This window comes from Notamacropus eugenii, chromosome 5 (genome assembly GCF_028372415.1).
Source record: "Notamacropus eugenii isolate mMacEug1 chromosome 5, mMacEug1.pri_v2, whole genome shotgun sequence".
Lineage (NCBI taxonomy): Eukaryota > Metazoa > Chordata > Mammalia > Diprotodontia > Macropodidae > Notamacropus > Notamacropus eugenii.
In genome coordinates this window covers 176,658,656-176,730,744 of record NC_092876.1, presented here as the reverse complement: position 1 = coordinate 176,730,744, position 72,089 = coordinate 176,658,656, and the positions used below count along the sequence as shown (strand labels likewise).

At 38.8% G+C, this 72,089-nt stretch overlaps 1 pseudogene; it reads right to left on the bottom strand.

Moving 5' to 3' along the window:
- Positions 1-23,659: 23,659 nt before the first annotated feature.
- Positions 23,660-49,645, bottom strand: LOC140507765 (RNA-binding protein with multiple splicing 2-like; annotated as a pseudogene).
- Between the last annotated feature and the right edge of the window lie 22,444 nt (positions 49,646-72,089).

The window sequence follows — 72,089 nt, the reverse complement described above, 5'->3', positions numbered from 1 at the left end:
AAGAGATAATGCCTCCAAGATGGTTCTCAACAATTAGAGAAAACTTCATGGAAGTAGTGGGGCTTGAGATGAAGTTGGAAGGATGAGTTAATAGGCAGTGTAGACAGAGCTCTTTCTCTATATATTTGTTACTTTCAAACAATCATTGTCAGGATCATTATTTATCTTTTTAATTTAAAAACACTATGATGAAAATCTGCCATTTTCTTCAATGCAATTTCCAAACTTCCAAAGTACCTTGTACATAGCAAGTGCATAATGAATACTCATTAACATCAATCTTCATGTAATTTCTTTTATTTTTGTTTTTTAGAATCTTTTGGAAACTTTTTCTTTGTTTGTCTCAGATCCCAATATATTTTCCAGGAACAGCTAGGGAGGCCTATGGTTCTAACTACCTGCCCTCTCTCCTCCTACTCTGATGCCAAATTCTGGGACCGCAACCTTCCTTAGGTGACAGAGACCTATTCAGCCTGTTCAGGAAACATCTGCCAAGGGTCTGGCTGTGTCAGTGATGTATCCTCCTCCAAACCCCAACCAAACTCTGGAGCTGTAAGGGTCCTGCTGCATGGTTCCTCTCCAACTTGTCGATCTGGATTTGCAGCTGAGAAAAAAGTACATTGGGTTTCACCAGTCACTTGGGGCCACCCTGTATTCACCCAGATGGCTGATCGATGACGCCATCCCATTGTCTGCTGGACAGTGGTTCAGCTGTTCTGTGCTTTTTAAGTAAAATAAATAAAGCCCTCATGTTTCTATAGTAATGACCGGACTGCTCCCTTTGCTCTCTGCCTGGTAGTCCCACCTGGGCCCATCAGCTCCCAGCTTAAGAAGGTTATGAATTCAGGCAAAACTAATTATTTGTACAGACCTGATCTAATGAATAGCTTTGAATAGAGGACTTCCTGGGGCTGGCTAAGGGAATTCTCCACCCTTGTAGTTTGATTACCAGCAAGATTCTGAAGGCAGGTTTTTTTGGGGTTTTTTTTTTTTTTAATTCTCATCTGCAGGAAAACTAGAGCAACTTTGGCTTTCCTTGGGGAGGGCTCTGAATATGTCTCACTTCCTGCAACCTTGACACTTAGAATCTGAGGCTTGGTAGATAAGAGCTCCATGTACTTAGCAAAGACCAGCTATTCTATTTCCCAGAGATCTCTAACATAGAGAAAATTTAGGGTTCCCCTTCTTGATTTCAGTACCTGCTCATTGATTCCATGCTACGCCCAGAGCTTGCTCTTCCTTTTTTCTTTCAGATTGAAGCATTTTCCTGTATTCGGGTCATGTTTTATTAGCCCAGGTCTCATTTGAACATTGAGCAGTTGAACAATGATAAACCTTTAAGGGCAGCTTGAGCCAGTCTCTGAATTAAAAAAAAAAAAAATTAAAAAGGCCGGTTCAAACCTTTCCCCTCACCTATACTAATGGTGTGACTTACTGAATAAGCTCTTAGATGCATCTAGGTGGCACAGACAAGAGACCTGAATTTAAATCTGGCCTCAGATACTTAGTAGCTGTGTGTCCCTGGGCAAATTGCTTAATGCCTATAATAATAGTGCCTGCCTCCCAGGGTGCTTGTAAGGAGAAAATGAGATAATGTTTGTAAAATGCTTAGCACTGTATCTAGCACACAGTAGGTGCTTAATAAATACTTGTTTCCTTCCTTTCCCACAACACCCTCATCCCCCACCCTCTGCTCTAAATGTCTAGAGCAGGTCCTGATCTACAATGGTAGAAGGAGTCAGTCAATGAGGAACAAGCATTTATTAAGTCAGTCAGATAGTCAACAAGCATTTATTAAGTGCCTACTATATTCCAGGCAATGTGCTAAGCTCTGGAGATTCAAGGGAAGGTGAAATAACGGGGAAGACAACATGAAAAGAACTATGTACAAACAAGGTACACAGACATACACACACACATATACACATATATAATATACAAACACATACACATATATATTCGGTATCTATTTTATCTATCATCTATCTTCTGAAATTGGAGATAATCAATAGAGGGAAGGCCTTACCAGAGATTGGGAAAGGCTATTTGAAGAAGGTAGGATTTTAGCTGAGACTCGAAGCCAGGAGACGAAAATAAGGAGGCAGTGGCACTGGGAACAACCAATGAAAATGCCTGAAGTTTAGAGATGAGGTGTCTAGTTTGATGAACTGGAAGGAAGCCTGGTGATCTCTAGATTACAGAGTACATATATGTGTGTATATGTATATACACATGTACATAACACACATGTACATACATACATATATACATAGCATATATGTGTGTACATGCACACATATGTTTAATGAGTAAGAAGATAGAAAGATAAGGTACCAGGTTACTAGTTATATAATAAGAGTTTAATAGATGTTTATTCATTCAGTAAAATGCAGTACACACAAATCTTTAGAAGAGATTTTCTGAATGTTCATCTACTAAGAAGGGAGAGGGACAGTATTTTTTTTCCGCTTTTGCTTTCCTTGGAGTAGGAGGAACAAAGGAGAGACATTTTACTCTTATTTGTGGTCTGGAAGGCATATTATTCTAAACAAGCCAGAGAGGGAATTGAGTGACTTTTTTGTTGTTAAGAGGAGATAGGGGTCACTACCTCTGATTTCATTGATGTAGAGAGCTTCCAGGTAGGGATACTTTTTATTTTTCAGTCACTGCAGATTGTCACTTATTGCTGAAATCTGCAGTCCTGGAGAATTATTTGGGACACACAGAATTAACATGATTTGTCCTGGGCCACACAGTATATGTCAGAAGCAGAATGTGAACTGGAGCCTTCTTGATCCTAGAGCCATTCTCTATCCATTGAGGTCAGGTTTACAGGGTAAAGGAATGATCTGTGTCTGGGGAGCCTGTTATGTTTGCATTTTTAAATACTTTGCAGTGAAACAAGGGAACTCTGGCTATTTCACATTGTTCCAAAGTGGAGGACAATTTGGTTTTCTTTGAAATTGAAATGAGCCAGTTGATCCCTGGCTGGAAAACCTCCAGTCTCTGGGTTCCACAGGGTGGGGAGACGAGTTATGTTAAATTTGGGGGAGCTGAATGCATTTGGCCTCTCTTTTACTTCCTTCCTCCATTCTGCATTTCTGAAGTTTTGTTTCTTTTTTGGTGTTCTCTTTCCAGTTTCGCATTCCACAGTGGGCTTGCGGAAATCTCTTTCGATTTTTGAAAGCAAAAACAAACTAAGGCACCAAAGATGCTGCCCCCCTGGTGGAAAATCAGTTGGAGATGAAAAAAGATCACAAAACTTATATGCTGTTTGGAAGACGTGTTTGTACACAGTCAACTGCCTAATCATAGAATTCCCTGAGTGAAAGCTGATAGAGAACAAGTTCCACATTTTCCTAAGGCTAACAGGAAAATACCTGTAGAACGTCTTTTCTCTGGGAAAGGTAGTACAAAGACTGAGACAACAGTAGTTCCTGAGGAAAAAGTGAAGCTGGTGACTACACAGCCCTCACTCACTTAAATCCAATTCACTTGCATGTCATAGCATCACCTTCATGGTATCATGGTCCTCTTTGACAATAAAGGACAAAAACCAACAGGAACATTTTTTAAATAGTGTTCTCACAAATTCTCCCAGATGTCTAAAGTATGCATTTAGCCCTCTTCTAAGGTAGGATATACAGTAATGATAATGGCTTTAATTCTTCAGAAAATTCACTGTGGGAGGTTGTATACTGATTCTAATTATATTGCCTATATTCTGGCTTACTACATGTATAACTACCTTGGGCAAATTACTCAGTCTTCCCAGACCTTAGCTTCCTCACCTGTAAATTGAAAGGGTTAGACTCTGACTCATGAGGTTTCTTTCAGCTTTAGGATCCTACTGCATCCTCCCTTGGAACTGCCTTCAGAAAGTCACTAAGTTGTTGATGCTCTATGATGCCCTATGACCCAGTGGTCCCGTCACTGAGTGTAAATCCCCAGAAAGTCAAAGACAGAAAGAAAAGTCTTATGTATAATAAAATATTTGGAGCAATACTTTTAATCCTGGGGGGGTAAAAAAAAATAAAAATTCAGCAACAAAGGGGATAACTATTGACTAGGGAGTACCTGAACAGAAATGTGATGAAATATTGTTGTACCATTAAGAAATAGATATGAGGAATTCAGAGAATTATTGAAATTATTGAAAGACATATAAACTGATGCAGAGCTAAGTAAAGAGGATGATATTCACAAAGACCACAATAACGTGAATGGAAATTACTCTAAAAGGCAGCTAAATTCTGACTAATTCTTGACTCAGAAGAATAGGGGGTGGAACACTATTCTTTCCGATCAGTTGGGAAGTGGGGAAGGCTATAATATCTCACGTTGTCAGACCTAGTTCTTTTGCTAATTTGGGTTAATGGTTTTCTGTTGTTAGTGGAGGGTGTCATGAGGTTGGGGATATATTGGGAAATCACTTTGACATAAAAAAAATCAGTAAAGATTTAAAAAATTGAAATGAAATAAAGGACTACCTTCAGAATCAGCTGAGGAACTGTACAAGAAAACCAATCTCATCACTTTATTGCATGATTTTGATAATAAAAAAAACATTAAATGAATAGATATCTATTAATCACTTGTGAAATATACAAGGTTTTACTATGCAAAAGAGATAGTACAAAGATAGAAAAGATTTAGTTCCTGCTCTCAAATGGCTTATTTTTTAGCCATAGAAGTTACCCAGGTCTATTGCCTACTAGATTTACTAGATGTGACTCCAAACATCTTTTGACTTTCCAGCATTCAAGACCAGTTTAAAAAGTGAAAGTCTTGATACAAAGGTATTTAAAAGAATGCTCCAAAAGAGAAGATCTAGAAGTGGTTTGAGTAGTGACAGCACATTGGAAATAGTGAATGGTCTCCCCAATGAATTACTTTGAAGGAACTAATGTACATTTTATAAATTTGGGTATGTTTGTTAAAATGTTTAAAGAATGAATAAAGATGAAAAGAAGATTCTGCATGTAAATACAGCTTTTCTAAATTAACTTGTATAAATAATTATCCAAATAATATTTCAAGATTGGAAATGAACAGAAAATAAAGCCAGGGACACTAACACTATTTCTTAGATAAGGTTAATCAGTACAAAAGAGCAGATAGAAAGAGGAGGTCAAAAAAGCCTGGAAGATACCACAACCAGCCAACTTTACTGTTTTGCCAAGCAGAGAGAAGAGAGCAACACTGGTTTCTAGAGCAAACTTTTTGGGAAAAAACTTTACAGATATGAATAATGCCTCCTCACAAAACATCTGTAAGTTGAGGGGGAAAAAGACTAAGAAAGCTTGGTATGAGACATAAAAAAAGCATTTTCAGATGAAAGTAGGTGAATAAAAAGAAGTTTAACAGAATGGATCCATTGGGATTTCTGTTAAAAGCTATACTGAATTTATTGTTTCGTCTTTTAATTAAGCCAGATTTTCTGTGACCCCATTTGGGGTTTTCATGGCAAAGTTACTGGAGTGGTTTGCCATTTCTTTCTCCAGCTCATTTTACAGATGAGGAAACTGAGGCAAACAGGATTAAGTGACTTGCCCAGGGTCACACGGCTAGCATGTATCTGAGACTAAATTTGATTTCAGGTCCTCCTGGTTCCAGGACTGGTGCTCTATCCACTGTACCACCTAGCTGACTCTAGCAAGTATCAAATAAAATGAGTTAAACAGAAAAAAGAGGATTGTATATGAAAATGTAATTTCTTATTAGAGTGGGCTTTTCCTTTTAAGCATATAATAAATTCTACATACACATTCAAAGCTGTCCTGTTTGTCTCTTTCCTTCTGGCCTTCTATTTCCTTTTGTATATTAAAAAATGCTTTAACACTTCTCTTTTCTTTCTTTCCTCTTTCTTTTGCTAACTGTATTAATAACCCTTCTCTCCCTCCTACTTCTCCCTCCTCACTCCCATTTAAAAGAGAAAAAAAAACCTTGTTAAAACAAATTCCTCCCCACTGATCATGTCTGAAAAAGTTCATCTCATCTTTATTTCTATGTGTTAGGTAGGCATCATCCTGAATCATTACTGGTGAATACAATTAGAGTTCATAAGTCTTTCAAAGTAGACTTTCTTTCTAATTATATTATTATTATATACATTTCTTCTGTTTCTGTTCAATTTACTTAATATAAATTAATCCAAGTCTGAAACCATCCTTTTCATCATTTTTGACAGCAGAGTTCATATACCATAACCCTTTTCTCAATTAATAGACACTCTCTTAGTTTCTAGCTTTTTTATTTTTTAACAGCAAATAGAGCTGTTAGAAATATTTTTGTCCATATGACTCATCTCTCCTCTTTCTTTGATCTTCTTGAGGGCATAGACCTAGTAGTAGTGCTACTGCTGGGTCAAAGGGTATCCACATTTTAGTGACATTTTGGGCATGGTACCAAATCACTTTCCTAAATGGAAAATGCCAATACATAGCTCCACCAACAATTTCTCAGTATGCTTGTTTTCCCAAAGTCCCAATAACAACTGTCATTGTCATTGTCATCTTTGCTGAACTGATAGGAGTGAGATGGTGTTGTTTTCATTTGCAGTTCTCTTATTATTAGTTATCAAGATAATTTCTTCACATGGTTGTTGATAACTGGGATTTCTTATATTAAGAACTTATTGTCCATATCCTTTGATCTCCGCTGAAATTTTTGCAGTGATATGTTCTCATTAGTGATGGTAGTAAAGCATTTTAACATTTCACATTTTAACTCTAACAACTCAGTACCATGTGTACTAGTTGAGGAAGTGAGGTCAGAAAAAAATGCCTCAACTGGATCAAATTTGTACAGAGGAAATCCATGCCGAATGTAACTCAATTTCAATGGCCCTTAGGGATCAGTTTCCAAGATAACTCAGAAAAGTGGTAACTCCCCTTCCTTCTCCCCTCACCCCCAACTTGCAAAAGGGCCAATCAGGAAGTCATTAGCAATACTCCTTTCCATGAAATCCTTTTGAGAATGATTTACACATGTATCAAGAATATCACGGATAAAAATATGAGAAGGTAACAGGAAGAGTTGTATTTTATTTTATTCTTAACAGTAGACTATATCTTGATAATCACGTAACTGGTTGGTTGTCATTTGTTCTCAAAGAGGTTCAAAATGACATCATCATGTTAGGGTTAAGTTACAGTGTGCTCTATTGGGGCTGATCAGACCAATATGAGCTTGGAATTTTCTACCATAAGTCAGGCTCAAAAAATCCATAGGAATACAAGTGAAGAAAAGGTGAAAAGACTAAGAATTCCTTCGAGTTGATTTTAAAAGTAATCTGAATTTGAAAAAAATGTGGCCTTGAAGGGTCTTCTGAAGGTATATTTCATGAATATTTTACAATTGTACCTGATTTTATGAGGGTTTAAACTGTGAAGATAATTTTGTGGATAACTATGTCCAACTATCTTAGGTATCGATCTAAAGGGAGGGTCATAGGATCATAGATTTTGAATTCAAATGGTTCTTGAGTGATCACCATTGTCAATCCATTTATTTATTTTTTTATATTATCTTTTAATTTTTTTAATTTTTAATTTTTAAATATTTTTATTATTTTATATTATTTTTTTAATGAAGAAACTGGTGGTCAGAGAAATTTGATGACCTGCTCAATGTCACATAGCTAGTGTCTTAAGAGAGATTCAAACATAGCTCTTTCTGACTCCAAGTCTAGCACCCTATTCATTGCCCCCATGAGGAAGCAAACAGGGAGATATGTACATGTTAATCTGCTTTTGTGAATGTTATGGAGAATGTCTTATGTGGAGTAAAGATGTAAGAGTGATTTTCTGTTTGTGGCATGGTAACTTTTTACTGACTGCATTAGACCTTCACAAGGTTTCTTCAAGGTCCTCTATGGCATTCAAAGCAAAAGTGCCTAAGTTCCCAAAACAGAAAAACAAAATAGATGAATAATCTATTTTGCCAAAATTGTGACTCACAACTGATGTAGTGGTTCATTGAATGAGTTCAAAATATATCTATTTTGGGACATAAACATTAATCAGGTCCATAAATGAGTGGTAGAGGAAGATTTGGTTATGTTGCAATTTGGAAACAGCACAGCAAATGATTACAAACTTCTCTTCAAAAGCCCTACTTTTTAACCCTTATCTTTTTTTTTTTAGTGAGGCTGTGTGACCACAAATAGTGCCTTCATCTGCATGTGATATAAAATATAAAGGAAAAACTATAAGGTAAGTATAAGTAGGATGTACCTTATTACCTATTAGTGAACAGTGATGTAAAAGCCATCTTCAAAGTTGTAAAATGAATGAGAAATAATAGATTGACTACCCAAGTCCTGCCTTAGTATCCACAAAAACATAGAAAACCAAACAAACAGCTTACATTTTTTTTGGATTACTCATGCAATCCTTCTGAATTTAGTGATGAAGGATATTCTACAGAATTCCGTTTGGAGAAATGGATAGACCCTCGAAAAGTATGACTTCCCAAAGTTCATACAGCAGCCTGCTCATTTAACTGAATGGAGAATTCAGAGTTCTTGATTCCCATTAAGGAACATTGTTCCTTACATTTTCTTTCTTTATCCTTAATCTGCACACAGAGTTCACTAACTTTTATTGTCTTCCAGATTTACCCTGATGGTCTTTGTAAAGAATCATAAAGTAGCAAAGAATCTTTGATATCATCTTGACCAGTCTCCTACTCCCATGTATGATACCCTATGTGAACAGAGAGGCTTAAAAAGGCCAAGTCTCCCACTGTATCTAGGGCCATCTCCAGTGGTCCTAATCTATATCTCACCACTGGACCAGATGACTATGGAGGAGAAAGTGAGGCTGGTGACTTTGCAGGGCCCTCCCTCACTTAGATCCAATTCATTTGCCTCTCATGGCATCACCTCCCTGAGAATGAAGGACAAACACCAACAACAACCTCCATGTGGGAATACCCTCTAAAGAATACCCTCTAAATTCAAATAGAAATAGGGGTCACTAAAACATACATAAGGATCCCTGTGGGCCACATATTGACTTAGTTGTGCAATGTAGTATTGTCTACGTTTTATTGTTTTTTAATTTATTTTGTCAACTGTTTCCCAGTTAAATTTTAATCTGATTGGGACACACTCAGGAATGGTGCAGGCCACATGAGCCACATGTTTGATATGTCTTCCCTAAAAGTTCCCTAAGAAAAACTCACCCAGTGTTGGCTCGAATATTCCCAGTCACAGAGAGCTCACTACTTTATTAGAAAGTCCATTATAGTTTGGGATAGTTTTAATTATAGATGATAGATAGATAGATAGATAGACAGATGATAGATGGAAAGAAAGAAGAGAGAGAGAAAGATAGAGAGATATCAAATTGTTCTTTATTTTGTGCTACAATGTTCCTTACTATAAACTTTTACAGAGAATTCTCTGTGTGATTCCTTCTTAAACAAACCAGCTCTCTGAATCTTGACTCCTGTCAGTACTGTGCCCCTGCACCCCCAGCTAATTTGGGGTTTTATGGAATGATTGAATTTGTCCAGGTTAGAATCAAAGGATAACAAATTTAGAGCCAGAAGGGACCTTAGAGACCAGCTAGTCTAGTCTCTGTATTTTATAGATGAAGAAGCTGAAGTTCATAAAGACATAGTGACTTGCCCAGGAAAGCACAGCTCTGCCACAGAGATGGTATTTGAACTAGGACTCTCTGTGTCCAAATACATTGTTCTTTCCATGGTACATTGATGCCCATCTAGACTTTTAAGCAGTCAGGAGGGCTGTTGATTGCCATATTGGATTCCACTCATCTTACTACCAAATCACACAACCTACATAAATATTTAATGAATATTACATACATACATATATGTATCTGTGTGTATACATGTTGTATATGTGTATGCGTGCATGTATACACAAATTTATAGTCTTATCCTTCTCTACCACAAATTAGGGAGAGCACTGAAAAATTTTGACATGCAAGTTTTTCAGATTATCTCAAAAAATTAGAATAATTTGACCTACCACCAAGGTTCGCCTAAAGTTTAGATTGCAAGTTATGCATGCCTTCTCAATCTGGGCAATTTTTGTCCATATTGTTTGATGATGGCGATGATGATAATGAGCTCAAGTCGTAAGGCAACGGCAGTAATGAGATTCAGACACTCCAGAGGAACTCCCACCCCTCCCTGGCAGAGAATCAAAGTCCAAATTTCATAAGTGTGTTTTATCTTGCCCATCAGCTCCCGTAAACTGATTCCAAGGGGCAATCCCAGTCATTGTACCTTCTTTTCTAAGGAAAGGCACAGTCTCAGGAGTACTAGCCCTTTGACCTGCTGGTCAGACTAGGCATTACTCACCCTATCACCAGCCTCACTGACCCTGGCCCACTGCCGATCTGGGAGCTCTGGAGCCTGGGACAGCAGTGCTGCCATATGAGTAAGACAGGATGCTCGTTGGAATGAGGGGCAGGGGTGGAGAGGGATGGAGAGAGGGGATGATGCAAAAGGGCTTGATGCAACCCAGAACAAACAATTATCCTATCCTTGGCTTGTGCTCTAAAGGAAATGTGGATGCACTCAGTGATGAAGGATGGAGAGAACGACCAGATGTAAGGGAAGACAGCGGTTTGATTGCTGGTGTCTGAAGTCATGATCTTGCTAAACCAAACGACAGAGTATGCCTCAGGGGTGATAGAAGGAGTCTCACCTAAACTGCTGATGGACTCAGCCTCTCCCATTGACACAATGATAACCTCAGGCTTACTCTTTCAGAAACAGTTCCAGGCTCACAGGAAACTAGCTCATACCTATTGTGAGCAAGTTGTAGAAAGGGGATACCAGACAATCAAAGAGAAAGAAATTCTTGCTTTGTCTCAAACACCAAACTGACTGGGAGCTATACCTAACTATAAGAATCTCTTTGACCCCTCTAAAAATAGTTCAAAGTCTATAAAGAGAGATACCAGAGTTGGGGTTTTTTCCTCAGTTCAATTATAGTGAACCCCAATGGCGCAAGTACTGGATTTGGAGAGACATGGGTTATTTCTGATTTCTCATTTCTGATATTCATTAACTATATGACTTGGACAAAGGCATCTAACCTCCCTGCACCTCAGCTCTAAATCAGAGATAGTAATGTCTGTAGGACCTGATCCCCAAGGTTACTGTGAGGATCAAATGAGGTCATGGCAAGTCAAATTAGGTCATTAAATGCTTGACAGACTTTAAAATGCTCTATAAATGCCAAGCCTTATCATAGCTTTTTATGAAACGGTTGTTAGTATCCTTCTTCTCCCTACGAAATTACTTTGTACTTAGTTTATATCCATTCTGAATTAGCTTATTTGTATATGAGAGGCAAGATGGCTGTTGGGGATAGAGGGCTGACCTTGAAGTCAGGAAGTCCAGGGTTCAAGTCCTATCTCTGACCCATATTGAGAGTGTGACCTTGTACAAGTCACTTAACTTCTGTGCTCTCTAGACAATCTTCCAAGACATAGATTCCTATGGATAGATTTCAGGAAGACTGTGAAATTGGGTGGGGAAAACTTGGGTCTTTATTTTTACTAACCTTGAACTGAAATTTACCATTTCCTTCAGTTATGAACACAGGAACAGAGTTTTATTCTAAGAAGATACATATATTTCACCAGACCGCTTCCAAAGAGATCTAATGCATGCAAGCTGCCCAAAGAATGCCAACTTGATTTGGTAGAGAAAACTCCTGGCACTAGTTAAATCACAGGTCCAGTTTCTATTCTCTTATCTGTGTCCATTTGTAGGATATAAATTCCTTGAGGATGGTAATTACTTTGTTTTTGTATCCCATTAGCTAGCCCAGGGCCTGATACATAGTAGAAGCTTAATAACTGCCTATTTCATGAATGAATAAATAGGTGTTTCTTATGCAAACTTGACTTAAAAGAAGAAATTCCTAAATGGGCTTATTTGATTTTCTCTTCTGTTTCATAGCTCCGGGAGATGCTTGTCTCAGATGGAAGGAGACACAGGGGGAGTTTGTAATCACAGTCTCCCTCGACCTTCCATGTGATTCAAGGCACAGCCCTCTGTCTGAAATAATAAACATCTTGGAGCAGCCACAATCTCAATTCCTGACAGGATCTGCAGTGGGAGAGATCAAACGTCAGAAAAAGCCAGCCAGGGCGGGTGCCTGTTTTAACAAGCAGTTTATTCCAGCTGTTTGGGCCTTGAAAGTCCATCTCTAACAGCTGGGACTTGGTGGCTTTAACAATATCCCCTTCTTAGAAAAGTTCAAAGTATTTAGTAGACATTGCCTCACGAGCAAAATCAGATTCTCAGCCTCTCAGTTGTGAAGGACCTTAGAGGGCACCTGGTCAAGCTTATGAGTGAGGAGGAATTCCCACTGCAAAATTGCTGGCAAATGGTCATCCAGTTTCCCTCAAACACCTGTAATGATAGGAAACTCACTACTTTCAGAGAAGCCCCCTTCACTTTCCCCTGGTTCTAATTGTTACGAATCCTTCCCCCTACCCCGCCCCCCATTTAACCAGAATCCTCCTCCACATATCTCCATATGCTCCTCATTCTGCTACATGAGGATGGGTTTGTTGCCGTTTAGCTGTTTTAGAGTTGTGTTCAACTCTTTGTGACACCATTTTGGGGTTTTCTTGGCAGAGATACTGGAGTGGTTTGCTATTTCCTTCTCCAATTCATTTTATAGATGAGGAAAGTAAGGCAAACAGGGTTAAGTGATTTGCTCAGGGTCACACAGTTAGTAAGTGTCTGAGGCTGGATTTGAACTCAGGAAATGAGTCTTCATTTGGTGCTTTATCTGCCATGCCACCTAGCTGCCCCTGAGGATGAACAGAATAAGTCTAATCCCTCTACCACATAACAGAACTGCAGATACTTGAAGACAGCTATTACGCCCCATCTCTCCCCCAAGTCTTCTCTTTGCCAGGCCAAATGTAGTAGTGGTAGTGGTGGTGGTGGTGGTGGTAGTAGTAGTAGTAAACAATTATAAGCATTTATATGCCACTTTAAAGTCTGTAAATAACTTTACAAATATCATGTCGTTTTATCTTCACAAGTACCTTGGATGGGAGGTTCGATTATTATCCCCATTTTACAGAAAACTGAGATATCCAGAGGTTAAGTGACTTGTTCTCTAATAAGTGTCAGAGGTCAAATTTGAACTCAGGTCTTCCTGACTCCAGACCTAGTTCTCCATCCACCAGAACACAACTTGTAAAAATGGCAAATTCTTTCAAATGATCCTAATACAGTATGGTGTCCAGTGCTGTCACTAGTCATTTCTGTCATCAAGAATAATTTTTCTTAAGTGTAGACCTAGTTATGCTACTTCTATACTCAAAAAAACAAATTTAGGATCTCTCTTGTTGCCTGAAAGCAAAGTTCAAGACTGTTCTATTTGGTATTTGATATTCTCCACACTCTAGCCTTACTTGGTAGCTCCAGTCTTCTCTCACATTTTCATCTTCTTCAGGTACTTCATGCTTCAGCCGAACTGAACTCTGTCCTGTCCCTTGAAAAGTCTTCCCCTCTGCCCTGGCTCATACTTTTCTCCACTATTAAATGCATTCCTGTCTCTTCTTCCTACCAGTGTTAAATTCCTACCAACTTTCTAAAGTTAACTTTATTCTTTTTCTTCCAGAAAGGCTTCCCTGATTCCCCAGGCCATTAGCTACATTACTTTTGTGACCTAACATAGCCGTTTGCTTTGTGCCTCTCTATCTCTATGGGTGAATAAACCCCATGAGGACAAAGACTATCTAATTTAAGTTATTTCTTCGAGGACAAAGACTATCTAATTTAAGTTATTTCTTCGAGGACAAAGACTATCTAATTTAAGTTATTTCTTCGAGGACAAAGACTATCTAATTTAAGTTATTTCTTCCAGGACAGAGCACAGTGATTGTACCCATAGTTAATACTTAAAATATTAGAAGGACAGAATTAAAGAATACCTTGAAGTACCAAGTCAATTTTTGCCCAAGTGCCTTGGTCCTTCTTCAAATGATACAACAGATATTTACTAAGTAAGTGCGAGACTAAGGTTCTAGGTACAATGCATAGTTTAGATTAGGTCACGTTCCTTGCCTCTAGGAACTTACAGACTAATAAATACAAGAAAAATAGCTGTCATATATAATATTGCATGATATATTTATTGGAATAATAAGGATGAGGTTAGGGGCTGGATCTGTGATTTCATTGGTGTAGAGAACTCTATGAAAAAACTCCCTCTACCTAGGAAGGTCCTCATGTTTTCTGCAGTTTACAGCCTTGAAGATCTTCCTAGAGAATGGAGAGGTTAAATTAATAAAATGGAGAACCCAGTGTCACATAGCTAGAATGTGTCAGAGGTGAGATTTAAGCTCAAGTCTTCCCAGCTTCAAGACTGACTTGAAGATTAATAGATGACAAATGTACGTTGTTGCATGTTGTTTTTGTTGAGGCTGAGAAAACACATAGAATGAATGTAGCTCTTTGAGGGCAAGAATTTTTTCATCTTTATCCTTGTATGACCCAAGTTTAGTATAAGGTATGATAACTAGTAAGAGCTTAATAAACATTTACTGATAGAAAAGGAAGTGTCAGATTGCTCGATGACTTCAGATCTCATAGTCACCTTTTGACAAGTCAAATTGAAGGGGGTCTGAGTATGCGAATTTGGTAGGACAAAATACGCTGATTTCATGAATGCATGTTTCCCTAAAAGACCAGATTCTTTAATAGAGAGAGAAAAATAAGAGAAAGAGAGGTCAGGGGTTATAGACGCAGAACACCTCTAAAGGACTTTTCTGTATCCACAGAAAGTTGGCTTGCAAGGATAAGGGTCCTGTCTACAGCTGCTGCTTTTCCTAGAAGAATACTGCCCAGGGCTTCTAGCCCTAAGAAACAAAGAACTGTCATGGACAAAGAATCTTCAGGAATTCCATCCGTTAAGCAATGCAAGGGAAGAAATTGCATATTTTTGTCATCCTCCACTCTTCTGGCCAGCAGCTTTGGTCTTATTCCAGCACTCGGGGAGTTGGCTGTGCCAATCCTTTAACATTTTCAGCTCCTATTATTAAGACTGTAAGTGTTGGATTCTTCCCGCATCTGATTTCCTTGTTCTTCCTTCTACAACCAAGCTCTTTTCCTCTCCTGCCCAAACACAGTCATCTCACTTATTTCTCTTAAACTAGCCCTATTGTTAGACAATTCGTGGCTGAAATTTCATTTCTCCTGTTACTGTCTATGGAGGGATAAATCAGAGCTGGTGGATTGTGTTTGAGGAGTGGCCAGAGGAGCTTCCAGGGCCTGGTAAACAGGACATGGAGGAAGTCGGGAGCTGGACACACACTGCTCTAGCTCTCCCCCTCCCTCTTGCTGTCAGGAAGCGCTGTGGAGCTGGGGTCCCCGGGAGCACACAATAATGCAGCGGAAAGCAGCATTTATAAATACTGAGGGGTCAGGGCCAGACCTGGCAAACAATAGGGAAAATGAAGGTGGAGTCAGTAGGGGGAAGGCCAGGATAATTCTATCAGACTGACAATAACCAAATGAGGGCAGCTAGGGATTGTAGAGAAGTGCTGGGGGGAGGGAAGCGGGAGGAAAACAATGTGGGTTGCTATGTGATTCAAAAACAACAACAGAAGTTAGTGGGGGCTGTAAACAGATAACTTGTAAGCACAATTTTTTCTCCAGAACTCTTCCCAGATCACTTCTGGTCTATCTGGGCCAAGGGTCTCCTTCCTATTCTAGTTGTTAGAAGGACACCGATTTCCCACCAGTGAGTGTGTTTGAGTCCAAGTGGTAGATGGGAGCAGTTGCTATTTCTCCACCTTTCCTTCCAACCCCTTCTCTCATTTGTAAATGAATGTGCTTTGGAAAAAACTTCTTCAGGAAATCTGGTGTAGAAGGAATAGGGACACTGGAAGCAGATTAAATACTTAAGATATACCATGCATTGTACTAAGCATAGGAGATACACAGAAAGGTAAAAGACACTCTTAACTCTCAGTAAACTCAACCTTTAATATCAATCAGTCAATAAGCATTTATTAAGTACTTATTATGTGCAAGGCACTGTGCTAAGTATTGGAGATAACACAAAGACATTCTTTACTTTCAATGAACTCACAGAGAAGACAGCATGCAAAAAACTATGCACAAGCAATCTATGAATGTCAGGGAAGGTTTCCTGTTGAATATAGACTTTATTTGGGACTCAAAGCAAACCAGTGAAGCCAGGAGGCAGAGAGTAAGTGAAGGAATTTTCATGAACTTCTATGCCCATTTTTTACCGGGATGTGGCCATCTCCACAAATGGGTTAAACCAGGTTAAAGGTAACCAATAAGCCTCAAACCTGTTAGTGAGTTAAGGGAATGTCTACCCTAGAGATGTGAAGGCTTCACTTGCAGAATGGGCAGATGAGAATTTTTGTCCCAGTGGCCATGAAGATAGATGAAACAGGGATTGTAGAGCGCTTAGAGCTTGACCAGGAGTTAAAGATGACTAGGTCATATATTGCATGCTGGACCATCACCAGCTGCCCTGACTTTTGCCTTATCACCTGACCTCAATGACTCTAAAAGAGAAAAGTAGGCAACTGTTCAATTTTGTCTCACTTAAATCCAATTTATGCACAAGTCAAGTCATTGCCCCATGATGTCATTTGTCTTCTTTGGAAACAAGGATAAACAACAACCCACACTCACACCCTAAGATCTCCCAGAATCCATTTCATTTGATGGACATGAGAAGGAGCTAGAAAACAGTCCCTCATCTGATAGACAGGTAGAAGGATCTGATGCCTTGCCCTTCTAGAGCACAATGCAGTCCACTCTGTCTGGAGATATCTGGAGAAGAGGGACAGGCAGTCAAGTTGAAAATGAAAATGAAAAGAGAGCAGGCCTCTGAGTCATGGCCTGTCTTTAAGTTCCACCTTAAACATCTATTGGCTGTGGGACCCAAGACAAGTCACTTAACTTAGTGCTACAGGCAATTCTCTAAGACTATAAGTTGCAGAACATTTGCAGTTCTACATTTGAAGAAGTTTCCTCATAGGAAGCTCCTTATATCCATGAAATCACATTTTGCAAGAACTGACCTACTCTAAACTCATCCCCCACGTGGAATGTACAATGTCTTGCCAGTCTTCTGCTGTCCCACTGCTCCAATACATTGTAGAGAAGAGGCTAATTATAGTACTGTTTGTACAAAGGGTGGGGCAAATCCTAATATGGACCTCTTAGTTTTTCTAGTAATTTTCTGGGTGACCTGGAATAAACAACTTAAAGTTTTAAAATTAAAAGTCTACACTTTTAATTTCTCCCATCTGTAAGAGATAAGGGTCAATGTGAGAAACTGTAGGATTATGTACAATTAATATGAAAGGCATTAGATAAATCCATTGTGATTTTGCTGCATCTGTACGGCTCTGGAAACTCATTCTATACTGGGACAAGTAGATCATTGGGGATTATGTTATCACCCAGCTCATCCCTGGACAAAGTACCATAGCATTAAATTCAAAGATGACAAAAGTAGAGAATTAATCATGGAGACTTTATTTATTTATTTATTTTACATTTTCTGGGCTATTTCATAGGAATGAGGATAATTTCTGTGGACAAGTATCCGTGGCATTTGAATATCGCCCAAGAGGAAACTGTAAACTCTCCTCTGGCTCATTCTCCACCACCCAGTGACTGCTTCCTTGCTGGGGAGGTTCTCCCAGGTAGAATACAGTCACAAGGAGTCCATGGTAAGCTACAACTAATGGAATAAGGTTCACATCTGGGTCTCAGGCTAAATCAAGGAACATTTATCATTCCTAGAAATGGAATCTATGTTTATCCTCTCTTGGTGGTCTCCCAGACACTGCAGTGGCTTCTGTGGTGGCAACTCTGCTTTCATGGTTACAATTCTTACTGCAAGAATGTTTGCATATGCATGAATGAGTGAATGAAAAAGCATTTATTGAGTGTTAACTGTGTGCAAAGCTCTATGCTAAGATCTGTGAGCTAGAAATAAAAAAAAAAAAGCAGAGACAATTCTTGCTACCAAGAAGTTTACATTCTAACAGGGGAGACAGCACATATAGGAGGCTCATCTTCAAGTCAGACAGAGAGGTCCCATGATCCTTAGGGTTCTATGGAAAAGCAGATGTTAATGCCACTCATTTTGTGACATTTCCACTCATAAAATCTGGTCAGTTTCTAATGCTGAACCACTTGACATTGCCAAGGACACTGAGGTCTAGAATCTTTCCCTAGGTCTACATTAGCTCAAGTTGCTGAGGAGGCAGGGGCTATAACAGCTACCAGCTGGTAATATCTGGGCAGTAGTTGAAAGTGGTGGTCAAGATGGTGGCAAGGGTTTGCACACCTAGCAGATGTAAATACATATTCAAGTAATCATTAATAACCAAAGCTATGTATGTATCAAGGAAGAAGCTAGAAAAATCACAAATGAGAGTTTTGTTTGTAATTCCTCTTATATAGGGTATTCATTATTATATATTATTATTTATGTAAATTATATATATTCGTATTATTTATGTACTTATGTATATAAATATATAACATATAAATGTATTATTGTAACATAATATATTAATATATATTTATATGTCATAATAAATTATTTATATATAGTTATATTATTATTATTATTTAACCCCTCTGAGACTCAGTTTCTTCAGCTATTAAATGAATAGTACCCACCTCACAGAGTTGTTTTAACCAAAGGTTTTTTTATAAACCTGAAAATGCTATTATTATTGTGTTGTCAAAAGCCTTAATTACAGGTGTTGATGCCCCAAAACATTGCCTACTCTAGGAACCCTCATATGAAACACAAGATGTTTAAAGTCCAAATGGTGGTAGAGCCATGAGTAAACAGAGCTAACTGCATTTTGACAGAGAAGGCTCCTGCAAAAGGACAAATCTTGGTACACTGATGTTGAAACCCTGTGACTTCTGTGGAATGATGAAGAAATTTATGAACCCATTCCACTCTGATCCACTCCTAAATGCCTTGCATACTGAGTACTTTATTCGAAATTTTATTCTTCCTTTGATGAAGATAGTTGAGGTAGAGTTTTATTTGAGATGCTGAAATCTAGAACTCTATTCCTGGACTTAGCTTGAGCCAAGGACATGTAAACTTTCCAGTTCAAAGTCTTGGTCTACCCTCTGTGGAACGGTAATACAATTATTTGGCAGCTTCCCACTTCACAGGGGTGTTTTGAGGATAAATGAGATAATGTCTATCAAAGCCCTGGGGAGGAAGAAAATTTCTAGATAATTCCAAGGTGCTATTATTTTTAGCTTGAACCTTCTGGAGTTCAGGATGTGCCAGTTAGCCAATTCTTAGACCTAGAGAATTAGCAATGAACAACAAAAAAGCCATTTCGAGAAATCTCCTGCCCCATGTAAGAATCAACGTCAACGGAAACAGGAAAGTAACAGATTTGCTAATTTACAACCTAAGGTGGATGATTTCAGAGGGTCAGCAATGGTTTCAGGTTCACTCTAAGGGGCAAAAGTCCAATTGCCAGCTACCCAATTGATAATATAACTGAGGTTAAGTGACTCTTTATCCTGTACAGAATGGCAGGAAACATCTTTGTCACCCATGACACCAGGAGTGAGCCTAGCAGGGCAGAGGGGAGGGGGAGGTAAATATTTCCTGCTAGGATTCCAGAAAGGAGACCGCTCCTCGCCCAAGACAAGATCTCTAGCCTAGCACGCCTGGTAAGGCACGAAGCAAATCTGAGGAATGACAAAGGGACTGCTCTGCCCCACACTGGCCGGATCTGCATTGTAAGCACAGAGTATTTTAGAAGTTAATAACAGGAACCTTGGTAAGATAGCTTTCTTGGAGAAAGGTCTTAGAAATGCCTATACATGGCTTCACTGATATGTTGGCTGTCTTTTCTTACCCCATTTGCTGTATCAAGAATCCACATTTCTATATCCAAAGATAGATACTTACATTCTTTGCAACTTGGTATCAGGAGCTAAGGACAAAGAAGGCATAAATGCAGAAAATTAGAATAATATAAAATTTAAAGTCATATATTCTAAAGATTAAATTGATTTCTACATAAAGCCAGGGGAAAAATCTTTAAATTTCAACTATGATCATCTTGTCAATGATTACATGAACCAAAGGGAAGACATATACAGAAAAATTATATATGGAAGGAGATATATTCCTAGAGATAAATGGCCTTTAAACTCAGTGTTTTAGCTGACATGTGGTGAATGGAGCTTTGCCTCAGGGTGCCAAAATGGGTAGGGTATACTCCATATCCACGGAAGCCAATATCCCCACATGTCACCTTGGCAGTCTCCTTCTAGCAAGACTATACTCTGCAGTGGGGCAATTTTCTGTACCAACATCTCTGCACTCTCACTGTCCCCCTCTAACACATTCCCTCCAACATCTAGCTTTACTCAAGGCAGTTATGGCTAGATATAGTTATCTAAACTGCATTATTCTTTTGCTTGGTTAGTCAGTTAATCAACCAATACACAAACATTTTTAATAAATATCAGCTATGCACCCAGTACTGTACTAGGTTCTAAAGATATATACATAAACAATGAGAGTAATATTCTCAGAAAGTGGGGCAGGGAGAATGCTGATATATATTCACAGACACATAAATACAATACGAATCCAAAAAAATCCGCAGTAATTTGGAGGGGGCCCAATTTGGGGGAATCAGAGAAGACCACTCCCTCAAGGACAACTGAGGGAGGAAAGTTCACAGAAGAGCTATCACTTACTCATTTTATACATTTCTACAGCACTTTCCAGATTTCATAGGTCATTTATTCTCAGCCTGGTATTGTGAGAAAGAACAAGGCCTGAGTCTAGACTACAACCCTGGCTACAACCTTTACTAGTTGTGTGACCTTGGGCAAGTCACTCCTCCTTCTCTGGGCCTTATGAAAAGCGGGTAATAATACTTACACTAATGATGTCAGAGTATTGTTGTGAGGAAAGTCCTTGTGAATAATGACTAACATTTGTATAAGGTGTTCAAGTTGGCAAAGTGCAAAGTTCAACGTCTCACTTAATCCTCAGAACAATCTGGTAAAATAGGTGATATCATTAACCTCCCTTTTACAGGTAAAGACACTAAGGCTCAATGCCTAGGTTTGGATGTTTTGCAAGTATCTGAGGTAGGATTGGAAGCAAGGTTGTCCAGCGTGCAAGGCCAGCCTGCTTAGCATGCCCCTATGCTGCCTCAGTTTGTAAATGTCAAGGTGGCATGTAAGTAAGATAACTGTTATTTGCTTTTCATAATAACCTAAACACGTCTCTGTGAGAGGGAAAGCTGGCATTGGACCCCAATCTTTTCATCTGGTTCAGTGTTCTTTCCTTATTAGGCCAATATCGCATATATTTCTCAATTCCCATTTTTCCTCCACAGTTTTTTTTTTTTTTTTTTGCTGTTTTCCTACCTATGAGTGTCATTGCTTTTCTCATGCTTTGGAATAGTGACCTCTAAACTTTGATTTTTCACTCTGTAGAAAAAAAAAACAAAATTTATATAGATTTACTTATAAATTATATAAATGTACTACTACTTTAACATATCATGCATATGACAAAACACACAAAAATAGAACTTGAAAAAAGGCTGAAATAGATAAATAATATTTCAAACATTTTAAATTTTATTAGCTATACATTAGGAAGCCACTGAAGAGTAAATTTTTAGCAAACAGGGTTATTGCTGATGAATTGTCATTAGTACAGCTTTATAGCGTCAAAGACCAGGATGCACAAAGTACCATTCAGGATCTCCTCAGTTAATGGGAACAGCTCTGGTAGGAAGCAATTGATCCTCAGAAATTACTTGAGGAACTCATTACTTTCCAGTGGGGTAGAGATCGCCCTTACTACCCTAGTGAATAACTCCACGGTATTGCAGAACTTGTATCAACAAATTGCAAACTGGTCATGGCACTGAATTCTCATTTCCTTAATTGAAATTAAGAATCAAAAAGAAATCTTCACTGAAATTTGAATTTCATATCACTTCTAGCAGAAAGAGTGGTTGAAACAATTCTGCAAATTTTAGATGCAGCTACTTATATAGAAAGTGGATCTGAAATATTTTGAGTCTTCACCAGCCACCTTGCTTTCTACAAAATAAAGTATTAGATGATTCCATCCACAAACCAGATATAAAAATATAATTTTCATCTGTTGCAATCACTGCCAGGGGAAAATCAATTGTCCTTAAAAGGAACTCAGATTAGTGTCTTTAAAATATCCTGGAGTCTCTTATTATACTGGAGTTATCTATTTAGGGGCTAATGTCTCATATTATTACCATGGCATGGCTTGGTAGTATTCCTCAAAATATTTTTAGTGAGAACAATGTGATTGAATAGAGTTCATTATTTTTGAAAAATCCTTGTATATGTCCTAGGGGATAGGAAAGATGTATAAATAATAACTGTTTACAAGTAATTGATTATTCATTTAGTTTGTTCAATGGAACTAAGCAGGTGAATTTCTTTTTTTGTGCATGTTTTATCAAAAGATAACATAGCAAGCAATTAAAAGGTCATAAAGAGTCAAAGGCAATAACTTTTCAATGGGAGTCATAGTTTTCCATGCATAGTTATTGACTGTATACAATGCAATATACAGTGCAATTAAAGAAAGCAAAAATAAAATGCCTAATTTCAATTCAGGGGAAAGTTTTCAGTAAAAATTCATATGCTCTTTTTTTTGCATAGTTGCACTTAATGGATACTATTATGCCTTAATTTCTTATTTATGTTGGGACATTTTAGTTGTGTTTTTGTATGAATGTGAGGAAGAGGCTGAATGCTAATTTGGCCTTCTTGAATTTGGCAAGTAGAGTAATGCAGGACTGGAAAGAACATTTGGGGCAACATTCGGGTTGTAAAGGGCTTTCAAGGCCAAACAGAGGAATTTATGTTTGATCGTAGTCAATAGAACATCACTAGCATGTTCTTTGTGGAACAGTAGGGAGGTCATTGTCACTGGATAGAAGAGTATGTTCTGGGAGTGAGGTGTAAGAAGACTGGAAAGGTAGGAGGAGGTTAGAAAATGAAGGATTTTGAATACCAAACAAGATTTTAACCTGTTAGTAATGTTTAATAATCTGTGATCATTTTTAAAGATATGAATACTTTTCTGACTGGATAAGAGGGAAACAGCTTCATTGGCTAAGGGAACAAATTAATCATCCTGGAGGGTGGGAGATAAGGATAGTTAACAATACCTCAGATGATTTACAATAGTTTGAGAATGGGGGATATTACAAGCCAGGGACTGCCAGTGGAGAAGTCCTCTGAAACCAGGAGAGGAGGGGATTGCTCTTTACATACCCTTTCCCTATTGACCATGAAGTTTTGAAGGGGACATCCTCAACCAATAGGACACGATGAATCTACCAGGGAACAGATACATACATTCCAGATACTGCCCCACTCACAGTGTCCAAATGGGATAAGATTCATTGAGTTGGTTTTATAATTCATAGTCTTTGGGGGATAGGACAGATGGCAGCACCCCATGAGGGCACCAGAGATGATAGAAGTGCCAATCACTAATGCTACTGCCCACCAAAACAATTTGCAAATTGGCTCTATGGTTTTCTCCCCAGCTGGATGCTCCAGTGGAGATTTAGCCTGAGGGTTTTAAGTTGTTGTGGAAAAACTGAAGGGAAGACTGAGATTTCCATCCTTGTGGCATGGCTTCAGAGTACCAGCCCATCTGAGCATGCAGGGTTCCAGAGGCACCATGAATGAAGCATGTGGGATGGCAGGGATCACTAAATGGGCAAGGGGCCCAGGTCTTTGGGGAAGCAGGGACCAGAGTAGCTCCTGTCAGGTCATAGGGATCCTGTGCTATGAAGTGTGAGTCCAGGGTGGGGTGGATGCTGCTGAGATTTGGGGTTTCCATCAGTTTGTTCTTTACCATTTTGGGTGCTGGCCTTGGAAAACTCTAATCTTAAGGTTTGTGGATTCTTGGGGTCAAAATGAGTACCATTCAATGCATTTTTGACAGCATAACTGTCAAAAGTCACAAAACCTAAAGTCTGTTTAGACATGTTTGATCAGTGACCCTTCATACCCCTTAAATGGCCATAAGAGAAGATAGAGTTCTTGTAGTCTGATGTCTACAGGGAGGCCACTGACAAAGTGTCTGGATTTCCTCTTCCAAGCTGCTACAGATGCCAGTGCTGGTGCTGGTGCTGTGCTCCCTGTCCCACTTCAGGTTGCTTATGGTATAGGAGGAGGCGGAAGAGGAGGAAGGGAGGGAGGCAAGAGGAGGGAGCAGCCCCCGAGCCCAAGTCTAGTCGGGGATCGGGGGTTGTGAAGTGGCTCATGTGCTCTGGGGAGTGCAGGGTGGAGTGCGGTGGGGAAGGTGTGCAGGGCAGGTGTGAGTGGGGCTCGCTGCTGCTGTCTTGGACTGAGGTCACATCAATTTTGCTGGGTTCAGGAAGCCAGAGAAAAAGAAGTGTGAACTCAGGGAGGGTACAGACAGCTAGTTGCCTAAAGGACAAAGGAGCTTCAAGAAACAGGACTCTTGGTAGCGGAGAAGAGAGTGGAGTATGTATGAGAGCAGACCGTGTCTGTGTAGTTGGGCAACCCAGCCAGGAAAGATGCTGTGAGAGGAATTGTGTGAGGACCTTACAAAGAGATAAAGGTCTTCCAGTTCCTGAAGTACCAGAAGTTGTAAGTAGTCTTTGCTACATGTGCATTCTATATTCCAGTCTCATTAATGAATTATCTTAAGACTGAGTCCATTCTTCCCCAGGAACACTGTGTATATCTTTCTAGATAATGCACCTAGGTATATGGGTTGGGGAGGGGAAGAGAATGTTTTATCACTATGCTATGCCATCTGAGTAAATGCCTTTGCTAAGACATAATTGAGTCTGGTGACTGATTGTTAATGGCAAACACACCACTGGGGGCTACTGAGCTTCACTGTTAGGAATGCAGATTTGTAGAATTACCCCTAGAATCCAAGGTAGTAGGTTCTCTCTGGTTATCCAAGATGTGAATACAAATTCATGTTGTGGTAGTATCTCAGAGAGGGTATTCAAGCCAGATCATAAGATCATAGATTTATAGCTAGAAGGGATCTTAGTAATCATTTGGTCCAACTCCCTTATTTTAGAAATGAAAAAAATAAGACCCAGTGAAATAAAGTGACTTGCCCCCAGTCATACAGGTAGTAGAAAGCAGAGCTGGGAATAGAACTCTGATCCTCTCTTTCAAAATTCAGTTCTTTTCCAGTATATTAGAGTCTTTTTCATTGAACAATATAACTTTCAGACCAGGATAAATGCTTTTCTTTGGTGCAGTGGAATGGGAAATGATTTTTTCTGTCTTACGAGCTAGTTTCCTTGCTGCTCCATCTCAATTGACCCCCTCATTTGGACCCTGCTCATTTGGTAAATTATTGAATATTACATTGGCCATCAAATTCTGGTAATAATGCCCTGGATGACAAGAGCTCAGCTGTGACTGTTTTTTACCATTGGAGAATTAGACAAAAGTGACAGGGTTAATTCTCAACAGGACAAAAAGGTGTTGGAAGTGTGAAGAGATTGCTGCTCTGGGAGACACATCAATTACTCTCTTGACAGTCTAAATGGCAGTAGAGAAATGGCTCTGTCTTTGCTTAGAATATTCCTTTCTTTCATCATCCTCCAGGCCTTTGATGTTCCTGATGATTTGAACCTGTAAGAAATCAAGATGTTTTCTTCAAACAGGAGCTTGGAAATTCCACTTGAGAGAAGTTTGAAAATGACAAGGTAGTGCAATGAGTTCCTGACATTAAAAGAGAGAGATCTACATTCTCTCGATCTCTCCTGGGCTGATTTGAGTCACCTTATTTCTAGGCAAATCCCTCAAGAGCTTATCAGTAGAAGGGTGAATTATCAGTCTATCCAGCCCACGGAAAGAAGAAAGGTTAAATGGGCTTTAACATCATCTCAGGAAAATGACAATCCCTTTGTCAGATCTCATTTTGGTGATAAATGTCAAGGTAGAGAGAATTTGTAGCCTTCTTACAGCATCTGAGGGCAGCAGTGTGGCAATGGATCTGGGATCATGCATAGAAGTTCATCCAAGCCTAAACACAAGTCCAGTTTGTAATAAACGTCCCTCCCCTCCAACCCCATTTTCCTTTGGATGTAGACTGACTTTTCCTTCCACCCTCCCCAAATTATTATACTGACCAAAAAAGGCTAGATTCAGTTCTGCTCCCCTCACAAAGAGTAGTCCTGGGAGGCAGAGGAGGATGAAGAGAAGTGAAAGGTAGGAGATGTGTTTATCATAGTAGAAAACTAATAAAAGGTATCAGTACACACAGGTCAGCCCACATACTTTAAGGGTGGAGAGGCCTGCTACAGGCCAACAGAGAGTTCAGTCACTAGGCAGTAAACATCAGAGAAGGGCTAAGTTTAAATTAGGAATGAAATAATAAGTCATCTACAGATGTGAGATTCAGCGTGGGTGATGAAATGGTGTAGCCTGGACAGACACTTAGTTTCCCTCATTTCAGGGGCCCTGTGAGCTGGTAGATTCTGGTGCTATTCACATCTCCTCATCCTGCACCCTTGGCCATTGCTGGTGTTTCAAGCAGCATTGGACATGTATGAACTATGGCAGGTATTTAGTGCTTATTGATCCCATGACACTGAATTGCAAGTTCAGGAAAGTGTATTGGAAGTAAGAAGGACTATCTTAACAGGAGATGTAATTAACATAAGAGGTAGCTTGGAGTAATGGATGGAGAGCTAGTCTTGAAGCCAAGAAGATATGGGTTTAAGCCTTACCTCTAATGTATCCTAGCTGTGTGACCCTGGGTGGGTCACTTACCTCTTAGTGCTCTGGGCAGCTCACTGACACCATTTGTGGAGAGAGTTTTCCTAACTGAGGAATTCCCTATACAGTAATTATAATACTTTTCATTTTTGTTGTTACTGTTTTAAATTATTACTTCTTCCACAGAAGTCCTTATAGGATATCTTGTTGTGGCAAGGACATGCTGCTGGCTCATTGAAACATATTAGCAGAAGGCAAACTCTATCAAGTTCTAAAAGCTAGAAAGGCTTTGAGTACAATTCTGATCACAGGCTATATCTAGTGTTTGGGGATGGCGTTGTCAATCAACCAATCAATATACATTTCTTAAGCACCTACTATGTGCCAGGTACTAATGTAAAGCACTGGAGATAAGAAAAAAGGCAAAAGACAGTTCCTGTCCTCAAGACACTCACAATCTAACGAGGGAGACAATATTTAAACAACTGTATAGAAAATTATAGACTGGGTAAATAGAAGGTACTTAAGAGATAGAAGGTACTGGTATTAAGAGAGGATGAAGAAAGCCTCTTGTAGAGAGAGAGATATTAGTAGGGATTTAAAGGAAGCTGGCAAAGTAAGTAGGTGATGAGGAGGAGGGAGAGCATTCCTGGTGTCAGGAGCATCCAGAGAAAATGCCAAACCTGAGAGATGGAGTATCTTGTTCTCAGAAAATCTAGGAGACTAGTGTCACTAGATCAAAAAGTACATGGCTAAACATAAGGTCTAGAAAGACGGCAAAGATTGCAGGGCGTTAGGTTTTGATGGGCTTTCAGTATCAAACAGCATTTTGGATGAGATCCTGGAGGCAATGGGAAGCCACTGCAGTTTATTGGAGTAGGGGTTTGACATGATCAGACCTTTGCTTTAGGAAAAATCACTTTAGTGGCTGAATAGAGAATGTATTGAAGTGAGGAGAGACTTGAAGCAGGCAGACCCACTAGCAGGCTATTACAGTAATTCAGGTGTGAAGGGATGAGGGCCTGCACTTAGCATGGTGGCTGTGTCAGAGAAAAGAAGAGGATGTATTTAAGAGATGTTGACTAGGTGAAATTAATAGATCTAGGCAACAGATTGGATATGGATGGTAAGGGAGAGTGAGGTGTTTAAGAGGATTCATTTCTAAGTTGTGAGCCTGAGGGACTGGGAGCATGATGTTGCTCTGTATGGTAATAGGGAAGGTAGGATGGGGGAAACTTTGGGAGTAGGGTAAGATAACAAGTCCTTTTTTAGACATATTGAGTTTTATATGTCTACTGAGCATCCAGTTTGGGATGTTTGAAAGGCAGTTGTATATGGGAGACTGGAGGGTCAGCAAAGAGTTTGGCACAGGATAGGTAGATTTGAGAATTATCAGCATAGAGATAGTAATTAAATCCATGGAAGCTGAGGAATTTGCCAGTGAAGAATTAAATAGGGAGAAGAAAAGAGGACCCAGGACAGAACTCTGAGGGATACCTCTGGTCAGTTGCTTGACAAGTAGGTGATGCATTTATTACAAAATATGTTTAACATCCAAAATATGTTGAACAAACTCCCTTCTGTGTCTACACCAGTGGGGCAGAAATGGGTAGACAGGATCCTGAGCATTCCATGGTTTTTGACCTTTCACAATCATTAGACTAACTTTTGGAACTCTAAGTTGAGATCATTGCCTAATGTTCAGTGACTTGACTGGAGGATCTGAACCACCTAAATGTTGGCATTCTAGGTATTATTTGTTAGACTCGAGATAGTGGCAAGGAATGGAGTAGGGAAGCTTTGTAGTGTCTGGACATGCTAAGGAGCTCCTAATTTTAGAAGTTCATTTAGGAACTTTAAGGATGCAGGGATGGTGAAGACATGAGCCCCCTAGATGTGTGAGTGAGGAAGAGTGAATCTGGGTATGCAATAGAAAGAGGGAGGGAGAATCTAGGAGGCAGAGTCTAGAGTTCCTGTGACTGACCATCCTATGCTTTTCAGCATCAGTTGTCAGTCTACTCAGGTGAGAAGAGGAACCACGTGTTCCTGTGACTGCACATTCCATGCTTTCCATCTTCTGCTGGGCACAGAAGGAAGCCAAGGACCAGGCTAGCTGTCCTATCTGCCCCAAAGCAACAACTACCATCTATGTCACCACAAGGCAACTTCTACCTCCTGCTGTCATCCCAGTCTCCTAACTGGCATATGGAGAACCTGTGGTGCAAAGAGGAGCACACTACTCTCTGACTGCAGGCCTTCCTTCTCTTGCAATGCCTGTAGTTTGGGGAAACAGGAAAATGGTGAAGAATGATTTTCTTTCCTCTGCTGTGAATGTTTGACCTTCATCTCCTGCTATGCCCTTTTCCTTATCTTATTTCTACCATTCAGAGGGAAGAGTAATGAAGCAAGGTCTCCCATCTGCCCATCTGCTCATGTCTCTTCCATTTCATACTTACCTCTAACCTGATCTCTAACCTCCATTGGGAAGCATGGCACTTTCCACTGAATAATGAACATTCTTACCTCTGGTTATATCTTTCACATCCCAGTGATTCTGAATCCCTTAGGCTATTTTCCAAAGGCCATTCCCCCCACTCCTTATCACCTAATTCCTTATTCCTAGTCTCCTCATCTCTTCCACCCCTAAGTTTCAAGCAAAGTGTCACCTAGACCTTCCAGTATGCCCTCTGAAACACCTGTTCTGCTGGCAACAGACTTCCCTTCATCCTTAATCTTTTCTTGTCCCACACCTTCCATCTACTAGCTATTACTGAAATGTGGCTTCCCCAGATGATACAGTCATCCTTATTCCCCTTTTCAGTACTGACTGGACCTTCATTCATTCTCCTCAGCTCACTGGTCAAGGCAGGAGAGTTAGAATATTCCTTGCTCTCTTCCCACTTAGGGCACAATCCTTTCCTCCTCACTTGAATATGCCAGGCAAGAAAAATTAACCAATAGCCTGGTCCTGACTAACTAGTGACTTTTGAATGTACCCAGTTCTAGCTATTCAGATAATCAATAGTACATCCCTTCATCATGTGGTTAGCAGACAGAAACCAGACACAGAGCATCTACATATGTTTCAAATCATGGAGCAGGAGACTTTCATCATAGAATATCATGTCTCTTTGGAAGCATGCTCCTCTGCCTTTTCCATGTGGGGGATTGCATCAGCTCCCTGACATACATTGTAAAATAGCTGCCATATCCAGTAGGTCAAAGAAGCTAAGAATAAGTCATCAAAGAGTTAATTTCTTTGCCAGTCAGTGACACATGGCAACCCAGAGTGATCAAGTATCAACTCATGTTCAAAGTATTATAGAATAATAGTGACAAAAAATTACAAGCAAGATCATACTGCAAAACGGTGAAAAGCAGTAGAGTTAGAAAAAAAAAAAAGCATGGTGCGAGATCCAAGTGGGTCAAATCATTTCAAGAGAATTTGCACATGAAACTCAAAGTGGAACAAGAAAAGAGATGCCAACTAGATATGTAAATTTTTGCCAACTTCTCTACTGAGTTATTTTTATTCAATTATTGTGGAACCATGTTTTGACTCAATGTCACATGAGGAAGTAGACTTAGCACATGCAACAAAGGTCAGACTCATCCAGATCAAGGAGAGATCAAGAAAAATCCATGCTAGAGGGGACTCTATTTTGAAGAAATTTAGGATTGAATTTCAAGATATCTTTAAAAAACCTTTGTGGAGAATACTTGACTTCATATGACTTAAATGTTCTACACATATATCCTTGATGAAAATGTAAGAAAAGCATAGCATGCAATTTTCTACAAAAGAACAATTAGTCACAAATAGATATGATATGAAAGATATGAAGATATGAAGAACCTAAGATTTGAGTATGTTTATTAGATAATTACTTATATATGTGTATACACATACACATATAATATTTACCTATGCATATATAACATCTAGTTACTCTTAGGCTCCTATTTGTGTGTAGACTTCTAAAATATATCCCATATTCATAGCAATTATGCCTTCAGAAGTATAGTTATGCAAAGGCCTTATATGGTGCTTATATTGTCCTTCTGTCCCTAGTAAAAGAGGAAAATACCTCTCAGCTGTGGGTTGAAGTTCACTCTCAGACTTGTGGTGCGAAAGGCTCTTTCTCTCAAGTCTCTCCCAGAGCTCTCCTGTGCCCTTATGCTGCAAAGAGACGCCAGTCAAGATAAGGACAGAATCGGCCACACGTGCTTCTGAGAAATATATAAAATCTGACCAATATAATCCCTAGCGGAACTAAAAAAATACAAAACCATGTGAAAATAATTAGGGATGGAGTAGGGACCTTCACTTCTCCTACCAAGGCTTCTCTTGTCACTCCTGCTTCTCAAGCCAGCACCCATGATTTAGAAAACAAAACAGTTAAGTACTTTTTTTTTCATTTGGAAGTCATCTTTTATTACATTTAAGAAGAGAATGGCAGATGTTAAAAGACACCAGCTGCCATGGTGATGGTCACTACATTTCTCTTCTCCCCTTCTCCTTCTAGAGTATTCCTTAAAATTCAGAACTTAAAAATCCCTCCCACAATGTCCCATTCTAGAAGTTCCTAATCCTTCCACCAAAATGGCTGCTCCAGAATTAGCAAACTTGCATTTATTTTGAGCTTCTTCCTTTTTCACTCCTGCAGTCTTCTGACTCTCATAGAGACCTTACTCCCTCCTAATGATACTGTATCCCTGGCCACCATTTCCACTATTGTTTAGACTTTTCATTCATGCCCCTAACTCACTGAACATGGTGGGAAAGTCACTCTTCTTACTCCCTTTTGCCAATTCTAGACTCTCTCTCTACCACAAATTCTCAGAAACCTCTCCTCCTTTAAGGTCCACACTTTGCAAATTTATCATCCAGTCCAGATCCCATTGGTTGTTATAAATGACCCTCAGAGTACTCTCCTTCATTCCCCAAGTGAATTCAGTATCTGGTTCACAGTCTTTCTTTCCACTCCAAATCTGTCCTCATACTAGGAGACTTTAATATACATAAGGATGTTCCCTCCAGCACCCTAACTTCCTATTTCCTATTTCAACTCAACTCCTATTACCTAATTTTACACTGTAACTTAGCTGTGCAAAGAAATGGGCATCCCCTTGATCCTGCCGTCACCCACATGTATTCTACTCCCATGTTCGTGAACTCTGAAATATCTTATCTAGTCAGGACTTTTTATCATTTGATCTTTTCTTATGCTGTATGACCTATATCCTGTACTTTTTCCTCACTGTGACTTCCAGTACCACTATCCTCTGCCTTAGTTCCTCTTTAAATGTTTCTGAATGGAGCTAGAGAAAATCATGAAACTATATTAAGTCCACTACAAATTTGTATTACATAATTTTGACTAGGCTTCAGATTTGTATGACATAATCTCAACTGGGATTTCTCAACACAATCCTGTTACATTTTTCTAATAGATTCTCTATTCCATTTGCCACAGAAGCTATTCCAAACCTTTTTATCCCTTCTCAAATCTCCCAACCAACACACTTCTCCCCTCTCCTTGGCTGAGGACTTTGCTTCATAGTTCAATGAAAAAAATGGAAGCTGTGGGTTGGTAGTTATTCTTTCTCCCCTCATCCATCACCTCACATCAAACATCTTCCCTTACTATCTCCTTCTTTACCCCTATCTCACATAAAGATATTGTCTTTCTTTGCCAAGGGAAATTCCTTGACACACGTCATGTTTTCCCCCTTTTCTTTTCTTTTTTTCTACTTTTTGATATTTTATTTTTCCAATTACATGTAAAAACAATTTTAACATTCATTAAAAAACATAGCTCCAAATTCTTTTCCTCCTTCCTTCTCCTCTTCCCCTCATTCAATTTTCCCTTTTTAAAATTTGAGTCTGGGTCTCTCTATCTTCCCTGGGCTTGACTATATAATTTTTAGGGACAGCACATTTGCATCTTGGAAAAGCTACATATCAGGGCTTGTTTTATTTTTTGTTGATAGTCTAGACTTAACAAAGCAGTGGTGAGATATTAATAAAGTGATTAAATTTAAACATTTACCAGCATACCCTGCCCAGGCCTTAACGGGCCCAGTTCTAGTACTGATCAGCTTTAACTTCCTCAGTTTTTTGTACCTGAGCTCCTTTGACAACCTGGAAGACTCCAACTCCCAAGGGCTCACCACATTGATGCAGTGCTTAACATGGACACCCTTTTGGCTTTAGTACTATAGCAACTTGATCTCTTAAACTCAAGTGATCTCCCAGGCTGAGCTTCCCCAGCATCAGTGACTACAGTTAGAAGCTACCAGACCCAGCAATCTTACAGAGCTTGGCACAGGCTCTCGCACATAGAAAATGCTTGATAAATGCTTGGTGACTGATAAATGGGAAGAGAAATTCTCTATAGATGATGACAGCCTGTTTGCATCTGACATTATGTTAATTGCATCAAGGCCCAGAATAGGGTGTTAGGCTATAGCAGAAATGTGCTAACTGCCAATTAAAGGCAGCTAAATAAATTAAGGCCTCAGTGATTGAGGCCCCAGTGTAGCAAACAAGAGCAGCACACAGGCATTTTGTCTCAGCAGTTAAGAAGAGGAGTTATCAGAAAGGAGAAAAGAGATTGTGGATCTCACTTCAAGAAAGCATGGCAGATAAGGGGACTTGTGAGTTTGTGACATGTGAGAGTGTGCTGTTTGTGTTTCTAATAGCACCTAATAAGAGACACATGTGTGTATACAATTCTACATACATACACACAAACATATACATACATACATACACACACATATATACATACACATAAACACACATAGGAAGAGTGAAAATTAATCCCTGTTCTAAAGGAGAAAGTGAAAGGACTGAAGGGGACTCATCTCTATGTTCTAGGTTATCAGGGAATGGAAGAAGCACTTCATGAAAGAAAATAAAGAAGAAAACGGATGGGAAATAGGAGAGGATTTTCTAGCAGGAAGGACAGGACGATTGAACATTTGAACTATGTAACAGGCTTGAAGTTTTGCCAATAGAGGGGAAAGTTCTATCAATTTAGGAGGTCAGAGTTTTTGTGCCTAAATAAATAATGATATGGACACACAAATCATATCAGGTAGAAAGCCATCTGGGAAGGATCAAGGGAAAAAAAGGACAAATAGTGGTAGTTGGTGACTTTCTGTAGAGGGACAACAAGGCAGCTGTCAATTGTTGTAATACACAGGTGGATTTTCTATCTTGACATGTCATGAACCATGAATGTGATAGAAGACTTCTTGAGACTTGTCAAACCAAATGACTACTTTCCATTTATAGTATTCCATTCAGGGACAAATAAGATCCATCATGAGGAACCCAGAAGGCATCGCAAAAAATTCTGAAGTCTTGTGCAAAAAACGGATGACTTTAAGGGTACAAGTGAGTTTTTTGTTTTGTTTTGTTTAGCCTTGTTTTTCCCACTCTTGTTAAGTGAAGATAGGTGATTAAGAAGACAAATGTGTGTTTGCCCTTCGTTGCCAAAGAAGACCATGCCATCAGAGAAATAATGACATGACTTGCACTTGACTTTGTTTTGAGTGAGGGAGGGCTAAGAAGACAAATACACATTTGGGAATAACAGAAACTAACCTTTATATAGTGTTTTAACATTTGCATTATCTCATTTGATCTTCACAACAAACCTGAGAGGTAGGTGGTATTATAATTCCCATTTTATAGATTTAGTTGAATTCAGGTCCTCCTGATTCTAGGTCTCCCTAACCACTTTTGCGAGAAACTGATTAAGAAGAGAAAATTAGATAATGGAATGTTTGAGCTTAACCTGAGAGTGTAACAGGGACATGGGAAGTGTTGTGGCAGGATGGATGGCAGTGACTGCCATCTTTGATCTGCTCTGTTGATGTTCCTATGACTTCCTTGCAGGTCAAGACTCAGAGTAATTTTAATGTCTTAGTGGTATTCATGGGGGAAGGGGGTATTAGAGTGGGGTGAGATGATGATGGGGATCAGAAAGGAGAAGGGAGGCAAGTGTGTTTTTCCCTTAGCTTAAAAAGACTAAGTGAAAGATTTAAAATTCGTAGGATCATCGACTTTGTGCTTGAAGAGACCTTATGGGATGTCTAATTCTACCCTCTCATTTTATAGATGAGACGTGGAGATTCAGAGGTAAAACAACTTGTCCAAGTCATACAGCAAGTAAATGAAAAATCTGGGATTCAAAAAGAGATCTTAGGACTACAAAATTTAGCATTCTTCAATCCAACAAGTTACTTTTAAAATCTGAATTCTAAAACTGAGTTAAAAAAATAAACCTCACAAGTCAAACCCTATTTACTTCCTTTTATAAATAATGCTGTCCAAGAATTTGTTTTCAGCTCCTTGATGTCACCTTCAGTGCTAAATTTACCCTTCTATCTAATCCAAATGAAAGCATTAACTACTCCATTTATATCCCCTTCTTAATTCCAATACCATAACTCCTTCTTCCACAGTTTTCCATTCTCTTAAGCAAGGGCCATACTTGATTGGACATTGACTAACAAAACTTCTAAAATGGAGAAATACGTATGTCTAAAGCATGTTTTCTTCTAACTCAGATCTGCACAACTTGGCAGTAGGTAGAGGCCAAAATTAAAATAGGTTTAACTTCTTCATGCTGCAGATAGGTTTTTAGTAGCTCACTTTCCAAGCAAAGGTTTAATTAATGATTAAACTGTTTGGCAAATAAACCACATTTAAAAAGGGAAATTTCAATTTATATCAATTAAATGCACTTATTACTTAAGATTTTTTTTATCATGAAAAATATTAAAGTCAAAAAGTTACTTTGCTATGCGGTACAAATTTTAATACATCTTCAGGTTTTCTTACTGTTTACATTTAGTAAGGACTGAAAACACAGTGGAAAGATACAACTCTTGTTGGTTGCTGCGGATCACTTCATGAACAGGAGAGAGAGTGCACGGTAGCCACCCACCTGGCAAGTTACATGAGCTGCACAATAGTGACTAGTGGAAGGCCAGTAAAGCAGGTCATGGACAAAGCACTCATTACAACTTTACTTTCTTTTACATCCTCTACATTTTATGTGGGCTTACTGAAATCCTTTATAGTGGGCCACAAGTGGGGCCATATGTTGTGTAGGGTTGTTCTAACTAATTTTCTTTACTTTCCCATTAATGTTTCCTTTCTGTTTTATAAATCTTTGTCAAACATCTCCACTCAAGTTCTACCTCCATGCCAGGTCAAGATTTAGAGACATGCCAGGTTCCTAAAGGCCATTTCCCTTGGTTGTAAGCTCAGAATGCTTCTGCCATGCTGGCAGAGCTTAGAGTACTTCTAGACCATGGGTTTTAAGTGACTTGGCGTCTGGAGACTATCCAACCTAAATCTGAAAATATTTGTCACTGGTTTGGCTACAGGATAATGAATTAATAGCCACAGTAAAACTCAAAGGTCATTTACCAGATAATAGAAGGCCTATATACAATCTGTGTGGCTGGTGGATGCAATATCCACAAGCATGAAATTGTAGATCCTTTAACTATGGAAGTACTGGTGCAGAGAATAAGCATGCGCTTGGTGTCAAAGGGCCTGATTTCAAATCCCAGCTTTACCATTTGTAACCCATGTGACCTTGGATAAGACCTTTCACCTCTCAGGGCCTCAAATTCCTAATCTGTAAAATAAGGGGACTGGATTAAATGGCCTCTAAAATCTCTTCCAATTCTAAATGTACTCTATAATTCTGATTTAAGATCCTGCAGATTCTTCTGAGAAATTACTATAAGTGGTCAAACTTGCCTTGCCTTCTCTTGTCTTCTCTTCCCTTTCTGTCATATCCCTTCCCCTCTCCTTTCTCTTCTTTTTCTCTTTTCTTTCCTTTTCTACTTCCCAGACATCTAGATGTTATAGTGGCTAGACTATCAGACTTGGAGTCAGGAAGACCAGAGTTCAAATCCTGCCTCTAAATCTTACTAGTTTTGCAAACCTAGGCAAGTCCCTTAAATTCTCTCAAGCTCCAGTTTCCTCGTTTGTATAATGGGGATAATAATGACATCTACCGCACAAGGCTGTTATGAAGATCAAGTGAAATAACTTGTGTAAAACACTTTGTAACTGTTAAAGTGATATATAAATGCTTGTTATTATAATTTTTCTTTCCTTTTTTTTTCTTAAGAAAATCCAGCAAGACTGGAAGCAGGTTTGAAACAACATCAGATGACTATTTCTTCATAGATGTCATTAGGCAGACAAACTTGCCTTGCCTCTTAGAATGAATGAAGGGAGTGAGCTGGGCTTGTGCTGTGAGGAGAAACCCAAGAATATGGGTTTGAGATGGAAAGAGTCTTCACCTTTTTGAAAGGAGAGGCCTTTTTCGGAGTAGAGAGGTTGAGTGGGATCTGGGGCTCCCAGAGGTTCAAAGCTCAGTCTCTGCCACAGACATGTCACCTCTTGCTCATGGGGGTTTTCATCACTTAGGTCGTTTGGGGATTTTGGGCAGTGATGGTTTATTTTAGTGCTTGCTTGTCTTGTGGTGTTCCTTTAGCAGCTTCTACATGGCTGTAGGTGTTTTCTCTGCTTAAAATGCCACTTATATTCAAGCAGTCTCTGTTGGCCTTGGTGCAGTTCTCTGTACAAATGACTCCATTGCCCCGTAACCACAGCAGCAAAGCAAACAAGCTGCTCTGCTCCCTCTACCTCCTTGACATGGCCTGATAAGATCAGCCATGGGGCTATCTGGAGCAGACTCGAATGGTTTGTCATGCTTGTCTGTCTTCTTGCAGAAAAACTTCAGTCTGACTGTACACTCTGATCTCCTCCAACAGGCTGTCATCTCAGGTTACTTGGCTGACTCTAGGCCCATCTAGCCCCCTAGTCTGGGGGGCTGCCATTAAGAGTCAACACAGAGATACATCCCCTCCCCTATTAATGTAGAAAGGTGTATTCCCAATTTTCTTTGCCCTGCCTTTTTTGTATATCTTTGCTATTTCAGCACCACCCCACTAATTCCCTCCCCCTTCTTTTCCACCCCCATGCTAATGTTTCAAATCTACCTCCTCTTCTGTAAAAGTGGCTACCTCTTGAAGTTACCATTTGAGTCAGAGATAAGTCATCATCCAAGATCAATGAAGCGGGAGTTGGACTCAGTGACCCTGGAGACCTGGGGCACGGCGTCTGTGTCTGTGCTTTAAGTGAGAGGGGGTGCCTCTGAGATATGTCTATATATCTATAGATATTGTTATACAGATATATATATATATATATATATATGCATTTCATACAGCATGGATTCTGTATTACTGTAATTCAGAACTTAAGCATGATAGGATTAAGCTATAAAATTTTCCAAGACCTAGTTTATATCTAATCCTTACATGCTTGTGGGTCCAATAGAGAACAAAGATAGGCCCACAGATGTTTAGAGTTTTGAAGAGACTTTTTTTTGTTATTATTGTTAGAAGGGATGAATCTCTTAGGAGTGAAAAGGGTAAGAGAGAGGTTTAGAAATGAAGGTAACATAGAAATGAAATATCAATAAAAACTTTTTAAAAAAATATTTTGTCCAAGCGTTTCATTTATAATAGAGGAACAAAAGGCCAGAAAAAGATTGGAGTTGAAAAAGACCTCATATGCCATCTAGACCAGCAATTTTCAAATTTTTTGGTTTTTACATTCTTAAAAATTATTGAAGACCCCAAAGGGCTTTTATTTATGTGGGTTATATCTATCAACATTTGCCATATTAGAATTAAAATGAATTAGAATTATTATGAAAACAGATTAGGCTTTGTGGAACAGCTCAATGGTCTTGGAGTCTCCTAGGGAACCTTGGACTTTGAGAACTATTGATTTAGATTAACATTTTTATTATACAGAGAGGAAAGTGAGATTCAGAGATGTTAATTATAGTACCAGACCTAGAAGGACCTAATTTATTGCCCTCTTCATTTTATGGATGCTGTTTAATTAAGCTTTTATAAACTCACATAGGGAATAAGTAGCAGTACCTACATTTGAACCTGGGTCCTTTGACTTCAGATCCAGCACTGTTGTCAGTACACTGTTGTCTAAGATCATTCAGACCATTATGGCAGAGCTGACATGACTGACTTTTTAACTAAGGCCTCCTAACTCCCAGATTCAGGGATCCAATACTGACTAGCTACATGAGCTTGGGGAGGTTACTTTAATCTCTCTGTGCCTCAGATTTCTCATCTGTAAAAAGAGGACAATATTTGATGCCTACTTCATAAGATTGTTGCCAGAAAAGTGTCTTTAAATTATACCTTATTGTCTCCATCTGTAATTATCACTTAATGATGTTAGCTTCATGAATCATGAATCAATAAGATTGTATCTGAAGTATGAATTTGAATAATACGGTGTGAGCTAGTAGTACCTAATTTAGCGCTCTATCAGTGCTCTCTGAGCTTTTGCTCAGTTGAGTTGAGGGTAAACATTATTTCAAAGTTGAGGAAAGTGTGGCACCATTGTGATCTGCTTTAGTCAATGTCTGGAAGCTAGCGGTAGAATTCTATTCCCATGACTTGGAACCTAAGACCAGGGAGATCATCCTTGTTCACCTTCTGAAGCTGGAAATAAGCAGAAATTCTCACATCTAAGTTTCATAGTGGAAAGAAATAGTTCAATGTAAAAACATGGTGACCTTCTGAACTAGTTCAGGCTCCTTGGCCATGTTTCCAAACCTCTGACTGTTATTCTTTTGTCTCACTTACTGTTAGCTGGAGCTCTCCTGCCTGTAGTACATACACCCAGCAATGATGAAGGTGTTGTTTACTCTCATTCATTACAGCCATTTGCTCCTTATCTTGGTTGAGCTATTTCATTCAGTCACAGTGGCTTTTGTACTATGATACCCAATGCCAAGCAAATAGACAGTCCCCAAGGCAATCTGTATGCTTCTGTGAAGCTCCCAGATTCAGAGGGATGTGTGCTTGGGATAAAATATTCAACGCTTTTAAGAATCTACTTAAAAGGTCTCTTTCCTGGACATGAATGACATTTAATTCAACATTTAACTAGTATATCTGTACTATACTACATGCTGGGGTCCCAAACATGCTGAAAACAAAATAAAACGAAACAAAACCAAAACAGTCTCTGCCCCTTAGTAGGCTGGAATCTTGAACCTTTTTTTATGTGTCATGGACCCCTTTGGTACCCTGGAAAAGCCTACAGACCCGTTCTCAGAATCATGTTCTTAAATACACAATACAAACTACATAGGAATACAAAGGAAATATGTTGCAATACATTTATCAAAATATTAAAAAATTAACAATTTCTTGGGTCACCAATTAAGAACCCCAGTTTTACAGAGATATAGTAGGTCCACCAATATAGATATAGATATATATAGGTATAATACAAAGAAAATTGAAGAGGGAAAGAACATTTATAATAGGGGACATTATGAAAGGCTTCATGCAGAATTGAACCAGAGACTTAGAGCTGGGAGGGATGTTCTTCACCACTCTCCCAATCACAGTGTTTTGTAAGTCCCTCAAGGTCCCTTTTAATCCTTCAGTCTTACTCAGTGCCATCTAATCAAATCATGGCATATCTCACATCTTTTCTCTTCCGTATACTTGTATAGCCTCATTCAGGCCTCTATCACTTCTCTTCTCCTAAATGGTCTACTTGCTTCAAGTCTCTTCACTTGACAATCCATCCTCCCTAGAGCTGCCAAAAAGTAATCACCTTAATGTCATTAAATCTAATCTTCTTGTTTTACAGATGAGGAAACTGAGGCCCAGGGAGTTTAAGTTGCTTAAGTAGAAAAGGATGTGGAAAAAGTAGAAAGGATGACAAATACCCTGAAATGGTAAGATGAGGGAGAAATAGTCAAAGTGTGGAGGATGGGTTGCATGAATGCACAAAGGCCAAGATAGAGTACTATTTATTTTAGGGGTACATGCTAAAAATCTACTTTAATTAGAAGGTAGAGTGTATATACGGGAATAGTAATGAATGAGGTAATAAATTTTTCTTTTTTGCTCTTTTCCCTGTTTAGAGGTCTGATCAGAAAGTAGTAGGATGACTAGGGTTTGGTCTGGGGCAAGCCTGTGAAAACCCAGTTTCCTCTGATGCAGATGCCTGCTTTGGGGCAGAAGACCATGGGAGTTAGCTGAGCTTGCCCATAGAATTTAGAGCACAGGTTAAAGCATGAAGACCTGAGTTTAGACTTTTTCAGCCCAAGGGAGAACAGCAGCCAAGGAAATGAGAGAGATTCTGCAACAGACAGTATTCACCCAAGCAGTTTGAGAGAGGAGATGATCAACAGGGTCAGATGACAAGAGGGGGATTTCTCAGGCAAACTAGCTAGTAGAGTGGTTTGTTTTAAGAGTGATGTCAAGTTTTAGAGTTTCAGCTGTCAGAACTTCCATAAGAGAGGGGGATATCCAGAGTAGCGTATCTCTCAGAGAGAGAATCAGGGGTGGGGAAGTTGGGAGAAAGGAGGGAAAGAGGTACAGACTTTGTTAACCACCTTCTCCTCACCCCTATCATTTTTTAAAAATATAGTATAGGTCAGAAGGGAAAAGGATTGCCTATCTAGCAGCTCCAAAATGTGTTTGCCTTCTGGGGGCAAGAGGCCAAACCACAAAGGAGCCCTATGAGTCTAGGAAGGACTTTGTAGGAGAGGGAGCTTGGGATCCCCTTACGCCGCCAGCAGTGTTGCCCTGTTGGCAACTCCAAATTCAGAACTGCTGTGAGTGCTGTGTATATTGTCTCGGTCTGTTTATGGACTCTGCTTCTTCCATGTCAACTATGGGGGTGAAATAAAGGCTATCCTACATACAGGGGGAAAATGAGGCAGTGGGAGTCAGAGTGGTGAGCGTGAAGGAAAGCCTATGGTTGCAATTGAGCCTTAAAGGTGATTATTTTTGGCATCTCTAGGGAGGATGGATTGCCTAATGGAGAGACATGAAGTAGGGAGCCTAAATAGGTTCTTATGCCAATAGTCCAGGAGAGAAGTCATGAAGGCATGGTCTAGGCTGTATGAGTATATGGAAGAGGATAGCTCTAAGGGATACTGTGAAGTGATTGAATGGCATTAAGAAAGGGTTGAGGAGGACCCTGAATTTACAAAACTGAATAACTGGGAGAATGGCAAATGGTGTCATTAGAAACCAGGTTGCAAGACTCTGAGGAAAGGGCTGCTTAGAAGTGACTCAAATGCCTTTTCCAAATGAGTCCACTCTAATCTTGTCTCTTGAAGTGGGAAATTGTGAGTTCTGAAGGAAGTATTGGCTCTTAGACCTCTCTAGCTGTTAGGTCCCAGATGTGAAGAAGGATGGATATAGAGTACAGTGGCACATGAACTGATCTCGGTGTCGAAGGTGTGGTTTCAGATCTAGTTTTATTGTTTACCACTTGTGGGCAAATCAGTTTCACATCTCTGAGCCTCATTTTCCCCATCTGTCAAATGGGAATAATGATGCCTACACTACTGACTTCCCAAGGTCTCTGTAAATTACTAGGGGACATGAATGTGACTACTGTTCTTACAGACAAATAGCCCTTTATTCCCTGGATGACTAGAACTGGTACTGTTATCTCTGATCATTTTCCTAGAAGTTTATAATTTCTTATCATTGATATTCTCTTTCAGCCTCCTTGCCAACTAGATTAGGTCATACTCTTCTCTTTTTGGTATTCTTTTCACATAATAGTGTTGTCTAGACAACCACTCTGGGCAACTCAAGTTTGACAAATAGTTACTGTTTATTGCTACTAAATAAACAGCCACTATATATCAAACTAACACCCAGACTCCTGACTAAAATATCCTCAACTTGAGCAAGAATAAAGTGATTTTTAAAACCTCCTCAGAACCTTTTATTGCAGGGAGATTGGCTTTGCTGACATTGGGCAATTGAATTCACACTGAAGTGTAAATGACTGATGTGAGTTTCCAGTACGTCCCAGTTGCTCAAAAGGATATAATCATTTATAGGGATCAAAGCCTTCAGTTAAAAGAATGAAATACCTTTGACTGAACTGATGATATCCTCAAGGGATATGGGGCAAACCTTGGTTTCCTCACCTAAGCAATAAGGGCACTGGATTATATGATTTCTAAGATCCCTTTGAACATTGATATTATGTGTATGAGGTACTCATGCAGGAGTAGCAGCATCTTTGGTGTGAAGACTTGCTGAGCCCTTTTCAGGGCTACTCATTTACCTTTGGTTTCCACCTTTACCCAGTTCTCACCTGTGGCTCTAAGAAATTGTAGCATGCACTGTGGGCCACATCCTGATGAGCTGTCTCAGCAGATGGGTTAAACCACACTAGGGTAATTAATAGGTGTCAAACTTGTTAGTGAGTTAAGGGGATGTCTACCCCTGGTGTATGAAGACTTCCTCTGGTGGACTGGATAAATGAGAATAATTTCTTTCAGTGGCCATGAAAGTAGCTAAAGCAGGTGCTGTGAAGCTCATAAAGTTTGATCAAGCATTGAAGATACCAAAGTCATCTACTGCATCTTGGACCACCACCCCACATCTTGACTTTTGTCCTAGTCCTGGATTTTAATGACTCAGGAAGAGAGAGAGAAAGGAGGACAACTGTGCAGTTCTGCCTCACTTAAATCCAATTTGCACCTGAATCAAGACATCACCCTTTGGTGACATTGGTCCTTGTCTAAAACGAAGGATGAGCAACATGAGTCAGAATCTGGAGCCCTCTTGGGTTAAACCACCTGAAACCCATGAACTAATTTGGAAAACTTGACTGTGCAACTTTGTTTAATGATTTGCCCTCACAGAAGTTTGGTTTGAGTCAGCTTGATATAAGGTCACTATTCAAAACAGTAAGAGTACAATGAGTTCAATGACCTTACACATCTAGTTAAAGCTTCTGTGAGACATCAGTTAGTCAGAGGATGGCCCCTTGAGTATAGCATGTCATACTATAGATAGCTTAAGTTCATAGAATATTAGGGTTAGAGGGGCCTTAAGACATCCTTTCGTCAGTTGTCAAATCACTGTTGCAGAGCAGAAAAGTATATTTCAGAAAGCAAATCATCCCACCCATTCTTAAGAAGGGGTCACCCAGTCTTTATCATAGACTTCTAATGATAGGGTTCTTTTCACTACTTCTCAAGGTCTCCCATTTTATTTTCAAACAACTATAATTTTAAGCATTATAGACTTTAAAGCTAAATGGGATCATGAAGAGCCAGTTACTTTATAGATGAAGAAAAGAAGGCCATGTTAGAAAACTTTTCCCCCAAATTGAGCCAAAGTCAGAGAAATAATCAGAAATAGCCAATGTGTTGACTGGTTTTGTTTGAATGCACTTATTTATTACAAGGAAGGACCCCAATTTGTGGAGGTTTCGGGTGGGGAATGATGAATTAGTGGAGCATAACAGAAATGGAAAAAGAAAAAGAAAAGAATATTTATAAAACAATAACAGAAGAAAATAAAAATGTTCAGGAAGGAAGAAAGAATAGAAGGAAAGAATAAAAGATGGAAGGAAAGAAGAAAGGAAAAAAAGAAAGAAAGAAGCATTTATTAAGTGCCTACTATATACCAGGCACCGTGCTAAGTATTTTACAAATATGAATTCATTTGAGAAAGGGACTCCAAATTGTTATTACCATTTAAAATTGAATACACACTTGAAAAATAAATTAACAGAAGTTGTTTCATATAAAATCCTCTTTTCTTCACTTTGTATATTTGAATATTTATTTTTATTGATGATTAAGTTCATTGAAAATTAAGAGACAATTGACCCAAAACTGCCTTCTGTAGTTTGCTACCCTTTGATTCTAGCTTCGTTTTCTAGGGCCAATTAGGACAAGTCTAATTTTTCTTTCACATGACAACCTTTCAAATATTTTAAGAATGAAATCAACACTCATACCTCCCACCCCCAACACACACACATCTCACCTCACCTCACCAAGTCTTCAGTTCTTCAGACTAAAAATTATCAGATTCTTTAGTTGGAGACGTGTTATACAGATGAAGAAACTGAGGCCCAGGGTAGTCCTTTAGAAAACAGGTTTAGAGTTGGAAAAGACCTTAAAGGTCATCTAATCTAACACCCTTATTTTATAAAGGAAGAAACTAAGACCCAGAGAGGTTTGCCCAAAGTGGAATAGCCCCACTGGGATTGAGCTCAGGTTCTCTGACACCAAATACAATATCCCTTCTGTAGCATGATGCCGCTAATTATATAATTGCCCAAGCATACACAGCTAGTTAGTAGCAGCCACATCTAAGACCCATGTCTCCTGACTCCAAGACCAATTGTAACATTAGGACAGCAATAATCCAGAACGGCTTGGAAATATTTGATGCTCTTGTAGCCTTTTGCCGCCTGTTTTTTTTGGGATTTAGTTACAAATCCAGTTCTGACCCTTGTTGAAAAGGGTCACTTAAGGGGAGTAAGGGAAGATGCAGCAAAAGAAGGCTGGTCATGACCTGATCAGTCCACGGTTACTAAGTTACACTGGGACAGAATCTTTTACAAGGTCCATAAGTAAAAGTTGAGGGAAAGTAGGAGCCAAGGGGAAAAGACCCAAGGAATGGCATCTGGGAAGCCCATTATTAGTTCAAGGATTATTTTAAGTCACAGTGACACATGCTGAGCACATAAACTTTGCCAAGCAACAGGAAGAATCAGCCATCAAAATATATGCACAAATAAGAAAAGGAAAGCCAAAGGCCCCTGGTATAGTCATCTTTCCATCATTGATGACCCTAATTATAGAGGTTGTGTATTAATTTGTGAAAGCTATTAATTTGTAAAAAGGTTATTCAAAATGAGTCTCTGGAAAGAAAAATGCCAGAAAATCTATAGGAAAACAAAATAAGACAAGAGTCCATTTTTTTTAAATGGTGGAGGGAAGGTGTTTGGGGATGTGGTTGAGAAGGACATAGAGGTTCAAAGAGGCAACAGAGCCTGAGCCAAAATCTGTCCATGACTTTGCTAACCACAATTCAGGAAAAGCCCCAAGGGCCTTTTAATGAAGGTAGAGTTGGTCATGACCTCAGCTTTTGCATGTTTACATTTCCTAGTGTGTTAGTTCCTGGGGACCCCCTTGTGGCAGTACTGACTCAGAAGGAAACTGCCATCTTGTACATCACATACCACTTCCTGCAGTGCTCCCTGGGTTTTCCCTAGAAGGCTCTTTTTCATGGGCTGGTCTTGAGGAGTATGGGGGTAGTTGCTAGGATCCCAAACTGAGGAGCTCCAGTTGGGTTACCCAAATGAAAGCTCAATTCAAAGGGGACAGGAGATGGAAGCCCTGATGTAGGGTATTCACTTTTCCCTAATCTTTTTCTTGCTTCATTGGTATGTATTTGTATATATTTCTATACGTGAACAAATTGTCTTTATCATCTTCCAGTAAGTCCAACTTTAATGCCTCCTTGATTGTCCTGTGGAAAGTTCATAGAATAACCAATTTAGAACAGGAAAGAATGTTAGATGTAGTTTGATTCAATCCCTTCATTTTACAAATGAAGAAGTTGGGACTCAGAAATAGTGAACTGACACTCCCACTAGGCTTGAAATACTCTCCCTCCTAACCTCCTTCTCTCTTAGAATCCTTGGCTTCCTTTAAGATTGAGCTCAGGTATTACCTCTTACAGAAGACCTTTCCTGTCCTTTGAGTTGTTAATGCCTTCCCCTCTAAAGCTATCATCAGTCTGTTCTATACTAATCTTTCATATTTTTTTTGTATGTATATGGTCTCTCCACTACTGGATTATAAGTTCCTTGAAGGCTGGGACTATTTTGGCTATTTATTTGAATCCCTAGTGCTTTGCACAGTGTTTGGCACATAGTGAACATATAATAAACACTTGCTGATTGATTAGGGTACAAGCCTATCAATCTGGAAAGACTTTAGGTACTGGCTCAGAAATGACTTGTGGGTCTATTGTGGGACAACCTGCTTTGCTAAATTTGTAGAGGTTTATCATCAGAAGGTTGGCCATTAAGTTATGATTTTATTTTTCCTGACCACAACTCACTTTGACTGTCCACCAAAGCATGAAGGATTTGTGGTCTGTTGGTTCAGAGGGTGTCCATGCTTATGACGTCTTTTGAAGTGTTGAAATATAACCTATGTCATAGCCACCTGAAAGAACTGCTTCAGATAACTGCTGTCGATTTCAGAGTAAAAAGGAAGGAGTCCATCAGTTAAAGACCGTCAATGGATTGTCCCTGTTTCTAAAAATTCATCACAGGCTCATCAAGCTCAAGGACAGAACACAGAACCAAAAATCGGATAGTGTAAGAGAAATGTAACTGGCCAAGAAAAGGGAACAAAAGAAAACAGACATGTAGGATTCCATTTTCACTGTTGCTCTGTTTCTAGGATATTGTATCCAAACGATAGCAGAAAGATTAACTTTGATATTAGGACTTACAGCACTGACATTTGGATTTAAAAAAGACAACTTCCTCTCTAACCCCTTTCTAACTTCCCTATTACTGTGGAGGGCACCACCATCCTCCTGTGATTCAGATTTGTGTCCAGGTGTTATTATCAACTGTTCATTCTCTCTCCCTACAAATCCCATATGTTACCAATTCCTGTCATTTTTCCTTTCATAACATTTTTCTTACATACCCTTCTCTCCCCTGATACTGACACACATAAACACACACATACATATATGTTCACACACACACACACGCCCCTCTTCGCTACTCCTCTTCAGTGCAAACTTTCATCACCTCATGCCCTGATGGTCACAATAGACTGCTGGTTGGTCTCTCTGCCTCAGATCTATCTCCACTCCTATCTATTCTTTACTAAGTTCTCAAACTGATCTTTCTCAAGAATAGGTCTGACCATGTCATCCCTATCCCTCCCCACATCACCTCCCCATTCAATAAACTATAATGGCCTCTGCAATCAAATATAAAACCCTTTTCTGGTCTTTTAAAGCCCTTTAAAGCTTTATTCCTGCCTACCTCTCCAGTCTTTTTATAGTTATATATGCTGTGATCCAGTAACGTTGACCTCCATGCTATTCCTCACATAAGACACTCTATCTCTGATCAAGTTTTTACTGGTTATCTCCCATGCCTGGAACTCTCTCCCTCATTATCTCTGTCTCCTAGCTTCCCTGGTTTCTTTTAAAACTCAGCTCAACTCTTACTTTCTATGTGAAGTCTTTCCCAGTCCTCCTTAATTTCAGTCTTCTCCCTCTGAGACTACCCCTAATTTATTCTCTCTATATATTATTTGTAAATAGTTATTTATACCTTGTCTCCATCACTAGACAGTGAGCTCCTTGAGAATAGGGGCTATTATTTATTTAAGTGCTGTGTCTTACCTTAATACAGTGCCCTACACATAGTAGGTACTTAGTAAATATTGGTTGACTGACTGACTGATGCTTATTGCCTGTGTGACTATGAGCAAGTATTTAGGCTGGATCAGAATGGGGTAACCATGAGGCAAGGGGAACCAATTAGGAGATTATTGCAATAATCTAAATGAGAAGGTATGAGTCTGAATTAAGGTACTACCTAGTAAGTAGAGAGAAGTTGTCTGATGCAAACAATGTTTTGTAAGTAGAAACAACAAGTGTTAGTGATTGGTTGGATATGTGGTATGATGACAAGTAAGGGGTTGAGGATGATGCTGAAGTTACAAACCTGGGATGCTGAAAAAATGATGATACCTTCTATAGAAATAAACCAGTTTGGAAGAAGAAAGTGTTTGGCTTCTGGGGGCAGGGGGACAGGTGATGATTTTAGTTTTGGACATGTTGAGATTGAAATTTCTCTGGGACATCTTGTTTGAAAGATGCAATAGGAAATTGATAATGCAGACCTGAGCTTGGAGCTGAATATGTAGATGTGGCAGCCATTAGCATAGAGAAGATACTTAAACTTGTGGAACCATAGATTCCCATGAGAGAAAATAGAGAGAGATAAGAGAAAGTCTAGGACAGAACCATGTGAGACACTGACTTTTCAGCCAATGATCAATCAATCAAAAAACATTTACTAAGCCCCAACTATGTGTCTGCGTTGTGCTAAACACTAGGGATGCCAAAAGAGGCAAAAGATAGTCGCTGCCCTCAAGGAGCTTACATCCTAGTGGGGAGACAATATGCAAACAAATACACATAAAGCAAGCTATAGATAGGATAAATAGGAAATGATTAGCAGAGGGGAAGACATTAGAATTAAGAGGGTTTAGGAGTAAAAGAGGTGATATCAAAGATGTGCCAGCAAAGAAGATATAGAATGAGTGATCAGGCAGGCAGAAGGAAAACCAGGAGAGAATAGTGTCACCAAAACCTAGAATGAAGAGGGGGAGGTGTAATTTTTTAATATTTTAACTTAACAGAACTAAAACCAATTTAACTAAGGTAAACTCTTACATATAAATAGTAGGAAAACAACAAAAAAAGAATTTTATATGGATATCTATTATGTACAGCTTGCACTCTCTTTTTGATTATACTTGTTTTGGTGTTTCAAGAAGAGATAAGCTCTATAGTAATGAAGCACCTGAAATCTACGTGTGGAAACAAGAGGAACAAAGTCTTCTTCACAGCCCTAGTTGCAGCATGAGGATATTGAGTAAACAGAACTTCTCAAAATCTTCCTGTTCCCCAGAGAAGATGCTTTTGGTGAGCCCAGGTGGAGGTTGCCCAAATGGATGTACAGGGATTCTCTCATGTCTAAGAAGTCTACTAGCAGAGAGGAACATAGCACTTAGGTGATTCCTCCATATCAGACGATAACTTACCTGAAGGTATCTGAATCTGAGGTCATCTCCTTTGACGAATTGCTTGATTGGTTCATGCCAGCAGACTGCTGCCACATCGTAGCCTAAATCATCTCCTAGACTAACAAGGGTGATTACATGTCTTTTATGGGAAGAACACCATGGAAAGACAACATGGTGCTAGAGTCAGGCAAGAGCTAGGTTTAAATCCAAACTGCCACACTTAACATCTGTGTGATCCTGGGCAAGGGACATTTACCTTCTCTGAGTCTTGTGTTTCTCATCCAGAAAAACTTAGTTTGTAGTGTGGTAGGGAGGAGTGTTTAAATTTATATATGAAAAAAATCCAAAAAAGACCTATCTTATAATAGTTCTGCAAACGTAAGCAAGAGGAAGAGAGGGAGGAGGGAAGGAAGGAGGAAGGAAGGCAGGAAGGAGAGAAGAAAGAAAAGAAGGAGGAAGGAAGGAGAGAGGGAGAGGAGAAAGAGGAGGGAAGGAAAAAAGAAAAGAAATACAGAAAGGAAAAGGACCAGTATTGGAGTAGAGGATCTGAGTTCAAGTCATAACTCTCTCATTCACTTACGTGACTCTTGGCAAGACACATAACCTCTCTGGGATTGTTTTCTCTGTAAAATGAGAAGGTTTGACTAGATGACTTATAATGTTCCTTCCAGCTCTAAATCTAGGATACTATGAGATATGAGTATAAATTTTATTATCCCTATTTTACAGATGAAGAAACTCAAGCTTATAAAAGTAAAGATCTATGATCAAAGTAATACAGCTGGTATGGGATAGAACAATGATTAAAGTCTACATCTTCTGACTCCAACTAGATAACTAGGTAGTAATTGAGTATCCTAGTTTGAACTCTCTGGATCTGAGTATGTTTGAAGGAAAGTAGAAAGTGGAGAAGAAAGCGGAAGAACACTGGATGGAGAGTGAAGAGATCTGCATTCTAACTAGCTTCTTCTGTGTTCTCAGGTAGATCAATAAACATCTCTGATCTTAAGATTCCTTATTGGTAAAATGAAAACATTGAACTAGATGATCCCCATTATCCCTTCTAAAATGAAAAGATTGATTCCATGAGTGTCTTGGAATTGGTTCTGGGCAGAGGGGAGGGGTATAGTTGAGGTGAGGAAGAGGGAAAAAATCCAACTTACTCTTTATTCTTTTAACCCCACTGCAGTGTCTTGGCTAGATTTATTTAGAAAACTGCTCCTGGGAAGAACAGAGCCATATGCATCCAATGAGCTAGCCTAGCTATTTAAAGAACTCAACATCCATCTAAGAGGCCTAGTTGGCTTTGGTTGCTCAGAGAAATTGCCAAGTTCTGAGGAACCAAATTTAAACCATAAGAAAGCATAATGCCATTTTCATTGAGTCCCTGAACTATTAAGTGGTATTAAGAGACCTGAGCTGACAAAGTCAAGGAAAGAGTGATTGTTTACATAAAGAGTGTGGGCATTAATTGTGTTGGGACTTCTTTCTAAACCAATATTTAGTCTAACACACTTCATTCTGTCAGTTCCTCTGTCCACTGTTTTGCTGTTCAATTGCTAATAGCCTGGTCTGTACTGAAGCTTTCAGGACAAAAGCTGGGATTTCCATAAAATAAAGAAAATCAGAGAGGAGGAAGAGATTAACTGAAAGAGATGAGTGTGTATATTTTTGAAGGTCAGTGGGTCCCAGAAAGTACTGTCTCATTCTTTTTGTTTTTTTACCTTTTATATTTTAGTTGTATTCTTGGGAATCTTAAACTAATATAACAAAAAGTAGGAAGTCCTTTCTCTCTTCTAATGACAAATGGGCTGAAGAGTTTGAATGGAACTTCTGTTGTTGGGTATGTTGTTATATATGCCCCAACAGCTGGTCTAATTCCCCTTGTTACTCTCTCATGTGGATGCTAGCTTTACTGGCAACTTCAGTGTGAAAAGGGAGTAAGAACAGGGGAGTGTAACTCAGTTTTCTTAACTTCCTAATTGTGTGACCTTGGGAAAGTCATTCAATTTCTCTGAGCCTCAGTTTCCTCACTAGAAAAATGAGTGGTGGACTAGATGATTTTAAACAAAGATCCTTTCTTCTTCTAAGATCCTACAGTATCATGGGCTCACATAGAAAGATCTTCGAGGTCATTGAATCCAAACCTCTTATTTTAGAGATGAGGATACTGGGGCCCAGAGACATTAAGTGACTAGCTTGGGGTCACACAGGGGTTCTTATTCTTGTCTGAGGTGGTATTTGAACACAGTTCACTCTGACTCTAGGTTTTACACTCTATCCTCTATACTACTTGGCTTTTATATCCTGCCTTTCCCTTTATTCTATTCATACTTGATAGCTATATGGCCATTTTTCTCTGGTAATCTCAAAGTGAACTTCCAGCTTGGTGAAAAAAAATGTCGTGAGTACAAGTCTCTTTTAATTCAGTAAAATGTGATAGTTATACAAAAGAGGTAAAAGCAAAGGCCTTGAGACTCCAGAAGGAGAGATTATTTTTACTTTAGGAATTCAGGGAAGTTTTTATGAAGGAAGTAGAATGTGAGTTTTTTTTTTAAGACTGGGAAGTATTTCAGTAGATGGACAGAGGAGAAGGTTATAGAGCTGTTTGGGGAAAGGTAAATAATTTAATTGGTAAGAGAGTAAAATATTGTACAGGAGTAGCATGAGAAAAAATTGCAAAAATAGGTTAGGATCAGGATTTAGAGACCCTTGCAGACTATGCTAAGAAATTTGGTCGTTTTTTGGCGGGCAATTAGAAGGCAACTAGAAGTTTTAGTGGATAGATTGCTGGGCCTAGATTCGGAAAGACTCATCTTCCTCAATTCAAATCTGGCCTCAAGACACTTACTAGTCTAGATCCTGGGCAAGTCAATTAACCCTGTTTGCCTCAGTTTGCTCATCTGTAAAATGAGCTGGAGAAGGAAATGGCAAACCACTCTAGCATCTTTGACAAGAAAACACCAAATTGGGCCAAGAAGAACGGGATATAACTGAAAAACAACTAATAGAAGCCATTAAAAATTTCTGGGTAGTGAAGTGGTATGATCAGAGCTGTTCATTAGGAAGATAGACATGGCACAATGGATGGAAGTAGGGCAATAGGGTGACTGCGAGACTGGTTAAGAGCCTATTGTAATGTTCCAGGTTAGAGGTATTAAAAACCTAAATGAACAATCACATGGGAGTGGAGAGAGGGGAATGGATGTGAGAGGGATTTCAGATATAGAATAGATAGCACTTCATAGATAATTAGATGCAGAAGAGATAGAACATGAGAAGAATTAAAGATGACAATGCAATTTCTAGTCTGGGTGACTTAAAAAAAACCCCAGTGTTTCCATCTATAGAAATAAGGAAGTCAGGGGCAAGAAAAAGTTGGAAAGAGTTCCATTGTTGACATGATAAGTTTAAGTGGCTTACAAATTCTCCAGAAAGAGGTAAATATGTGCTTGGACTTCAGGAAAAAATAGATGTGAAATCGTTTGCAAAGAAAGGACAATTGAAGCTGTGGAATGAGGAAAAATCTCTGTGGAAGAGAGAAGAGATGAGGCTAGGAGAGAGGACAAAAATTACTAAAATTAAATGTAGAAGGAAGAAAAGGAAAGTGAGAATGAAACAGCTGGAGAGATAGGAAGAGAATTAAGAAAGGACAATGAAGCAAGGGGAAGGATTAGGAGAAAAAGAGAGGTAAACGGTGTCAAAGGAGGAGGACTGAAAAAAGGCCATTAAATTAGGTTATTAGGTCATTAGTAGTGGCCTTCAAGAATACACTTTCAGTAAAGTGGTGTATGTATAAACTGGCTTACAGGGATTAAGTCTGATGGGATAAAGTGCTGGGAAAATGAAGGCAATAAAGGTATACCATTATCTCTAGACACTTGATAACGAATAAATGGGAAAAAAGCAATGGAGTGTTGGAGAGAGTGGCATGGTCAAGGAAGGTTCTTTTCTTCCCTTAAAGGACAGAATAAACAAAGCTTATTTGTTGGTAGAAAGGAAGGAACCCACTGGAGACTGGAGAAGACTAGTTTGAAGGGGTGTATGTGTGAGTGTGAATGGACAGGGTTAGGACTGGTCATTTGAGAAGAGTGGAAATGATCTGGTAAAAATGTCTTGGGAAATTTAATAGGAAATCAATAAAAATTAACAAGACTTTTTGTCCTCCTCCCTTCTCAGTCCATGCACCATTGGAGTCACCCACATCACACTGGTTGACCCCCAAAGGTATTCAAGGGCCTTATTGAAGAGACTGCCCTGAGTTTCTGCTCTGACCCACACCCCAGGACACCAAAGATTTCCTGTTGCAACAAAAAGTGGTAAGAATAAAGTCACTGGATTACTGCATGAGGGTTCTTGGAATGATACTAATCTAAAAGTATGATTTTCCCATTATGAAGTTTTCACTTGGTTTCTTGGCTTTTGAGGACAAAATGACATCCCAAAAGAAGAGCTTGAATATTTTTCTAGGAAAGTTTGTTTTTCTTCAGTCATTTCTCAATTGTGTCTGACTCTTCATGACCCCTTTTTGGGGTTTGCTTGGCAAAGATACTAGAATAGTTTGCCTTTTCCTTCTCCAGCTCATTTTACAGATGAAGAAACTAAGGCAAATAAGGTAAAGTGACTTGCCTAGGGTGACAGTTAGCAAGTATTTGAGGCCAGATTTGAACTCAGGTCTTCCTGACTCCTAGCTCAGTGTACAACCATTGTACAACCTATATGAGTTAATGTAACTAGGGCACTGAAAATAATGAGAACCAGACTGCCATAGTGGCAACTCAGACCCTTGAGGATTTGGACACATGGGAATTGCTGTTGCTGATGTACAAGATGCTTGTAAAAAAAGATTTGAAGAATTAGGAGCAAAATCTGTGAAGAAATCTGATGGAAGCAAAATGAAAGAACTGGCATTTATTCTAGATCCTGATGGTTGATAGACTGAAATTCTGAATCCTAATCCTAGGGTAATCCTTGCTTTATTCTTCCAGAACAATACAGTTTTGAGATGTTTTTAGAAGACACTTTGAAAACGAAGAGTAAAGTGATAAAAGGGTGCTAGACTAAAGGAAGAATGCAATATTTACTTAGTCCTCTCCACTTGAAATTTGTTCTTCAGTTCTATTCATGACCCATTCTAACTATATTTTACATTTGCTATTCATGTTTTAAAGCATTGTGCCTCTTCCTACTACTTAAAATATTGTATTCATGCATTTTAACCTTTCATGTATAAATTCTTACAATTCCTCCTCAGAGGATGATTTAGAATCACCTTTTTTTTGCTTCCTGAATATCATTTCTTTGACACCACCCTTGAACTTTTCAAACATTTTCAAAAACAGCATCTAATGTGCTGATACTGTGATGTCTTCTGAGATTTCAAATGCCCTAGAAATCACTTTTCACAATAGAAAATAAAGGAAGGTGCACACCTTGAAATTTAATGTGAATTTTAAATGGAAAAAGATTGGGGAACTTGAAATAAAACATTCATTGTGTTAAAACACATGCTCTGACATACAACTTCAAAAAATCCCATCAGGTTGATAAGGATGCTAGTGTTTAAAAAAGTATTTTTTATAGGAGTTATGGATAGTTTTTGAAATGAGTGGAAACTTCATTCTATCTAAGGTAAGTTCATATAATTATGACCTCAATGTTTAATTTTCTTCAAGCTCTACTTTTGAGATCATGCATCAGAAATTTGAACATTAAAATACATCACCAATTCATGCTCAGATTTATGGTAAAGAGCTTCCTTCACCATCACTAGCCTGGTCTTCTGGTCACAGAGTAATCTGACAGCTGGGTCCATACTTACAGTCTTTCTCTCTCAGCATAGGAATAGCCTAAGCTTGTGTGTTGCTGGTATAGACTTCAGGAAGCCAGAATTACCTCTTCATCAAACTAAAGAATTAGAATAAATGGTTACTTATATTATATTGCTTGTAAATCACATTCAGGATTGCTCAACACAGAATTTAATTAACACAGGAACTGCTAATTAGCAAAAGCCTCTGTTAAATGTACTCCCCTATCAAACTGACATCCATTTGATTTATTTTTAAAACATAGCTGGTCTTTATATTCATTACGGTCTTATAATACAAAAATCCAATTTCATTTAGCAATACACATTTTGCAAAATGTAATAGATCCTAAAGGCCATTCCAGTTATGATCACACTCAGCCCATATGTCCAATCTTCCGTCAAATCTTGACATTCCCTCCTTTACAGCAGCTAGTATAAGTCTTCTTCTCTTCATTCACATAGCACAGTCCTAGTTCAGGCCCTAACCACCTCTCCTCTGGACTATTGCAGCAGCTTTCTGATTGGTCTCCCTTCCTCAGTTCTCTCCCTATTCCCATCCATCCTCCCTTTAAAGGCAAAGGTGATTTTCTTTTTCTAAAATGTTGATCTGACTATGTCACCCCCACCTACTCAATGAGCCTCAGTGGCTCCTTAGTACCTTTATTATAAAATGACTTTCTAAAGCTCTTCAGAACCTAGCCACTCTACTCACTGACAAGTACTCTGTTCCAACACCACTGGCAGTTTCTTGAACATAGGACCATTGCATATCTTTGTGCCTTTTCACTAGCTGTCTCCCACACCTAGAATGGTCTACCCTCTTACCTCTGCCTCTTAGTCTCCTTGAACTACTTTTCAGTGAGGACTAGCACCTCTGGTGTGAAGGCTTGCTGAGCCCTTTTCAGAGCTGCTTTTTCACCTTGGTTTTCCACCTATCAACCAATTCTCAACCTGGGGCTCCAAGAAGCTGTAGCATGTGCAGCAACTACACCCTAGTAAAAACCATCTTAGAAGGGTTAAACCATGTTGAGGGTGACTAACGGGCTTCAAACCTGATGGTGAGGTAGTAGGGTGCCTACCCCAAACATGTAAAGACTTGTGTTGTTGTTGTGTTTGTCTTTCATTTTCAAAGAGGACCATGACATCAGGGAGATGATGACATGAGGCTTTGATTTTAGTGAGGGAGAGCTGTGCAAGGTTACCAGCCTCACTTTCTCCTCCAGAGCTGTCTGGATCCAGGAACCAGATATTCATCAGGATGACTGGAGATGGCCCAGGATGCAATGGAAGACCTTGGCCTTTTTAGGTGAAGGCCTTTTCAGGTTCTCACTCTGAGTGAGGTAATGCCTACTCTTAAAGAAGTGCATCGAGGGATGGCCCTTTTAATTAAAAAAAAACCAAAGTGGGAGGAGAAGACCCTCAGAGTTGCTGGTCATGTAAAGGTTACCCCCATTGGAATGGACAGATGAGAACAATTTGTTCCAATGGCCATAAAGGAAGCTAAAGCAGGAGCTGCGGAGTGCTAAGAGCTTGGTCAGACATTGAAGACCCAGAGGTCATCCACTGCATCCCAGGCCATCCCCAGTTGTCTTGACTTCTGTCTCTCTGCTGGAATTAGACAACTCAGGAAGAGAGTGAGGCTGATGACTATGTGATGATGCTTTACTTAAATCCAGTTCTTTGCTCCTCTTTGGAAAAAATGAGAATATAACACAAAAGCCAGCTGAAATTTCACTTGATCCAAGAGGCTTTTTCTTCTCCCATCTGCTCATACCTTTTTTTTTTTTTTTTATGAGATTACTTTCCATCAGCTCTCTCTGTCTTGGTTCAACCTAGTTGTTTTCCTTGTTAATCCCAGGAGAATGTAAGCTTCTTAGGGGCAGGGATTGTGATTCTTGCCTTCCTCTGTATCCTCAGCATTTACAACAGCGGCCACCATGTAGGAAGCATTAACCAAACTAGGTTAACTAGGAGGCCCTCTGTGATATTTGCTCTGCCTCTGCCTGCAGTGGCTATAGACAGTGATTCCTAATTGTATTCAATGACCCAGCCTAGCAGACTCCTAAGGTACTAAAGATGCGCAAATCCTCTTCTACATCCCTTACCTCTCCCATCATGTTTCCCCTTACTCCTCAAAAATGAATCTCTTCACTGAATTCCCTTTACTGAATCCAAGTTTGTAAGCTGACTATCCCTCCAAATCAGCCCAGTGATCTCACTCGTGTCCATTTGTTTCATACTAATAGATGTGAGATGGTGGTTCAGAAACTAATTCAGGAGGAAAGGTAATAATCTGAATTAGGTCAGGCAGAATGAGTAGGAAGGGGTAGATCATTCTCATGTCCTTTCATGTGTGTGATGTCTCTCCTCAGAAATATTAACAACTAAATTGTGTGGACTGCATCTTTTATTTATTTTTCTTTACTTTTTCTTGCTATATTTTGTTTTTATCTCACCTGCATTTTTTAACTTTTCTTTCTCTCATGTCTCTCAGAGGACCAACTTTTATAATAAAGGACACAGATCTGATAAAAGAAGTTCAACGAAACTCCCCAAGTCTGACAGTATGTAGAATTCTCTATAGTCACAGTGTCATTATATCTCTGTAAAGAAGGGAAGGAGGTGCATTCTCCTTTCTCTTTTTTGGGGCCAAGCTAGGTCATTATGATCTGCTTTCATTTCTAATGTATCCTTCACAAATGCAGCAGGATATCCTGTAGTTTTGTAGTATCATATTGAGAGGAAGTATGTATAGAAGGTAGTATGTATAGAAGGTTCAATCTGGGTTCAAATCGTGCCTCTAACACTTAATAGCTGGGGGACCATGCTCACTCTGAGTCTGTTTCCTCATTTATAAAATGGCATTACCTAACTAACCCACAGAGCTGTGAGGAACAAATGAGATGAGATATGGGAGGTACTTTGCAAACATTAGAGGCCTATTTGAACATCAGCTGTTATTACCATAATTCAGGAAATCTTTATTTTGACTGCTGCTTCATTTATATATAGCCCTGTAAACACCTCTATTTCTGTTGACCACCTCACCTGTGATCTCTGCTGTTTTCCCCACTGCTGCCCTTGATGGAGCAGCAATGTCTGCTGGCCACTTTATTCAGTCTGCCTTATGAAGTAGCTTTCAGTCATATTTTTTTTATGTAGTAGATGGGGAAGAAATCAGAGACTATTAACATTGATTTATAGAGGAATGCTGACCAAGTCCTTGAAGAAACTGAGGCATGGAAGAGAACTGATTTCTCCCCCTCCCTCTCAAGTCATGACTGAAGCCAAAAGAGAGCTTAGATGTGTCATTCATCATCCCCTTCTCCTTCCCTTCTCCCCACCCCCATCTACACCCTGAGCCATACTCCGCAGGAACTTACATGCTCTGACCAGGAATGTAACATACACTTTATGATACTTGCTTTTTGACTCATCAGAAAAGGACCATATTGTGTGTGTCAGAGTAACCTCCAACTGCCGGTTCATCTGTCTTCTCTCTTTCTTTTGTCCCTTTTATGGAAGAACGTTGTAATGAAACCCCAAACAGGTATATTCCAGGCCAGGGAGGTACCAATAACAAAGTGCACAAACCCCTGTTCCTTCAAAGACAAGGCGGCCCATACATATAAAATCCAAGCTATTTCAGTGGTGATTTCTCTGGAAACAGAAAACTGGATGAAGTGTAAGACATGAGCGAGGCTCTTGACATGGAACACAGAAGTGGGAGTGCGAATACCTAGACTCACCTATGCTTCTAATGAAACAACTTGGGGTAAATATCTTACCTTCTCTGGACCTCGGTTTCCTTCAAGCTCTAGCGTACTAATATTCTTAGAAGTCAATTCTGTCCCATAGCAGTTAATGAAGGTGAAGTTTTCTTGGATAACTCAGGAAAAGGCCCCACTTTTTTTGGGCTAGTCAAACCAAAGAAAGATACTAGGCCTGACTTTTTTTTTTTAAACTAGGATTCCCTATCTCACCCAGACTTGCCATTAATGGGCCTGATTTCAGTAATGACCAGCATGAAAGTTTCAACCTGTTCTGTTTCTGACCTAAGATCAATTTGCCCCTTTTCAGGCAATCTGGTCTTCCCCTTCTTCTGGAGGTCTGCCATTTGGTGCTAATGTTAATTAATGTGGACACAGATGATCAACCAACATTAGCCTCCCCAGTAGTATGAGGAACTACTTGTGCCTCCCTGACTAGCTTGACCAGATATTTGTGACTACATGGACAGGGGCCCAGAATCTCAGTTATGAGCAACTTCAGAAAATCATCTGGACCACTCTGTAATTTACATAGGAATTCCCTCAGCAACATATCCCTCTCTTTTTTTGTGTCATCCAGACTGAGATGGATATGTCAAATCACTTCATAAAAATTTAACTCTTATTTTAAAAAAATATTAGTTATTTTTAGTTTTTACCATTCACTTCCATGAGATTTTGAGTAACAGGTTTTCCCTCCATCCCTCTCCTCCCCCCATAGCAAGATAGTGTGCAACCTAATACAGGCTCTACACGTACATTCTACATATGCACTTCTGAAGAGCCCAAATTGTTAGAAGAATTTGCAAGTAAAGTTTGCCTCTTTCCAGTTTCCACCCATTGTCTTAGTTTTATTCTCTGGGGCCAAGCAGAATGAGTCTAATTCCTTTTCCACATGACAGCCCTTCAAGTATTTGAATGAAGTTGTATTATCCCTTGGCAAATCATTTCACCAGGTCAAATATCTCCAGTTCCTTTGGCTAATTTTTTCAAGGCAAGGTCTCCAATTCTTTCACTTTTTCCATTGTGTTCTCTGGGACCCTCATTTTTGACCTGACCTTATTTCCATTTTTTTCTTTTTATATCTTTTTTTCCCTGACAAATTACTGTATTCCTAGTCATTCTCTCTATGGATGACTGCTTTTTCTCTCATGTCCCCCAACTTTGGAGTTAGTAAAAGAATACTACTTCTCCTCCCTCTGCTATATTCAGACTCACCCTCTGCAACCCTCTATCAGTAACCTCTCCTTCTTTGAGGATCATTTCAGAGTCTGGTGCTGGAATCAAAAGATTATCTCAGCTTCTTTATCACAAAGGTCAGTCTTTGACTCAGTCTTCCACTCCTCCCTACCCTCTGTCCTCATATTTAGGGACTTTAGTATGCATGTTGATATTACCTCTAACACCTGGCTTTCCAGTTCATTGAGCTTCTCTACTTCCTTGATCTTTGCACCATTCAGAGATGGTCACACCCTTGATCTCATCGTCATCCATAATTGTCCAGTCTTCATGATTCAGAATGCTAAACTTCCTCTCTTGGATCACAACTCCCTATCTTTTTATTTCTTCTGTTTCACTTCTCCTAATTCCATTTTTCATTCTCACCTGAACTTCAATCATTCTACTCCTTTTTGCTCTCTCTGGTTTTCATCTTTGTTCTGGCCTGACCCCTCAGTAATCTTCACCCAAAAACTGACAGGGATCAGTCAGTAAACACTTACTAAGCACCTACTATGTACCAGGCATGGTGCTAAGTCCTGGGGATACAAAAAGAGGCAAAAGGCAGTCTTCCATGAAGGAGGCCACAATCTAAAATGTAAACTGATCAAAATCAACTATATACTACTCACTGCCCTTAACTGTTTTGCTCACCTTTTTCCCATGGATACTCACAACTTGTCAAAACCCAATCAACCTTCATTTGCTCCCATCATAGCCCTTCTCTGCTCCTACTCAGTTTTGCTTGAAGAAATGACACAACCATGCTGGCTATGCCTGCAAGCCTTTTATGTTATATAGTATCAAGTGAACTTTGTTCTACTGTCTTTCTATCTTATTCCCCACAGTGGTTTTTCTAAACCTTCCTTTTTCTTCTCAAGTCTCTTGTACCACTCTTCTCCTACCCTGACATCCCTATCATAGGGAATCTCATTTTCTATTTTACTGTGAAAATAGAGAGCATTTGTCATAAATTTCCTCTATTCTCTTATTTTATACCTCAAAACCCCTCCACATCATAGCTTATTTTCTACTTTCTTGCTTTACTCCCTGGGGAAGAGGTGGTCCTTTTTCCCAAGTGAAGGCAAATACCTCTACTTGTATATTTGTATCCTTGATCATATCCTTTTCTGTCTCTCCTAGAGTGTTGCTACATCAATCAATCCCTCTTGCCCCTCCAAGTTCAGTTCCTTCCAGTCTTCCTCCCTAGTGCCCACAAACTTGCTCAGGACTCCCCCATTCTTAAAAAAAATACCTTCAGTGAATCTTGACTCTCCCTCAAGCTATCATTTTTACTCTCTCCCTTTCATAGACAAATTTCAGGGGGTAGAGGGAAATGCTCTATAATCATTGCTCCTCACCTCCTCACTTTCAATCCTCTGCAATATTCTTGCTAAAAAATGTGGCTGGAATGGCCCCAAGCACTTGAGATGCTTGTTGTCTGACCAAGGCAGAAGACAGTAGAACTACCACCTCAATAATCTTAGGTGCTATGCCTCTTGATGAAACTGACTGAAAATCACATTAAATTCCGGGGTTGTTTATCACAGTATTGAAGTAATTATTATATTTTAAATATATAGTGACCTTGCAATTCACTAAAAACCAAAGATCATTAAACTTACTCAGAACTTGCCTCTCCTGAGGTAGCTTTAGTAAAACAAAGCAATCACTGGACATAAAGATCTGGGTTTAAATTCCAACTCAGCAATTCATTAATTGTATGACCTTAGATAAGATTCATAATCCCTCTGAATCTCAGTTTCCTTACATGAAAAATTATACTATACCACACAACTGCAACTGCCCTCTCCAAAATTATCAGTGATGTATTAACTGCTAAATTGGAAGATCTTTTTTCAGTCCTCACCCTTCTTGACATTTATAGCTTTGGACACTATTAACCACCCCCTTCTTCCTATTCCCTTTCTTCCATCAATTTTCATGATACCTTCACACCTTTTTCTTTTGGATCTTCTCCTCTCTCCAAGTACTTTTTCTCAATCTCTTTTATTCAGTGACAATACAAGTCTAGTCCCCTAATTGTGACAGTCCTATAATGTTCTGACCTGGACTTTCTTCTCCCTTCCCTCTCCTTCCCCTTTCCTCTCCCCTCTTCCATCTGTCTCTCTCTCTCTCCCCCTCTTCCTCCCTTCTCCTCTTTCCCATGTGGTGATCTCAATAGCTCCATGGATCTGACCCTAGTCTTTCTTCAGAACTTAAGTCTTAATACTACTAGACTTTTCTGCCCTAACATCTCATATCCATTCCAAACTCAACAAGTCCAAGGTGGATACTCTTCACCTCTCATCTCTTATTCATGCTTTTTTCCTTCTTTTGAGGACACCGTCATCTTCCAATCCCCCACATTGAAAATCTGAGAGTCATCCTTGACTCTTTAGTCTCTCTCCCTCACCACAAATAATGTCTCTCACATCTATCCTCTCCTTTTGACTCACATCACAACCACCTAAACTGAAGCCCTCCTGGACTCTTACACTAGACTCTGAACTGGTTTACTTGATTCTAGGCTCTTTCATCTCTCTTCTGTCCTCCACATAGTACAGGGTAATTATGTCGTTCCTCTACACTAAAATCTTCGGTAGATTCCTATTGTCTCTCGATTCAATATAACCTCCTTTGTTGGGTATTTAAAGTCCTTCCCAGTCTGGTTCTAGGGATCTTTTTCAGCCTTATTTTTTATTACTTCTGGTCATTCAGTCTATGATCTAACTAAACTAGCTTACTTGGTTTGCTCAAGTTGGTGTCCTATTTCTTGCCTCTTTGCCTTGGTAGCTATCTTAAATACCTAGAACATACCCCTTCAAGTTATCATGTTGGTACAGTTGAAGGAACAATAGATTTGGGTTCAGAGGACATGGCTTCAAACCCTATCTCTATTATTTACTAATTGTGTGACCCAGGGAATTACTTAATCATTTCTTGCCCCAGTTTCTTAATCTGTAAAAGGAAGTAGTTGAACTAGATAGTCTTTAAGATCATGTCTAGCTTTCAATCTGTGACTCCATAAGGCTCAATTCAGGTGTCACCTCCTATAATAAGAAGCCTTTTCTGATCCTCCCGTTTCTCAGTGCTCCTTCAAATTATCTAGTATCTATCTGTGTAAACATTGTATCTCCTCAGTATATATGGCATATATGTACCATGAATGGATAAACTATATATATATTTTTGCCTTTGTATCCCTAGCACCTAGAAGAGTGTTTTACACATGGAGAAGACACTGAATAAGTGTTTATGGAATGAATGAATGAGCAAATGATAATATCTCTAAGGCATTCTTTCACTATTTCTCCTCTGACTGGAAATCTAGACAGGAATCACAATCTAGCAAAAAGGTTCTTTTCTGGGTAATGAAAAGCTATTAAAATTCTAAATCCAATATTTAGTATGGGTAGGAAATTTGGAAAAATCTCTGGTAAAGGAAAGTAGCCTAAGTCATAATTAGCAAGTTTTGTTCTAAAGGTTTGTGATGTGAAATTCAACAGATTCACCTTGGAATCCAACTGTCCAAGACACTATGAAATTTAAAGGAGGAAGAGGGTGCTAGAAGAGTGGGGTGGGAGCCAGAAGGGAGCTGGCCAAAAAGGAACTCACATGGGGCATGACTTCTGGGGAAAGAATTACCATCCTACAGTTGCCTATTTTACCTAATTATTCTTACTCTGCGCTAAGTTCAGTTGTTTCTCTGCAGCTGAAGGGGAATAGATGCTCTTAGCCTCCTGTAAATCTTGATACCTGGAGGCAAAACTCTGAACCCTAGTTATAGAATTTAAAGTGAGGATTCTCACCTGCAGTCTACAAAACCCCACAGAATCTATGGGTAGATTTTCAGGGGATATGTAAACTTAAATGGAAAAAAACGCACCTTTATTTCAATGTAATTCAATATAATTGGAACCCTTTGTAATATTAACTATTTTTTTTGTTTATAAAAAAATTCTGTGGAGTACATAGGCTTTGCCAGACTTCATAAAAGATCTGTGATGCACAAAAGGTTAATATCCTCTGCTTTAAATGTATCACAGGGTGTTGAAAGGAATAGTGGACTTGGAGCAAGGAAATTTACATTTGACTGACTCTGCATTTAATAGTTGAGTCCTTATTTTGACCCTTTGTCTCTGGACCTCACTTTCTTATGAAATGAAATTACATGATATCTAGAGTCCCTTCCTCTTCTAATATTCTTGAAATTTTATGTCTGCCAATTACTAGTCATGTGACTGTTGGCATCACTTCACCTCTTTATATCTCACCTTCCTTATCTGTAAAATGGTGATGACTTGCAGTGAAGAAAGCATTTTGTATACTGTGAACCATTATATAAGTGTGAATTATTATTCTTAATGAGGTTTGAAGACCTCCTAAGATGACTAATTGAACAGACAAACCAAGCGACATCCAAATTGATCAGGGATGTTTAGATTGGAAGGGGTTTTTTGTATAAAAATTTCCCATGAGATCCCTTAAAATAGCCAGATGCCCTACTTTCTTAAAATGCCATTTAAATTGTGAATATTTAACATATACATGTATGTTTCTAGGAACCCAGGTGCCACTTAAAGATATATTCTTATTTTTCATGTCAGTAAAAGATCAGACAACTAACCAAGAAGTCCATATTGGCTGTGTTCCAATCCACTGCCCCGTAGTTGCCGCCTTTTTTTCTCTGACTATTCCTGAGCTATTTTATCCAGGGACCAACCAGTGTATCAATTTTTCAGATGACTAAAACAATTTCTGTCATTCTTGTGAAGTCACAGTGTCAAAGGGTTTTTGGGTGGGAAGTGACCTTAGTCATTCAGTTATATGAATGGTAACATTTTCATTCTTGGAAATCACACTTGGGCTATATTTAGCCAGCCCTCAAATAAGTGTTAACTGTCTTGCCACTACCCACCTTTCCAGGCATTCCTCACCTTCTCAGCAGTGCCTTGGGACCTTTCAAAAGTAGAAAGCTAAAGGAAAAAATATGTCATTAAAAATGTCCATTTATCAGCCTAATGCTGGAAATGTGTTCTTTAAATGATCATCTGTTATCACCACTAAGTTCAATCTGATGCTCCCCCTCTCCTCTCCTCACTCTCTCAGAAAAATAGGGTGAGAGAACCACTTAAGGTCAATGTTATCTGCCCTGGGCATGAACCTTACTTCCTGGGATGCGTGGAGTCATCCCCATGACTAGTCCTAGGCATTGTCTGAATAGGTAGCTTCCAATCTACTTTCAGAGATTGGTAATATACATAAAGGAACTGACAAACTTTAGCTAAATTCTGTGACTTCATTATTACCATGCAATAATGGTACATATACATGTATGTTTCTAGGAACCCAGGTGCCACTTAAAGATATATTCTTATTTTTCATGTCAGTAAAAGATCAGACAACTAACCAAGAAGTCCATATTGGCTGTGTTCCAATCCACTGCCCCGTAGTTGCCGCCTTTTTTCTCTGACTATTCCTGAGCTATTTTATCCAGGGACCAACCAGTGTATCAGTTTTTCAGATGACTAAAACAATTCCTGTCATTCTTGTGAAGTCACAGCGTCAGAGGGTTTTTGGGTGTCTCTGAAATTTTCCCCACCAGCCTGCCATAGTTCCTGAATTTTCAAAGATTAAATATACCTTATTTCTATTGTATTTCACTATTCTTGCAACAACCCTGGGAGAGAGATAATGTAGTGTGTATAAAATACAAATGTACATATATATCTACTATGTACAAGTGTGTATATAAATATTTATATATGTATGTGTATGTATACATGTATATTTATATATAACACATATAAAACATTATAGATAATAACGCTACCTATCCATACAAATTCAAATATATTTAATGATCTCTTACTTGCCAAATCCAATCATCTATTCTATATCCTTCCATTAGCTAATTTGACTATCACAACAAGAAAATAAGATAAGAATTAAATGTATTAATATAATTTTTCATGTAAGGAAACTGAGATTCAGAGGGATTATGAATCTTATCTAAGGTCATACAATTAATAAATTGCTGAGTTGGAATTTAAACCCAGATCTTTATGACCAGTGATTGCCTTGTTTTACTAAAGCTACCTCAGGAGAGGCAAGTTCTGAGTAAGTTTAATGATCTTTGGTTTTTAGTGAATTGCAAGGTCACTATATATTTAAAATATAATAATTACTTCAATACTGTGATAAACAACCCCGAAATTTAATGTGATTTTCAGTCAGTTTCATCAAGAGGCATAGCACCTAAGATTACTGAGGTGGTAGTTCTACTGTCTTCTGCCTTGGTCAGACAACAAGCATCTCAAGTGCTTGGGGCCATTCCAGCCGCATTTTTTAGCAAGAATATTGATTTGACTGGGTTCAGGGTGTGGTGGGTCAAGCACTATGGAAAAGAACCTCCAACTGAGGTTCTCCAGTATGAGAATTGGTTGAAGCAACTGGGGATATTTAGATTGGAGAAAAGATGAGTGAGGAGGAATGTACTTACTGTCTTCAATACTGGAAGAACTGTCATTTGGAAGAAGGATTAGGCTTGCTTTGTTTGGCCTTGGAGGACTGAACCAAGAATAAATGAAGAAGTTGTCAAGAGGCAAATTAAAGCTTGTTGAGAGGGGGAAAAACAGAATAAAGAAACAAACAAAAAACTTTCCTAACAATTAAAGTTATTTAAGAGAGGAATGTTCTGTCCCAGGGGATATCAGTTATTTTTCACTAGATGCCTCGAAGCAAAAGCTGAGTGAAGACTTATAAGGAATACTGTAGAGGGAATTTTTTTGGGGGGAATACATCTTTGATTATACAATTTCTGAGATTTTGACAGAATGGAATTTGGTGAAGGCTCCTTAGTTATGACTTGAGAAGGAAATGGCAAACCATCTGAGTACCTTTGCCAAGAAAACCCCTACTGGGATCACAAAGAGTCAGACACTACTGACATGACTGAACAACAATGCCCTTAAATGCCCTTAGTTTCACATGATTTAGTGCATGGCATACTGAGAGCAGGCCAAGGTTGGTCAAACTGTTAGTGGACTAAATCCCACCAAGGGGCAGCCTGGGCACAAAAGGTTAGGAGCTGGAGGACTCAAGAGTTAAGGGAGCAGATTGCCGGTAAGACGACTAAATATTGGACTTATGCTGGCCTTACTCATGCTACAGGGATTTTTTCTGATTATGAAGTAGTATAGATATTTTTTAGTAATTAGAAGAGAGCACAGATTTAGAGACTACATTCCTCTACATTTTCTTGTGAGGGTATGTCTTCTTTTTTTCTTTTTCTTGGAGGTGTGTCCCATTGCCACATTTTTCTTTTAAGAAAAAATTTTCATTTACAGTGTGAGTTCCAAATTCTGTCTCTCCCTCCATTGCCTCCTCTTCCCCTCTCTGAGATGGTAAGCAATCAGATACAGGTTATACATGTACAGTTATGCAAAGCATTTCCATATTAGTCATTTTATATAAGAAGACTCAAAGAAAAGGAAAGGAAAGGAAAGAAAATGGCAAATAGCCTGCTTCAGTCTGTATTCAATCAATTATCACTTCTTTCACTGGAGGCAGATGTAGACTTCATTAGTCATTTGGGATTGTCTTAGATCATTCTATTGTTGAGAATAGCTAAGTCACTCACAGTTCTTCATTGAACAATATTGCTATTACTGTGTACACTGTTCACTTCACTGTGCATCAGTTCATGTAAGTCTTTCCAGGCTTTTTCAGAAATCATCCTGCTTGTCATTTCTTATAGCACAATAATATTCCATCACAATAGCATACCATAACTTGTTTAACCATTCCCCAATTGATGAGCATCCCTTTGATTTTCAGTTCTTAGCCACACCAAAAGAGCTCCTGTAAATATTTTTGTACAAATAGATCCTTCCTTTTTTTTTCATTTGTTTTTGGGATGTAGACCTAACAGTAGTATTGCTGCATCAAAAGGTATGCACAGTTTGATAAACCTTTAGAGAGAGTTCCGAATTGTTTTCCAGAATGGTTGGATCAGTTCATAACTCCACCAACAGTGCATTAGTGACCCAGTTTTCCCATATCACCTCCAACATACAATATTTTCCTTTTTTTTCACATTAACCACTCTGATAGGTGTGAGGTGGTACCTCAGAATTGTCTTAATTTGAATTTCTCTGATCAGTATTGATTTAGAGCATTTTTATATGACTATAGATAGCTTTAATTTGTCTAAAATCTGCCTACTCATATCCTTTGACCATATATCAATTAGGGGATGACTTGTATTTTTATAAATTTGACTCAGCTCTCTCTGTACTCCAGAAATGAAGCTTTTATCAGAGATACTTGTTGCAAGTATCCCATCCTCTCACCCAGTTTTCTGCTTTCTTTATAATTTTGGTTGCATTGGTTTGGTTTGTACAAAAACTTTTTAATTTTATATAATCAAAGTTATCTATGTTATATTTTGTAATGCTCTCTATATCTTCTTTGGTGTTAAACTCTTCCTTCATCCATAAATTTGTCAGGTAAACTATTCTATGCTCTCTTAATTTGCTTATGGATATCAACCTTTTTGTGCAAATCATGTACCCATTTTGACTTTATCTTGCTATATGGTGTGAGATGTTGATCTATATCTAGTTTCTACCACACTATTTTCCAGTTTCACAGCAGTTTTTGTGAAATGAGTTTTTGTTCCAAAAGACTAGATCTTTGGGTTTATCGTATACTAGGTTACTATGGCCATTTCCTATTAAGTAACTCATACCTAATCTATTCCACTGATACACCACTCTATTTCTTAGCCAGTACCAGGTTGTTTTGATAATTACTACTTTATAATACAGTTTAAGATTTGGTTCAGCTAGACCACCTTCTTTTGCATTCTTTTTTTTCATTGATTCCCTTAATATCTTCAAACTTTTGTTTTTTTAATATGACTTTTCTTATCATTTTTCTAGCACTATAAAATAATTTTTTATAGTTTGATTGGTATGGCACTGAATAAATTGATTAATTCAGGGAGAAATGTCATTTTTATTTTTATTGGCTCAGCCTACTATGAGTGATTAATATTTTCTAGTTGCTTAGATTTGATTTTGTGTGAAAACTGTTGTATAGATGTGTTCAGACAGTTACTGGGATTATCTTGGCAGGTTGACTTCCAAATATTTTATATTGTCTACAGTTATTTTAAATGGAATTTATCTTTTTTTTATCACTTGTCGCTGGACTTTGTTGGTAATATTTAGAAATGCTGGTGATTTATGTGGGTTTATTTTTGCATCCTGCAACTTAGTTAAAGTTGTTAATAATTTCAAGGAATTTTTTAGTTGATTCTCTAGGATTTTCTAAGTATAGCATCATACCATCTGCAAAGAGTGATAGTTTTGTTTCCTCATTACATATTCTAATTACTTTAATTTCTTTTTCTTCTCTTATTGCTAGAGCTAACATTTATAGCACAATACTAAATAATAAAGGTGGTAATGGGCATCCCTTCTTCACCTCTGATTGTATTGAGAAGGCTTCTGGTTTATGCCCATTGCCAGTAATGCTTGCTGATGGCTTTAGATAAACATTACTTATCATTTTAAGGTAAGTTCCATTTATTTCTAAGCTCCATTTATTTCTATGCTCTCTAGTGTTTTTTTTTTTTAAATAAGAATGGATGCTGTATTTTGTCAAAGGTTTCTTCTGCATCTATTGAGATAATCATATGATTTCTGTCGGTTTTGTTACTGATATGGTGAATTATGCTTACAGTTTTCCTAATATTGAACCAACCCTGCATTCCTGATATAAATACCACCTGGTCATAGTGTCTGATCTGATATATTACTATAATCTCTTTGCTAGTATTTTATTTAAAAATTTTGCACCAATATTCATTAAAGAAATTGGTCTACAATTTTCTTTCTCTGTTTTGGTTCATCCTGGTTTGGGTATCAGCACCATATTTGCATCATAAAAGGAATTTGGTAGGACTCTATTTTTCCAAATAGTTTTGATATTAATTGTTCTTTACATGTTTAGTAGAATTTGCTTGTGAATCCATCTGCTCATGGGGATTTTTTTTCTCAGAAAGTTCCTTGATGACTTCTCAAATTTCTTTTTTCTAGGATTGGTTATGTAAGCATTTATTTCTTCTGTTAATCTGGGTAATTTACATTTTTGTAGATATTCACTCATTTCATTTAGATTGTCAAATTTGTTGGCATATAATTGAGCAAAATATTTCCTAATTATTGCTTTAATTTCCTCTTCATTGGTGGTGAATTCACCTATTTCATTTTTGATACTAGTAATTTGATTTTCTTCTTTTCTTTCTTGAAATTAAATTAACCAATTGTTTATCTATTTTATTGTTTTTTCTCATAAAACTAGCTTCTACTCTTGTTTATTAGTTAAATGGTTTTCCTACTTTCAATTTTATTAATCCTTTGATTTTTAGAATTTCCAATTTGGTGTTTAATTGGGGAATTTGTTGTTTTTCTAGCTTTTTTAAAATTTGCCTACCCAATTAATCGATCTGCTTTTTTTTCTATTGTATTAATGTAAGTAATTAGAGATATAAATTTCTTATGGGATGCAACTTTGATGGCATCCCATAAATTTTGGTATGTTGTCTTATTTTTGTCATATTCTTTGATGAAATTATTGATTGTTTCTATGACAATTTTTTGCCAGTTGTTTTTTTTTAGAATTACACTATTTAATTTCCAATTGATTTTTAATCTCTCTATTATCTGTTACTGAATGTAGTTTTTATTACATTATGATTTGAAATGTGTTTACTATTTCTGCTTTTCTGCATTTGGTTGTGAGGGTTTTATGTCCTAATACATGGTCAATTTTTGTGCAGATGCCATGTACTGTTGAGAAAAAGGTATATTCCTTTCTATTCCCCTTCAATTTTCTCCAGACACCTATCATAACTAATTGTTCTAGAATTTTATTTACCTCCTTAACTTCTTTATTATTACTTTTTGGTTAGATTTATCTAATTCTCCACTAGTAGGGTTTTATTATCTATTTCCTTCTGTAACTCCTTCAACGTCTCCTTCAAAAATTTACTACTATACAATGTGGGGTATATATGTTTAGTATTGATATGACTTCATTGTTTATGGTCTCTTTCAGGAAGATACAGTTTCCTTCTTTATCTCTTTTAATTAGATCAATTTTTGTTTTTACTTTGCCTGAGATTATGATTGCCACCCCTTCTTTCTTTGCTTCTCCTAAAGCACGCTAGATTTTTCTCCAGCCCCTTACCTTTATCCTGTCTCATCTCTCTGTCTCAAATGAGTTTCTTGTAAACAACATGTTGTAGGATTCTAGTTTTTAATCCATTCTGCTATCCACTTCCATTTTATAGGTGAGTTCATACCATTCACATTTATAGTTATGATAATGTGTATTTTCCTCCATGCTATTTTTCACTTGTTTATCCCTCCATCTTACTTAAACTTATTTGGCTTATTCTGGTTGGTGGGGCCTCCCTGTTGGCCTCCCGTGGGTGTGGAATTTAGCTGCTGTCCTGCTTCAGGGTGGGGGTGGGATGTCTGATGGATTGCTATGGTGACAAGAGTCTTTCTGGTGGCTGGTCCTGGAGGAAGGATCATGTTGTTGGTCTGCCCCAGGGGTGGTGACCTGCTGCTGGATTCCTGTGGGATCACAGTCTCTCTGCTGGAAGGCCCCAGGGTTCAGGTCTAGCTGTTGGCCAGCCCCAGAGCAGGGCCTCACTACTGG